Below are 72,089 nucleotides of genomic sequence, written 5' to 3'. Positions count from 1 at the left end.
ATCTATCTATGGCAGGGGTAATCGTCCCTAGCCGCCTTCTTGCTGGTAGCAACCTTAACCTGATTACATATGATAGAGACTCTCCCTTCTCACTATATGATCGTCTTTGGGGGAGCTCAGGATATGCTATGGGATCTGGCGTTCTTTCTTTAGGATGTTCCAGATCTGACCATCTTACTTCTTTATCTATCTGTTGGCTTACCAGCGGGGCGCACGCACCCTCTCCTTCTGCCTCACGACCTGACTCTCTTTCCTCGTCTGACATTTCTAGACCTCAACTAGTGTGACCCTCCTCCACCTCGCCTCTATCTAGATTTAATCTGCTCAAAGACAGTGCTCGGCACTCATCACTAAACATGTTTTCCTCCTCAATTCATAGTTGAGGTGCCGGGAGGTGCCGGGGATCGATTGCCGCTCCCTCGAGTTCCATACTCGCTATCTCGTCTTAATTGCTGATATATTTTATTGATCCTTTCTCCAATGCCTTCTGCATCATATCTTTCTTCTTCTAGCGCTACTCTAGGTGTTTCTGGGTTTATCTTCTTTGTTGGGAGAACCTCTTTTACTCTAGCCCATCGTATTTCTGCGCTCAGCCTGATTTGTTCCTTGAGGATGAGACTGGCATCCAGACCTCGCTGCCTCCTATTCTGTTCTATTTCTTGATGTTCTTCCTTTCGCCTTCTTCCATCCATTCTATCTTTTTCTTCCTTCTTGCCTCCGTTCTTCCCTCCTTACTCCTTCTACTCGTTCCTCTTCTTCTCTTCTTCTCTTCTTCTTTATAACCTTTTGTCCTTCACTCTTTGTGCTTCTTCCTCCTCTCTCTTTCTTTCCTTCATGTCCCTTTCTTTTATCACTCTTAGTCCATGTCGTACTTTCTTTGTTCCTCTGACTTTTTTTTTGTCCTTCTCTTGTTCCTCAGTGTATATCTGTTCCTGTTGATCCCATCTTTTCCTTCCTTGCTCATCCACTCACAATCTCTTTTCCAGTTTCCTGTACGTCTTTTCTTGCTCGTCCTTATCTTCTCTTTGCCTCATTTGCTTGATGCTTTTACCATGTAACCTGAATAGTATCTGTCCTCCTATTCATTCATTCTGTCTGAGTGTTAACTTGTCAGTCCTATCTATTTCTCCCTTCCATCGCTTAATTTCTTGATTTATGTCTGTTGATAAATTCGACCTGTCACCGCTTTCTTCCTTTCTTTTACTCTCTTCTGGACTGTCGTCACTACTGTAAGCAGGGGGTTCATATGTCGGGTTACTATACCCTGCCGCTGTCTTCAACTCCTTTAAAGGATAAACTCCTATCTCTTCTAGATTTACATGTTTGCTTTTGGGCAAGTTAAGAGGAGCTGAGGGCTCAACGCCCTCTCCCTTACGCTGATTAAGCATCCACTGCTCCGGTGGCGTGTTCTCTTTTTCCTCTTGGTACACCTTCCAAAGCTCTAAAATAGCCAGTCTATTTTCTCATTTCTTTTCTGTGTAGGCAGTGTGCACGTATGTGGTCATGTGTTGCAATACCGCTTTTGACAATAATCCCCCTCGTGATCCCTTTCGTGGCCATGGCATGAACATTTTATCCGTTGTGCCCTTCACCCATTCTGGACTGTACTGTTTGAGCTTGGGCACGTGATTTGGCAGTGTCTTCCAAAGGTGCATGAGAGGAGTGTCCTCCTTATTGACAAGTCTCAATTGACTGTCAATACTTATCAGATCATTAAATAAATCTTTTATATCAATTAAAATCACCACCTTTAGTGTTTTAAAAACAATAAATATGAGCACACACTATCAATCCTCTTCTATTGCAGGTACCTATCTATCATTTGATTGGCACCAATAGTTTACTACACTTTCACTTCAAACACTGTTGCTTTCGACCTTTCACAGTTCCATTGCTCATTGATACTTTATACAACAAATTATATTTTAGACTAATCACCCACTACACATTGATAACCCCTGTGATCACCTTCCCTTAATTATTAACCATTTATAATAAGGGGTATACTTCTCCCGCCTCTAGTTATTTTACCCTATACAGGGTTTCAGGCATCACCTTTCATGGTCCTGACCGTGTGTTTTCTTTTATTATCTCTACTCCCGTTGGAGTTTGAAATGTTTTTCTTCCAATTCACTTGAACTAGGATTTCTAGGCGCTATCTTTGTCTACACAACATTTCTTGTTATTCAAAATATCACAATCCCGCCCCTTTATATTGCCATTTCTCTTAGTCTACTTGCATTCGTTAATCGACTTGAGGCCTTCAATCTGACCACTTCGCCTCGCATCTGCAGAGCGCCCATGGAAACCGAGCAGGAATGTCTTCAAAGAAGGACCTGCCCACCGTCTCGATTTTTCTTGCAAGTTTTTTTCTATCGGCCTCTCTCCACAGGAAACTCTGTGATCTTCCAGCTAATGGCAGAGGGTGCCTGATCGTCCAAAATACTGGAGCAAAACTAGTTTGGATCTTTAAACCATCCGCACCACTACCCTGTGAGCAGATGGCCCTTTAGGAACGTGCATATGCAATGGATGGGATCACACCAGAAGAAATCTGAGTCCAAACAACGGAACCAACTCAGGAAGGTGGCAAAGTACTGTTTTATTAACAATTATACAAAACAGGGAGTTTACAACGAACATCAATGGACGTACACTCAGTCTCTCACTGATCTTCATACAAAATACAGCCTCATACTACATAATGCGTCGGAATGAGTGTTAGGGAGAATTCTCTCTTTAGGCTGAATTTCCTAACCTAATGAGTCCCCCAGCAGCTTTGCTGGATTTCTGGAGTTTGTTTTTTTTCTCCTGCTAAGTCTGAGACTCTTTTTCTCCCACTCTTGGACTTGATTTATGGTGTTCCTTTGACTGTTAATGTGTTTTTTATGGGCTATGGGGTCCTTTACTCCATAAGGTCTCATGTGTTTTTACTATGTGTGTTACACAGCACCCTCAGTGCAGTAACACAGGGGTGCCATAGTGACACCCCACCATAGACTCCATACCCTGGGACTGACTACTGTCTCCCAGGGCATGTAAAGTCACCATTGGCTTTACTAGTCCCAAATTATGAACAGAAACCAGTGCAAACGATCATATTGTGGACATACTGGTCAGGGCAATTCGATTGTCCCAGGGTCTGTTAGTCGAGGGGGCACGTCTCCGTCCCCCCTGATCGAGTTTTGGCTGGTGGCATTGGATACTACTTTTTATATTCGACCGCGAATATATCCCTATGGGATTTTCCCATTGTTCGAGACTACCAACTTTAATTATTTAATTCTCATAGCCTCGAACATACCGCCGGTTTATTTATTTAATATTAATTCGCCGGTTGGTATTTTTTGCCAGGACTTCTCTTCTGTGACTCCAACCCAAGTCGAGCCCTTTGCTCCACTTTTTGGCGGGCTTCTCCACAGAAGCCTCCAAAAGTGGTGCCACTCTGTCTGGGTACCACAGGAGGTGTGAGAGGGGGTTTAGGCACCCTTGACTGAGTTACCTTGGTAACTCAAGTCGCACTCTTGTGTGATTGGCCCAAGTGGTGAGCCGGCCGGCTCACCACTTAGCATGTTTGATTGACAGCTAGGCTGAGTGAATGGGGGTGTGCTGCATAAAAGCAGGGCTTTGGGGACTGGAACTTCAGAAGTCGCCACAGGACCTGAGAATCCGACGAGGGAGAAGCTGAGCCGACCTACCACGACGACACCAACGGTGGAGCCCTGCAGAATCGACTCACCACTTCCCGACGACAGAGAAGATCTCCCGGCTGGAGATGCTTCTTCCCCTGACTGGTGGGCACAACCAGTTTACCTTCATTTCCTCGCATCCCAGGACGTCTTGTGGTCGAATTGCCCGTGCCAAGCACCCCGGCAACCGGATAGCCACTTACCACTGGACCGCGAATAAAAGGACAGCTCCTTTTACCTGAGAACTCCGCGGCTGGTTTCTTCCCTGGCAGTGCAACGGACTCCTGTCTTCCTCCCCGACGAGATCCTCTCTTCCCCCGGACGAAGCACCTACTTGCATCCGCTGCCAGGAACAACTGCCCCCGCTGGAGTATTCTCACCACTTTAAGGTACTGTGTCCGCCAGGCCTCCCTTTCTAAAGATTGCTACAAGGTAATAATGATCCGTTAACCTTCTGGACTGGGCTGGCCGCCTTGACCTTGTAACTGGTCCCTTTCTTTTGGTCCAACTCTTTTTGAACCTTTGCAAGACTCTTGTGCACTTCAACCATGTGACCTTGGACACATTTCGTTCTGATCCTCTTAAAGTGGATCCGGCCTACTGAACTCTAACTTCACGGTTTTACTTGCCTTCCTCTCTTGTTTTGTTCTTGTGAAAGTGTTGGGATCTGTTTCAAATTATACTCTGCTTTTCTCTCCCTTTTAAAACGAATTATTAGAGTGCCATCTGTGTTAAGCGCTCACCACTGTCTGAAAATAAGTGGGGCTTTACTTAAGACTTGTCTAATATTCTTCTAAGGGAGTGTACATCTTTTAGTGACCGTGTTTTTGAACTGCTTAACCTTAGTGCCTGTGTGTTTTTCTAGATGTGTTTTTTAAATAAATAATTATATCTCTTTTACACCAAGCTCTGGTGGGTGTTTACTTGTTCTACTGTGTTCTTTTGACCTATTGTGAATACTCTGTATACTGCCTAACTCTTCTTGAGGGAAGTCTGACTGCTCAGCCACAGCTACCAAGTGAATCTGTGTGGTACAGACTGCTACCAAGTGGGTTTACTGCCAAACACCTGGAGTCTTAAATCTTTTGCAGTGGTCCCAGAGGGAACTGCACAGGTTTCTGCCTAACACTGGTGTACAGCGGTAGGATTTGTATTGAGTATACACTTTAGAATGCTTTTTGAACACTTTAGGACAACTAACCACAGAGCTTAGCACTAAAAAGCTGATTTTCTAACTATGTCTGCTATGGAGAGTTATACCCTAGAATCATTGTCCGCCAAAACTGCTGATTGCTTAAAAGTATTGTGTAGACATAAAAATCTCTCTGAGAAGGGCAAGAAAATGGAACTTATAGAAAGATTGTTAGAAAACCAAAGTCTGGGTGGTACAGAGGAATCTACCCCCCAGCAAATGTAGAAAACAGTGATGGTATTGATCTGAATCAAAGTCTTGATAATGAGTCAGAAGAGGAAAGTGAACCTAATGAAGTTAGCCACTCTGAGCCTCTGTCTGCCTTACCTACTGTACCTACGGGGCCCATACCAGGTCCCACATGTAACCCTGCTTATTTTGAACTTGAAAAAATGAAGCTTGAATTAGAGTACAAACGTTTTACTGCTCAATCTGAACGAAACCAAGAGCTAGAGTTCAGAAGAATGAATGCCCAGGCTGAGCAGAAGCAAGCTCAGTCAAGACTCAGAGAAATAGAGCTTAATCATGAACTAGAAATGAAGACGTTGTCTGTGGAAAATGCTTGTCTCTCCTCTGGTTCCTCTAGGAGTTCCAGTCCCAAAAGACCCTGGATGCCTAAGGAATTAGTGGGTATGTATGAACCTAAGTAGGATGTGTTGGATTGGTTAAAAATGTTTCAGTATAATCATGGGCTCCAGGACATCACAGGGAATGAGTTACTTCCCTGGTTGTTCTCTAGGCTTCCCCCTGTTGCAACTGATGTGGTAATGGAGTTGGGGGAGGTGGATAAGAAGGATTATGAATGTGTGAAACTAGCTTTGATTGCTAGATTCGGGAAGACCCCTTCCCAGTACCTTAAGAGGTTTAGGACCCTCAAAAAGCATGATGGTACCCCTTGGGCTACCTGGGTGAGTGAAAGTTTGAAAAACTTAGAGGGATGGATTACGGGTTACAGAGTTAACACTTATGAAGGAATGAAGAATCTTGTAATGTTGGAGTCAATTTATGATGCCTGCTCTCCTGAGCTCAGACAGCACTTGGCTGATTCAAAGGAATTAGATTCCAGGAAGTTAGCTAAGGCTGCTGACTTGTGGGTTGCCAACAGTGTCAATCTGGAAAAGTGAATACCCTTCATTTGAATGACGGACGTAACTTGATGGCCGAAGGCCAACCGTCTTATGCACCGAATTATAGAAATACAGACTGCTATGCTTGACCAACAAGCGGCCATTTTAAACGTAGCAAGAATCGACATTTTGCTTGTTAACCATTGCTCATTGCTTTCTGTCTAAAACTGCTTTGCAGCTTGCAATTCTTGCGAATTCTGCTTACTCTGCTCAACTGTTAACATTGTTGTCTGAATATGAAAGGGCAAGGTCGCGGGACTGAGGAGTTCGTTGAAACTCCTCATGAGTAGCCCAGAAAGGAATGCCCACGCTCCCTCTCTGTAGCCTTGAGGGAGAGCTACAGGGCATTTAATCATTTCACAGCTGCCAGACAGTCTCGTACTGTGGTAGAATATGTTAGAATAAAGCAGCTAAAGGCTTGAATGATGCTCTTCTTACGGCCCCCCTTCGCAAAACCCTTTAGAGCGTGTCGGCTCCCAGGACACGAATAGTACCTCATAGATAGCAAAGCTTGGAATGTGACTCTTCCCCCGTGTGCAGCTTGCTTCCAAGAACAGAACCACCGTGTTCTGTTCAACAACTAGAAGATGCCTCCGCGCTTTCTAATTGCACATTGTTACTAGAATAGACATCGAAAGTGTCATAATTGTCATACGGTGGTCGGTCAAAAGGCCGAAAAAAAAATCCCGAATAACAAAAATCTCGGAAAAAAAAGGCCAAAAAAAAAATATCGAATTTATTATTTTTTTATATATATGTATTTTTTGGGTCAGGTAAGTAAATAAAAGGGTTAAAATAAAAAAAATAGAAAAAAAAGGGGCGTTGGGGTGGGAACCCCCCCATTTCGAAAAAAAAACGTCATAAAAAAAATTCGATATTTTTTTTTCAGCCTTTTTTTTCATGATTTTTTTTTTGAGATTTCTAATTTCGGTTTTATGACCATAAACCTTGTCATACCCTTCGGAAATGTCCATCGTCATCCAGAGTTCAAAGAAACTTAATAAAGGGGGGTGTTAAACATGACATAGCTGATTGTATAATATGCATTTTGTAGATATGTAACTGATGTATGTAATTCGCTCTCTTGCATCCCTCGAGGTCTGGAAAACTCACGTCGCGAGGCGTGAGACCACAGTTGGCCAATTGGGACTATTTTTGCTTGCAATAAACCCTAGCATTGGGAATGTGAACCTCGTGTCTGGCGCATCCTTTCGTGTATGGTTATTGCCTTGTTTCCATATCGCGAGGGACCCCTAGGGGCCCCTTTCAACAGGGCCACTCACAAGGATTCTGGGGCTACTCAGAAAAATGATGAGGGAAAACAGCCAAAAAAGGACTCCAAAGAGAATTCTAATAATTCCAATTCCAAAGGGTGCCCCAAACAAAACCAAAAGGGTAAGCCACAAGGGAAACCAAATCAGGCTAGTGTACCTCCTGGTGCCAAACAAAGTGTTTTGCTATTGTGTGGCTCTGAATAAGTTTAGGCCATGCTTGTATGGTTCTACTTTTGTCATTCAGACTGACCACCAACCCTTGAGATGGTAAATGCAAATGAAAGGGGAAAACCCAAAACTATTGAGATGGTCAATATGCCTGCAAGGGTTTGATTTCACCATTGAGTACAGGTCAGGGTGTTACCACCAAAATGCTGATGGCCTCTCTAGGATGCATGTCATCGACTAGAAGTATGAGATTCATCCAGGAGTGGATTAAATCCTCCTGTCCCTTAGTCTGGGGGGGGCGAGTGTTAGGGAGAATTCTCTCTTTAGGCTGAATTTCGTAAACTAGTGAGTCCCCCAGCAGCTTTGCTGGATTTCTGGAGTTTTTTTTTCTCCTGCCAAGAGTGAGACTCTTTTTCTCCCACTCTTGGACATGATTTATGGTGTTCCTTTGACTGTTAATGTGTTTTATGGGCTATGGGGTCCTTTACTCCATAGGGTCTCATGTGTTTTACTATGTGTGTTACACAGCACCCCCCGTGCAGTAACACAGGGGTGCCATAGTGACACCCCACCATAGACTCCATACCCTGGGACTGACTACTGTCTCCCAGGGCATGTTAAGTCAACATTGGCTTTACTAGTCCCAAAATATGAACAGAAACCAGTACAAACCATCATTTTGTGGATGTACTGGTCGGGGCAATTCGATTGCCCCGGGGTATGTTAGTCGAAGAGGCACGTCTCCGTCCCCCCTGATCGAGTTTTGGCTATAGGCAGTGGATACTACTTTTTATATTTGACCGCGAATATATCCCTATGGGATTTTCCATTTGGTCGAGGCTACCAACTTTAATTATTTAATTCTCATAGCCTCGAACATACCTTCGGTTTATTTATTTAATATTAATTCGCCGGTTGGTATTTTTTGCCAGGACTTGATTCTAAAATGGCGTTTGTGTTCTCTTCTGTGACTCCAACCCAAGTCGAGCCCTTTTTTCCACTTTTTGGTGGGCTTCTCCACAGAAGCCTCCAAAAGTGGTGCCACTCTGTCTGGGTACCACAGGGGGTGTGGGAGGGGGTTTAGGCACCCTGACTGAGTTACCTTGGTAACTCAAGTCGCACTCTTGTGTGATTGGCCCAAGTGGTGAGCCGGCCGGCTCACCACTTAGCATGTTTGATTGACAGCTAGGCTGAGTGAATGGGGGTGTGCTGCATAAAAGCAGGGCTTTGGGGACTGGAACGACTGGAACTTCAGAAGTCGCCACAGGACCTGAGAATCCGACGAGGGAGAAGCTGAGCCGACCTACCACAACGACACCACCGGTGGAGCCCTGCGGAACCGACTCACCACTTCCCGACGACAGAGAAGATCTCCCGGCTGGAGAGGCTTCTTCCCCTGACTGGTGGGCACAACCAGTTTACCTTCTTTTCCTCGCATCCCAGGACGTCTTGTGGTCAAATTGCCCGTGCCAAGCACCCCGGCAACCGGATAGCCACTTACCACTGGACTGCAAATAAAAGGACCGCTCCTTTTACCTGAGAACTCCGCGGCTGGTTTCTTCGCTGGCAGTGCAACGGACTCCTGTCTTCCTCCACGACGAGATCCTCTCTTCCCCCGGACGAAGCACCGACTTGCATCCGCTGCCAGGAACAACTGCCCCCGCTGGAGTATTCTCACCACTTTAAGGTACCGTGTCCGCTAGGCCTCCCTTTCTAAAGATTGCTACAAGGTAATAATAATCCCTTAACCTTCTGGACTGGGCGGGCCGCCTTGACCTTCTAACTGGTCCCTTTCTTTTGGTCCAACTCTTTTTGAACCTTTGCAAGACTTGTGCACTTCAACCGTGTGACCTTGGACACATTTCGTTCTGATTCTCTTAAAGTGGATCCGGCCTACTGAACTCTAACTTCACGGTTTTACTTGCCTTCCTCTCTTGTTTTGTTCTTGTGAAAGTGTTGGGATCTGTTTCAAATTATACTCTGCTTTTCTCTCCCTTTTAAAACAAATTATTAGAGTGCCATCTGCGTTAAGCGCTCACCACTGTCTGAAAATAAGTGGGGCTTTACTTAAGACTTGTCTAATATTCTTCTAAGGGAGTGTATATCTTTTAGTGACCGTGTTTTTGAACTGCTTAACCTTAGTGCCTGTGTGTTTTTCTAGATGTGGTTTTTAAATAAATAATTATATCTCTTTTACACCAAGCTCTGGTCAGTGTTTACTTGTTCTACTGTGTTCTTTTGACCTATTGTGAATACTCTGTATACTGCCTAACTCTGCTTGAGGGAAGTATGACTGCTCAGCCACAGCTACCAAGTGAATCTGTGTGGTACAGACTGCTACCAAGTGGGTTTACTGCCAAACACCTGTAGTCTCAAATCTTTTGCAGTGGTCCCAGAGGGAACTGCACAGGTTTCTGCCTAACAATGACGTCATATTACGTGGCAATAGTGAGTAACCTATCAAGGGTCAGGATTGGTTAAGGGAAACAGCTAAGTATACATTTCTGTAGGAGCTAGGATTGTTATTAGCTGTGCGTTATCAGGTGGACAACTTATGCCTACCTCCAAAAACATGTAATTTCAGAAACATTAAATACACAGTTTCTCATTGCTTTTCATACGATAAGTTCCTTTGTTATATGGATGGGTATAATTGGTTGGCACGCTTGTGCCAGGTCTGGAAAATTCGGTTCAAATAGCAGCACGTAAATCCAGATGCAGGTGCAGGGAGATAGGGCATGAAACTACCTCACCAGCCAATTAGCCCAGCATCTCTCATCGCCCATGCCTTCTGCCATGAAATTGTCTATGTACTTGGCCTTACAGAGTATACTTGTCTTTGAGAATGCACGGGTGTGAGGGCACTCTCTATCATGTCTGGGACTTCAAGTTCAAGCTCTATTTCCATCCTTGGCTCACGTGAACGGAGACCACGATTTGGTCCATTTTGCAGCTTTTAAATGCTCTAAAGGAATTAAAGTCTGGCATCCTTTGTGTTCTATCTTGCACCTTAATGCGAGAAGGTTCATCCTCCGCGCACTTGTTTTTCTTCAGAACAGACAGCTGACCTTACTTCTTGAATCTTGACACCAGGGCAGGCAGCCGTGCCGTGCAGCTTCACAAGCCTATTATTCTTGCTTGCTGAGAAACAGTTTTCCATTCCAGCTTCATGGCTTCTGGCCTACTAAATTCATGATACCAATGTCCAGTTTCTATACAAGGGTCGCTTCGCCTGCATTCTATTCACTACTCATAGCCAGCTTCTACGGGGACTTCATCTACCTTGCATTTCAGCCTCGGGACATTTGCTGAACAGTTGTTTTTCTGCGACACTTTGTGCACGTGTAATCGTCTTTCTTTACATTTGAAAGCACATTCGATTCTTCACTTTGTCGTTGGTTTCTTCAAGATCCATACATCATCTTCAGCCGCTATCTCGGGACGTCTTGAACACTTCTTTATGATGTCATCAATTCGTTGGTTAGCTTCTTTTCACACTCCTTCAGGTTTTTCCTCCTGTAGGTTATCATCACGTCGAGGGTACATTGGTAGGGTTGTCTCAATGGGTATCTCCTTTCAACACTCGCTGCGGTATTGCTATTATGGCGGGTTTTAGACCTGGCACGGTTTCATGTCTCCAATACACGGGAGGAAGGGGGCGGGACCTCCTGCAGGTGCACACAGCTGCTCCTCTACATATGCATGTGTGCAAGGAGTGTGTATGCAATATATGTATGAATGAGTGTGTGGGAATGAGTGTATGAGGTATGGGGGACAGGGTGCACATGTAAATGAGCGAGTGTATGGTCAATGGGATGTTTGACTGAGTGTGTGTAATGCTGGACCGAGGAGCTGATTCTGGCGGGTAGAGCGTGAGAGGTGGGGTGTGCGGTGGTTGGTAGAAGAGGGACGGGTGGGGAAAGGGGGACAGGATATATGAACTTCCCGCCAGACAACCCTTGGGGTAGAACAGAGGGGGCATATCCTTTAAATTTGCCCCAACCCATTTCTAAAGTTGCCCCGCCTATAATCTGTTAGCCCCCCCGAAATGCAGGTTTCGTTGCTCTCCTGCTGTGCATTGCTTCTGTGTGTGCAATTAACACATTTTCTGGCAATAATGTGTACTAATTTCTTTTTTAAAGTACTTGAGCTCATGTGGAAAGTTGCTATGAGTCAAATTGTTCGCTAATTGCAAAGGGAGTGAAAGTGAAAGCAGTGCTGATGTTTGGCGAGGGGGCGTGGGAGCGAGGGGGGGGGGTTTGGTTGGGCAATAAATCAGCCGAGTCCTGGGGAGGGGGGCGCCCCACCATCCTCCGTCACGGCATTTTCCCTCTACTGTGGCCGCAAAGTCACCCAGGAACCGTGCTTTGGGTTTCCCCAGCGTGAGCTGCAGACCCCGCCCTGGAGGAAGAGGGGCTGGAGGTGGGCGGCGAATATAAACCCACAGACGCTGCGGCTCTGCAAGGAGGCCAGTGCAGAGCGGAGATCAACCTCAGCTTCATCGCGATGTCTTTACTCAGTGAGTAACAGCAGGGCCTGTCCTGTGTGTCTGATACTTGTCTGTGAATACTGTGTCCATACTCAACAAGTAACAGCAGGGTCCTGTGTAACACCAGGACCTGCGCTGTGTGTCTGACACCTAACTGTAAATGCTCTGTCAATACTCAGTGAGTAACAGCAGGGCCTGCCCTGTGTGTCTGATACCTCTCTGTGAATACTGTGTCCTTACTCAAAGAGTAACAGCAGGGACCTGTGTAACACCAGGACCTGATCTGTGTGTCTGACACCTAACTGTAAATGCTCTGTCAATACTCAGAGAGTAACAGCAGGGACCTGTGTAACACCAGGACCTGCTCTCTCTGCCTGACACCTAACGGTAAATGCTCTGTCAATGCTCAGTGAGTAACAGCAGGGCCTGCCCTGTGTGTCTGATACCTCTCTGTGAATACTGTGTCCTTACTCAAAGAGTAACAGCAGGGACCTGTGTAACACCAGGACCTGATCTGTGTGTCTGACACCTAACTGTAAATGCTCTGTCAATACTCAGAGAGTAACAGCAGGGACCTGTGTAACACCAGGACCTGCTCTCTCTGCCTGACACCTAACGGTAAATGCTCTGTCAATGCTCAGTGAGTAACAGCAGGGACCTGTGTAACATCAGGGTCCTACTCTGTGTGTCTGCGAGCTGTCTGTAAATAACCTGTCCTTAGCAAGTATCATCAGGGACCTGCTGTGTGTGTCTGACACCTAACTGTAAATGCTCTGTCAATACTCAGTGAGTAACAGTAGGGACCTGTGTAACATCAGGACCTGCGCTATGTGTCTTGGACCTGACTGTAAATGCTCTGTCATTACTCAGTTAGTAACAGTAAGGACCTGTGTAGCAACAGGGTCCTGCTCTATGTGTCTACGAGCTGTCTGTGAATAATATGTCCTTAGCAAGTATCATCAGGGACCTGCTGTGTGTCTCTAAGGCCTGTCTGTAAATACCCTGCCGTTACTCAGTGACATCAGGGACATGCTCTGTTTGCCTGAGCCTGTCTGTGAATAATATGTCCTTAGCAAGTATCATCAGAGACCTGCTGTGTGTCTCTAAGGCCTGTCTGTAAATACCCTGCTGTTACTCAGTAACATCAGGGACATGCTCTGTGTGGCTGAGACCTGTCTGTGAATAATATGTCCTTAGCAAGTATCATCAGGGACCTGCTGTGTGTCTCTAAGGCCTGTCTGTAAATACCCTGCCGTTACTCAGTGAGTAAGATCAGGGACATGCTCTGTGTGGTTGAGACCTGTCTGCGACTACTCTGTCCTTACTCAATGAATAACAACAGAGACTTGCTGTTGTTCCTGTACCCTCCTACGTGAGTCCAGTGGATCAGAGAGCCAGGCGTAAAAGATTGCAATTGGGCATTGGCTGGCAGGATGCTTGCTCGGCTGACAGGCTATAGTGCGCACGTGCTTGCTTTGGCAGGGTTCTTTGGCTGCTTGGCGATGTTTGCATGTTGATTCGAGGAGTGCAGTGGTTTGGAGTGTGTAGTTCGAGGATCTTCTCCAGTTGCTTGTGTTGACGTTATTGGCTTCGCTCCTGCCGACCAGGCCTCTGGGGGAGCGTAAACACTTGCAAGCAGGGGAGTGAAGGCTGGCGGGGCTGGGGCGGAGTCAGTTAGATGTTAAGCAGAGGGACGTGGGACTGCCACAGCTCTATCCACAGAGTCTCTCGGGGGGAATCCCTCCAGTTTTCTTTCAGTCCCGGCTGCATCCGCGTGTACAGAGTGATAGGGAGTGATACAGGGGTGATGGAGCTCTGGTCAGTGGGGAGAGGAAGTGAGCATGGATTGGCAGGTCTCTTGCAACACTGGCAGACTTGCCATCTGCTATGTCTCTCTCAGAAATCGGTAAATGCCAGGCAGTGGCATTGCCCAGCCGCCCAGCTGCCAAAGGCTTCTTAGGGAACCTGTTAAAGGCCCGCTTTCCCTCCAGGCTTTAGGCTGAGTAGTGTGGGTTCCCCCCCTGCTCTTGTCCCTGTTGTCCTATGCCCGGACCCAGAAATGATAATGCACACACAGTTATGTTTCGTGGAAAAATTGGTGGCCGTAGGCCTGTTTATTTTATACAAAATTAACGCTACACACTGGTTATGACAACTGTACAATAACGTAAAAAAAGTTCCTTGTCACTGCTGATCTTTTCAATAAACCTTTTTCGTCCTCTTTTATATCCTCTTTTGCTATATCATGGCCCCTTTTCTGTACATCTAGCAAGGTAAATATGTCTATCAACTCTTTTCTCCATATTTTTTCTTTAACTTTGTCGCTAATATGCCAGGCTTGTGCTTTCAATGACCGCCCCTGTGCATCTTTGCCTATCGTGGGTCTCCCATACTTTGTCATATTTGTGGCTGGCTCAGTTACTGTTACTACGGCAGGCGCTGGCGTTGCTATAGGGTCTGGGCTTTGGGGAAGCCCCGGTGTAGGGATGGTAGCCCCGCTGTCTGTTGGCCCCTGCCCCCCTGCTCCCATGCCCCCCCCTGCCCTGTCCTCTGTATTTCTTCCATTACCTATTACCCCTTTCTTTTTCACCCAGGCTCGCAGGTGGTCTCTCTCTTCATCATCACTACTTTCCCATTCTGATCCCAGGTTATCTTGCTCTCTTTTCTTTCCCTTCTTGGCTCTGGGCGACATACCCTGAGCCCTTAAGCATTTGACATTTGCATTTAATACTTTAATCATTTTGTTAATGTTGTTGCTTAATTTTACGATACCTTTGTTTTTCTGCTTCTTCTTAGGCCTCTCTGGCTCCTGCGACTCTTCCGCTGCTCCTCTTGCCCTCTTCTGTCCTTGGGGTACCGCGGCTTCCTCGTCGCTGTCCGTGGAATCCTCTAGCAGCAGGGGCGACATTGCCCTAGCCCTTTCTTCCTTTTGCATCACCTCCAGGACCCATTTGGCCCCATAGTCTTTTTCTGCTTTTTTGGCCCATGCGCTGAATTCCTGCGCTCTTCTTGTTCTTTCTTCCGTCATTCCCAACTTTTGCCTCTTCTGGCTTTCTTGTAGACTTGCCTTCGCTCGCCTTGTTCCTCCTGTATTGTTTCACTGAGCCCCTGTTTGGCTTCCCGTGTTGCCTGTTCCGACCGTTTGTTCTAGTTTATGCTTTTCCTTTTTCCCGGTGTTAATTGTTTCCTGGGCAACGCTAACCAGCTCGGACTCCAGACTGTTGTTCCAGCACGTTGTTGTTTTTCGCTTCGTGCTGTTTGTCTACACCGGTATGTACTGCCGCTTTAAAGTTTATACGGCGTGTCCTTCGCCCCGCCCCCTTCCGCAACCTTTCTTTTCCTCTCTCCGCGGGTGTAGGAGGCGCCCGCTTCAGCTCTCCGGCTCTCCTACTTGGCGACGTGTTACCCGGCCTCTCCCGCTTCTTCCGCTGGTTACGCTGCCTGTTCTTCCCCGATGACTTCTGCAACGGTCTTCTTCCGCACCTCCGACTGGTTGTGTTGCAGCTCCGGATTCCCCGGTACGAAGGCGATGGTTCCGCTCTCTCCTTCCGGGGTCCCGCTCTTCGCCGATGGATGTCGCCGCCAAGCAGAGGTGGGTCCTCCTTCTTCCGCTCCTCCTACGCCTCGTTCCTTTGTTCTTCCCGACACTTAACCCCGCAGAGGCGAAATTGACCGGGGAACCGAAGACACGGACTACGCATAAGCCCGCAGAGGCAAAACGTATCCTTGTCCCCCTTTTCCAGGCTCTGGGAGCTTACCCGAGTGAGGTAAGCTCCTAACCTGGTTGTGTCTTGGCCACGCTTCCTTGGGTTACTTATACCCCTTCCCCCTTTTGTTGTGCCGTTGGGGGCCGGCTTCTTCCTGTCCTCCCCCCTGTTACTTTCACACCTGGTCTTTTCCTGTTTGGCGTTTCCTGGGGAACGCCGAGGGTGGGGGCGCCGCTCTGGCTGCCCCTCCCTTTTGTTTTCCCGCCGGTTGTCTCCCCCACCCTGCGCCTAACTCCCCAGGCCCTCCATCGTGTCGCACTTCGTGCAGCACGGGGCCTGTGGCATTCTGCCTCAGGGGGAGACTAGAGAGGGCCATGCACAAGCGTTATAGAGAGAGAGATCGCCCCTCCACCCCCTGCCTCTGCCGGTGGTGGGTGGGGGACGCAGAACTCACCGAGAGCCCACCCTCTTCTGGTATGTTGGACAGGAGGGGTGATGGAAGGTAGAGAATCGCGTTTGGGCTGCGGCAGAGCAAGCCACCTTTCAGATGGTGCTACAGGTGGAGCACATTGCCCAAGTCTTCTCAGACTCCCAGGGACAGCAGCCCCTTGGGAAACTGAGCGCATTCCACAGAGTGTCCTCTTCCTAGGGGAGAAACTGGAGAGAGGTGAGAGCGCTGCCTGTGTACATTCATGGTACCTACATGAGCTGCACCCTCCTGGATGCCCGGTGGCCGCATGAGCTGCACCCTCCTGAATGCCCGGTGGCTGCATGAGCTGCACCCTCCTGTATGCATGGTGGCCGTGTGAGCTGCACCCTCCTGTGTGCATGGTGGCCGCATGAGCTGCACCCTCCTGTGTGCATGGTGGCCGCATGAGCTACACCCTCCTGTATTCATGGTGGCCGTGTGAGCTGCACCCTCATGTATGCATGGTGGCCGTGTGAGCTGCGCCCTCCTGTGTGCATGGTGGCCGCATGAGCTACACCCTCCTGTATGCATGGTGGCCGTGTGAGCTGCACCCTCCTGTGTGCATGGTGGCCGCATGAGCTGCACCCTCCTGTATGCATGGTGGCCGTGTGAGCTGCACCCTCCTGTGTGCATGGTGGCCGTGTGAGCTGCACCCTCCTGTGTGCATGATGGCCGCATGAGCTGCACCCTCCTGGATGCGTGGTGTGGTGGCTACATGAGCTGCACTCTCCTGTATTCATGTTGGCTACATGAGCTGCACCCTCCTGTATGCATGGTGGCTGCATGAGCTGCACCCTCCTGGATGCATGGTGGCTGCATGAGCTGCACCCTCCTGTATGCATGGTGGTTGTGTGAGCTGCACCCTCCTGTATTCATGGTGGCTGCGTGAGCTGTACCCTCCTGCATGCATGGTGGCTGCGTGAGCTGCACCCTCCTGTATGCATGGTGGCTGCGTGAGCTGCACCCTCCTGTATGCATGGTGGCTGCATGAGCTGCACCCTCCTGCATGCATGGTGGCTGCGTGAGCTGCACCCTCCTGCATGCATGGTGGCTGCATGAGCTGCACCCTCCTGCATGCATGGTGGCTGTGTGAGCTACACCCTCCTGTATGCATGGTGCTTGTGTGAGCTGCACCCTCCTGTATTCATGGTGGCTGCATGAGCTGCACCCTCCTGTATGCATGGTGGCTGCATGAGCTGCACCCTCCTGTATGCATGGTGGCTGCATGAGCTGCACCCTCCTGCATGCATGGTGGCCGTGTGAGCTGCACCCTCCTGCATGCATGGTGGCCATGTGAGCTGCACCCTCCTGTATGTATGGTGGTTGTGTGAGCTGCGCCCTCTGTATTCATGGTGGCCACGTGAGCTGCACCCTCCTGTATGCATGGTGGCTGCATGAGCTGCACCCTCCTATATGCATGGTGCTGTGTTAGCTGCACCCTCCTGGATGCATGGTGGCTGTGTTAGCTGCACCCTCCTGTATGCATGGTGACTGTGTGAGCTGCACCCTCCTGTCTGCATGGTGGCTGCATGAGCTGCACCCTCCTATATGCATGGTGCTGTGTTAGCTGCACCCTCCTGGATGCATGGTGGCTGTGTTAGCTGCACCCTCCTGTATGCATGGTGACTGTGTGAGCTGCACCCTCCTCTCTGCATGGTGGCTGCATGAGCTGCACCCTCCTGTATTCATGGTGGCTGTGTGAGCTGCACCCTCCTGTATGCATGGTGGCCCTGTGAGCTGCACCCTCCTGTATACATGGTGGCTGTGTTAGCTGCACCCTCCTGGATGCATGGTGGCCCTGTGAGCTGCACCCTCCTGTATGCATGGTGGCCCTGTGAGCTGCACCCTCCTGTATGCATGGTGACTGTGTGAGCTGCACCCTCCTGTATGCATGGTGGCCGTGTGAGCTGCACCCTCTTGTATTCAAACACAGGGAGCTCGTGTGAGGGGTGGGGAGGGGGAGGGGAGCGGGAGGGGCTGCAGGCAGCACTGGTTCACTTTAGGCACTTTCAACGAGATGCAAAAACGGCCCAGAAAGTCATGTGGGGAAAGGGGGAACTTCGAGAATCACTCCATATCCGACCCCCACGGGCACAGTGCCGGGTAATGACAGCGAAAGTGCAAAACATCTGGAGGGCCAGCTAAGGAATGGCCATCCTTAAATGCGCAACCCGCGTAAAGGGTTGCGCGCATAATACAGTTAGTAGAATTGGCCCAGATATGTTTTCCCATAAATAGAAAAAAAAACCGATGGCGGTCTTTGAAATGAAGTTACTCAGAGCCCCCACTTATGCACCCCCAGCTATTGACTTCAAGAACCCCGAGGAGACCCCAGGAGCGGCAGAAAGTCTTCCGGTGCCTCCTCCATCAAGCCCCCTGGACTGCAGACCCTGCTTCTTTTCCGTGCATCGTTGCTTTCAAAAAGACAACCCTAATTGGCAGCAGAGACCCCGCAGAGCGTGAAGGAGTGGCCCTTTTATCCAACAGCTTCATGCAGAGTTTTTGATGTGCTCATGCTTTGCAAGGGTCCCATTGTAGCACGCTGCATGGGCAGTTTGAATAATGACTACAGGCAGGTGACTGTCATAGCGCGCTCTTCTGTGGTGTGTCCAGGTTTTGAAATTAGTAAGACCACTAGCCCAGTGTCACAGAGAGCTCAAGTTGTTCTGTGCCAGCTTTGAAGCAAACCACCCTGCCAGGCTTTTAGGCTTCCCCAGACTGCCTTCTGCCGCTTAAAGCCCTGCATTTCTAAGTAGCATGTGTTAAACATTTCAGGACCTGGAGAACAAGTGCTACATTTCTGTTTTGGCATCTTTTTAAGAAACAAGAATGCCAGTGAAGACGTGGTGTTGGTTAGAAAAGCAGCCTGTTGTGTGCCCACCTTATAAGATTACTGAGGCTGGGCAGAAAAGAAGGTATTTACTTTGGCCAATTAAGTGGGTGCTTCCCTAGGGGCCAGGAACACATGCGTGCAGAAGGCCCTTTGTGAATGTATTCCATCCAGCAAGGACTATTTACATGTATGTCGGTGCTATTAAAATGAGTCACGTAAAATGCTGTGTAGCCTCTATACTGCAGGAGGCTTCTCAGAGTGGGGGCGGGGGCGGTGGGGGCCCGAAGGGAGACTGGTGGAACTGGGTCCCCTCCTTTCACAGCGCATTGGGAGGCCCAGGTGCCATCGCAAAACAGGCCTTTTTTCCATGGCTGACTCACCCAGTCCCACTCATGCCATTTTCGATCCATCCCAGGCCGGCCCCTTCATTGCTGCACGCCCCCCCCCAAAAAAAAACAATAGAAAATGTGTGTCTTGGTGATGCCACCCCCACAGACTTTCCCTTGCTTTTCTGTTGAATTTGTCTCGTGCCATGCCTCGGGAGGATGGCTCAGGGGCAACGTGCTCGCCTTGGAAGCAAGACGACACAGAGCAACACCAGTTCGATCCCCGGGTCCGCACTTAGAAACCTCTGGGTATTAAGCGCCTTATAAATAACCCATTCAAATAAGGCATTTCCAAAAAGCCTAAGCCTCTTGCTGGAACCAGGCAGGGCCATTTGGAAATGTCCACCCAGATGTTCCTCAGTTAAAAACTAACTCATTTTTTGGACAATTTGTGAGTGCCTGAAGTGGTTCCAGCTTCTGCTTTTTTGGGAGAAAAATCCCCTTTTGCGAAACAGCGGTGCAGGAATTTTAGAGTGGTTGTGTTGCAGCTGTGTGGTCTGTTGCGCCAGCACGAGCGGTCTTCTTGGCCTCCAGCGGCAGCAACCACAGTGGATATCTCTGGGACATAGTGCCACATGACCCAGTGACAAACTTATGCCAATGGAACGGTGATCTCCCCACCGCCCCCTCCGCCCCCATATTCTGCAGCAAATTTGTGAAGGCCTGGCAAGTGGAAACTGTTGCCTGTTGCACTTGTCCATCGTCGCTGACCGCCAGATACTGCGCGTCAGTGTCAGATGTGGAACCGTGTGAGTTGCGGCCTCGTGGGTGGGTGGGTGAATGGGTGGCAACCACATGAGCTGTGCACCCTTCTGTATCTGTGGCGGACCCGTGAGCTGCAGCCTTGTGTTTTCAGTGCTGTGTTTTTCAACCCGAAATAGACTATCGCTAGAACTGCACGCGGACGCGGCGGTCACACTCATGAATTTCCGCCCAACCAGAGTCATTTCCGTTTGCAAAAAAAGGTGGGCAAAAAGCGGAATTAAGCGCCCGGCTTGCGACGTATATCAAAGGCTGGCTACTTGAGGTTCAGTCGCTCGCCAAGTGAGGAAAAGATCTAGGGCGACTGTGGTCTTAACGGGGACCCTCATGAGGCAATCAAGGGTCCATTCTCAGCTCTCTGTGGTGGAGAACCCGGTGTAACATGTCTGGTTTGTGAAATGCTGGCATCATGGAAGAGAAAAGATGGCCGCCGATCACAGATAAGCGGTTGGGGAGGTCGGTAATAGTTAAAAATACGTGGGGAAGAGGGAGTTGGGGGGAAACCACCCCAAAAAAAATGTTGATGACTTTTTTCGTACTAATCTCCACGTAAAAAAAGGCAGTCGTAAAAGTGCCTGTCGGCGAAATGACATGGAACCCCAGACACATTCAGGTCATTGACGCGTTAGTAAGACATTTGACGATGAACTAGCGTCTTCCAGTGTAGGGATGTGCAATCTTGGTCTCTCTGGAAGTTTTGGGCTTTCACTACCATGATCCCTCACCATTGACGCTGACTAGGGTTGATGAGAGTTGTAGTCCAAAACAACTGGAGAGCTTAACGAGGCAGAGGCCGTGTCTAGTGCGATGCTTATAGTAGCTGATTCTTAGTGTGGAACACAGGAGTCTGCAATCTTCAGAGCTCCAGGTGTTTTTGAACTACAACTCCCATCATCCCTCACCATTGAGTATGCTGGCTAAGGCTGATGGTATTCTATTCCAAAGCATCTGGGAGCAACAGGTTGCGGAGGCCGGGAGTTACAGGTACCTGTCTCGTTGCTCCTTGTATTTGGGAGTACTAGTGTTAAAAGAACTAGAAGCTCCTCCTACAAAATGCAACAGGAAGATGTTAGATGTGTCGGTCTGAAATAATAGACTCATTCGCCCTCATTATGAGTTTGGTCGTATTACCCTTGCTAATAACACCCACTATATTTCGACTACCACTGACATTATTTGTAGTAGATAATCACAAGTACTTGTTGTTCCCCTTCATGGCGTTCTACTGGACTCCATTGGCATTTGTGGTATTGTCGGATGCAGTAATTCCAAGTGCACCTTTACCACTGCTTTTACTGCTTTTACTGCAGGATTTACCACCCTGTAAAACAGGCCCTTTTAAACACACGTGTTTCTGAAACCCATGATCAGGAGGTATTTGGAAACAGTGCCTGTTTTACAATTACCAGCACACGGCTAAGCCCATGTGAGCGAAGGGCGTGTGACTAGAAAGCAACTGCTGTTTTGCTGTGGCTGCATTTGTGTCCATTCCCCTGCCTTACCTCGAGGATCTGAGGACCGCAGGAGACCGAAGGAGAACGAAGCGCCGTCGCGCTGAGAAGCCCCGCCCCCTCCTCTGTGGCCCGCCCAGGCAGGAAGTGTGCCTACATTAGAGCAACCCAGGCACCCTTGCGGCGCTAAGCCCATGTGAGCGAAGGGCGTGTGACTAGAAAGCAACTGCTGTTTTGCTGTGGCTGCATTTGTGTCCATTCCCCTGCCTTACCTCGAGGATCTGAGGACCGCAGGAGACCGAAGGAGAACGAAGCGCCGTCGCGCTGAGAAGCCCCGCCCCCTCCTCTGTGGCCCGCCCAGGCAGGAAGTGTGCCTACATTAGAGCAACCCAGGCACCCTTGCGGCGCTAAGCCCATGTGAGCGAAGGGCGTGTGACTAGAAAGCAACTGCTGTTTTGCTGTGGCTGCATTTGTGTCCATTCCCCTGCCTTACCTCGAGGATCTGAGGACCGCAGGAGACCGAAGGAGAACGAAGCGCCGTCGCGCTGAGAAGCCCCGCCCCCTCCTCTGTGGCCCGCCCAGGCAGGAAGTGTGCCTACATTAGAGCAACCCAGGCACCCTTGCGGCGCTAAGCCCATGTGAGCGAAGGGCGTGTGACTAGAAAGCAACTGCTGTTTTGCTGTGGCTGCATTTGTGTCCATTCCCCTGCCTTACCTCGAGGATCTGAGGACCGCAGGAGACCGAAGGAGAACGAAGCGCCGTCGCGCTGAGAAGCCCCGCCCCCTCCTCTGTGGCCCGCCCAGGCAGGAAGTGTGCCTACATTAGAGCAACCCAGGCACCCTTGCGGCGCTAAGCCCATGTGAGCGAAGGGCGTGTGACTAGAAAGCAACTGCTGTTTTGCTGTGGCTGCTTGCTGCGGCCGCGGATACTGAGTTTTGGCGTACGGCCGAGCCTGAGGAAATCCGAGCTCCTCGTGCCCTACTAACCGGACCAAGTGTGCGTGGCCCGCTACTATTGGTGTCATGTCTTCCACTGCCGATAAAGGGAAAAGTGGTAGTGTCTCCATGAAAACTCGTGCCCAAAGAAAGCAGAGGCTGGAGTCGCCTGAAAATTGCTTACAGACTCCAGCTGAGCTGCAACAGTCACCAAGGCGCCTCCCAAGTGAAATCATGGACACAGCGACGCAAAGATCAAGCCACCAAGTAAGTGAAGATGGGTCCACTGTGTCCTATTCGTATGACTTTAATTATACCATGAGAATGGGGGCCCTAAGCCAGGAAAGAGTAGCGATCCTCCCTCCCCCCTCTCACACAATCATATCTGCAACGTCTGTCTGTCCTACTCAGACAACGACGTCTGGCTGTCACACAGAAAGCGTGCATAGAGACGACATGACAGCTGCTCCTTGTCCTGTTCCTGGGGCTCCGATTGAATCCTGTAAGGCCACGACCTCAGCGCCGACGGCAGAGTTAGATATGGGTGTTAATGCCGAGAGTGAAAGTGCAACGCAAACTGCTTTGCCCATGATTACGACCCCGCCGTTGACAGGGACCACCCCTGGTCACAAGGAGCTCTCACCTCGACACGCAGGAAGTAACCCTAATGGCCGGAGCTTTTGCAGCGCTGCGTGGCCAGTGCCCCTTCACCTGTTCTCAAACGAACTAGCAGTCCAGCCAGGCAATGTAGTCCTTGACAGCGCAAGCCCGAGCAAAAATGAAGCCACGAGCTGTGTTTCGCCTCGGCTGAGGTTCTACAGCGCCCTTGATAAATTGGTACCCTCTCCAATAAAACTGTATAGCGGGCTCTCTGAAGGCGAATTCCACGGCCCCCCATCTATGACTATGGGCTGGGCGGAACCTGAGCATGGTGCGCGCCCAGAAGCCTGCAATACGCCTTTACATGGCGAAGGGGCGTGGTCCAAATTAAAGTGTTTGGATACCAAAACTGACTCACAACGTAGAAACTCACTGGATCTGGTCAACAAACTGCTAATAGACCTCAAACAAATCAATCAAGTGAGAAATAACACTTCGACCTCAAAAGAAATAGCTAACGGAGGACATGAGCCTATGACAGAGGCATATGACTCGTTATCCAGCGCACATGGTAGGGCGTTGAGCAACCTCGCTAATCACCAACACGTCCACCAAATTGGGCCGTCAAAAAGAAGAAGAGCCGATTCGAGCATTTCCCCGAGCTTCCAATGCTCACAGAGGAAGATTCCGAAACAAGGGGTTGCCGCTCTGGCCCAACCCTCGGCCAGGCTGAATGCCAAAATATGTCACGAAGCCGTAGGCTCACCGAAAGCCCATGACTGCTACGTATCCTCAAGTGACACATCATCCTCGGACTCATCCATTATGGATCGCCCATATCCGAAAATTAGGCGATTCCCTTTGAGCAGAAAGCGCAAGGTGGAACACGAGAAAGAATGTAACAGCACTACGAGTCAAACGCCATATATGCCTGGCATTCAATCCACTATTCTATCATCCATGTCTTTATCCCTCGCACCATTCCTTAAAATGTACGAACATCTAAACGAAAACATAAAAGACCTGTTAGTGGTTGTAGCAGGCTTGCAGTCCAAATTGGAAACCTTTGAAAACACGCATACGCTGCACATGGCCGCGGTGTTGAACACTAACAAAAAGGCAGAGATGGCGATGGGATCGCTGATGGATGTTAACAAAAATGCAAACTTGGACAAAAAACTATTGGCTGAAGTCGCAAAACAAGCTCTTAACATCTTCCAACAAAAATGCGAGAATAGATCCAGAACTGAGTCCGTAGACGCGATAGGAATCGTGGCACCTTTGTGCTGTAATTCTACAGAGCTCGGCCATACAAATAGGTTGGCCGTGAACAGAGGCGTGGCTGTGGAACCTAAAGCCCTCCCTGATCCAACATACCAGCTGTGCTCTACCTCTCACGACAACAATGACATTGAAATCGTTCCTTCGACTTGTACCCGTGTGTCTCCCACTTTAGTGCCTGACAACACTATCAACACTCCTAGAGTTCAATTGTCAGTGGAAACTCCCCTTATGGACTTAACCAACACAAAGAACCTGCCACACTTCAAAGACATTTTGTTGGTAAGCCAATCTGTGGAGAACTTGGCCCTTCTGGACCCGCAAACGGCCACCTCGTCTGATCAAATTCATGGTCCAAATCAAAATCAAGGTCCAAACTTTATAGACGAACCGATTGCAGTCTCACACAAAGAGACAACTGATGTGTCCCCTCAAGTTTTCGACATATTCAAAGCCAATAAGGCCTCCGCCCCAATCGATACAACAGTAAAGACCCGCAAGGGAAAGGGGCCTCAAAAGAAATCGAAGAACCTACCATCAAAAAAATCAAGACGTGGCAATGATTCTAGAAAATTTCTGAGAAACATCAAAACTGTGAATGTTACTGTAAACCGAACAATCACGAAAGAACACAACGGAGCTGTTGGCTCCGAGAACAACACAGTAGTAATCGAGCTTGATCAACCCAGTAGCAGCATCGCAAATTCGTGCGACATCTCTGAAACCCTGCTCAACATGTCAGTATACGGAGACGCTGAGGTGGAAGCCCAGGGTGCGCGTGTTGAAGCGACTCCTACGGTTGGTGCCATCCCCACAGTGTTTAAGCCCGTTAGTACTGGACCCCCAATGGACCAAAACAATTCTAAAGATCTGTCGCAGATGTCATCAGGTACAGACAGGCCTCCTTCGGATGACAGTGTCGCACCTATCAAGACTTCTACCCAGTACGCCAACGTGTGTCAAAATGCGCCAAGCTCCCAATCCGACAGAGTGGTCACACTACTTGAAGTAACGCAGGCGGTGACTCCTCTGCCCCACGGATTAGTCAGTCAACCAAAGGTGTTCCTGACTTTGGAAGAAAAACGCTGCAACACTATGGCTTCAGCAAAAGACCGTGTTTGCCAGCACACTGTGTATGGTGCTTCGGAAGAGCCGGCCTGTGTCAACAAAACCTTTACAACCAGGCCTGCAGGACGGGCGCGTACACCTGAGCCCTCACAAAGCACCAAAGTTCATCCACCACCGCAGCCAAAAAACAATAGAAGTTTGCAAATAGCCTCCACAGCCAATAAAAACCCGTCTAATCATCGCAAACAAGGCTGCCTGTCAGGAAATGCCGCGTCGCTGCATCAAGTGCTCCTAGAACGCATAGATTCAACCGACGATTTAATTCTAAATCGGCACAACGTTCTGTGGCTATGCCACCTGGTACCGACCCTCAGAAACATTGAATCTGAGGATCTCAAAATTGTGGAATTCATAAATGACAACAAAAATGATGCCGTGGTACTACACTTACAATCGAAGCTGATAGCTGACACTCTTCTTCAAGCAGGTCCGGTTCTCATGTCTTTGGGCTTCGACATATCCCTAGCACCAACGCACGTCAAAGAAAACCCGATGCAAGATGATTTCATTCTACATAAAACGGACGAAAAAAACCAAGTGCGTAAATCTTCGATAAGGTCTACTGCAACACTAACACCTTCTGCACCCCTTACCACCGATCCAGAAATTTCACTTGCAGCAAGAAGCATAGACTGCCTCAAGATTACAATACAAGGAGCGGCTCAAGCGAAGACCAATGGGGTATTAACTACCCAATGCTCGACTGAGGCGTTGGACGATAATGATTGGTCGTGGGTCGCTGCCTCGCTAAGCTCAAAGAAATCATGTTAACGCCAGGATCCTAAGGACTGTTTGACACACACTCTAGGCTCCTGGAACACCAGGGGCTTTAGCCACTTGTTTAACGTCTCGTGGTCAGACGGGTTGGATATTATCTGTCTACAGGAGACATGGATATGTGAAAGTCCTATTATGGAAGACTTCGAAATTGCTTTTAATCCTGCCATTAAGCAGAACAAAGGAAGACCCATGGCTGGTCTTGTGGTTGCCGTCAGGATCGCCTCAGGTTACAGAATCATGAGTTGTGCAAACATCTCTCCCTTCATTCAGGTGGTCACGGTCAGCTTGGCGGACGCCGAACATGTAATGGCTTCCAACCTCTGTATTATCAATATTTATTGGAACCACAAGGCCACTGAGGCTAAACACTTCATTGATGAGATAACATCAGTCATTGACGACCTTATAGTGAAAGAGCCCACACAAGACTTAATCATCTGTGGTGACCTCAATATTGACTGCATTAGCCATTTAAACACTTCCGGTCATAAAAAGATCGTAAACAAGCGTGAACAAGAAGTAACAACGCAATGGCGTATGGAAATGGATCTTCGAGAGATGACGTCCCTTAACGGGCAAACGACCGGAGACATACCAGCGGCCCCTACCTGGAGAAGAGGAGAGTCAAAATCAACATTGGATTACATTCTAGTATCTAGCAACCTTCATAAGAAAATCAGCAGTCTCGTGGTAGTGGACATGATCCACAGTGACCACGACATGGTAACCCTGACGTTCTCTGCTGAAGCCTATACATGCCAAGCCCCTTGGCCTCACGCTGTCAGGACTGGATCTGGCCGGATTCGGCTAAACCTGGACTCTAATGACATGGATCAGATTGTGTCGTCCTTCAAAGCATCGGGAATGGTAGAGTATGCACACACCCTGACTCAATACCAGGAAGTGAAGAACAAAATAAGACATACTCAATTTACAGAAAAACACAAATTTGATCTTGCGGTTCTCCAACGTAAAAGGCTTCTTCGTCGTGAACTGAGACATATAGGGAACTCAAATTCCAGTGACTCCACCACCCAAATACGCAAGATCAAACAGGGATACAAGAACTGGTTGAAGTCACATAAATCGATTATGCTCCAGAACGACGCTGAGCTCATGATGTCCAGGATGAAGAGTGCAAACTCAGCCGATTACTGGCGACTCATTAATGACAACCTGACTCCACAACATGCCCTCCAGGCAAACTTAGTCTTAGAGGCCGAATGGGTAGATTTCTACTCCGACCTCTTTCAGAAGACTAAACATTCCACCGTTTGGGTTCCGCCAAATATAACACAATGGGACATCGTCTTTGATCTCGACGACATCGTGAGAGTCATAAAGAACTTGCATGCCTCTAGGGCCCCTGGCCCGGATGGGCTCACGAATTTTACGCTCAAACAGCACCCAGAAGAATGGGCAGCCTTCTGTGAGACGTTATTTAACAGGATCCTCAAGAGTCGTAAGACCCCGGCCTCATGGAAATCGGCTGTGATTATACCCATCTTCAAAAAAGGAGACCGCAGAAACCCCAAAAATTATAGACCCATTGCCCTACTTGACGTCCTAGGGAAAGTGTATGCCTCCCTCCTCCAGCAACAACTTCTTGAATGGTCCGCCAAGTCTAATCGGGTCGACCCAAGACAGACTGGCTTCGTCAAGGGCGTGGGGTGCGGTGTCAACTTACTCCTACTAAATCTATTGAAAATGGAAGCTCTTCGAGTAAACTCCAAGGTCTACCTTGCACTAGTTGACCTATCGCAGGCATTCGATAGTATTAATAGAGAATTACTTTGGGAAAAGATGAGCAAGTGGAACTGTCCACCAAGCCTGTTAGCTGCCATCGCGGAACTCCATACAGACACCTCCATTAAAATTAGACTAGACTTAAAGGGAACTTTAACAGCTCCTATTGAGACATCAAGAGGCGTCAAACAAGGCTGTCCTCTGGCGGCAACAATCTTTAACTTGTTCATCTCTGACCTCAAAGACTCCATGATTGGCTTAGCTACGTTTCCACCCAAAATCCACGGCTCGCATGTTGACTACTTAGTCTACGCGGATGACATCATTCTCCTGGATTCCACACCGATAGGTCTCCAACGCAAACTCATCGCTGTGGAAAAATACCTGACAGAGAACTGCTTAAATATCAACAAAGGCAAATGTGAAATCATGGTATTCGAGAACCTGCGTGGAGTAAAAAATAACAAGAAAAAATTCACTTGGTACTTGAGTAAAGATCCTATCACGATCGTGCCAAATACAACATATCTAGGTATGAGACTAAGCGCAAGCAGAAATGATGCGCCCTGGCTGGAATCTGTAAAATGCAAATGTCGGACGCTGGCTTGCCAAGCGTCATTAATTAACAAAAGATTTGGAAAATTCTCCTTAAAGCCTACGATAAATTTCTTTCAGCAGAAAGTAGTTCCGTCCCTGATCTATGGTGGTGAAAACGCGTTTGGATGTGGGAACGAAATATGGAATTCATTGGAAAACATCTTTTGGTCCAAAGTTCTACACCTACCTAAAGGGACCTCAACATCATGTGTAAGGTATGAGCTTGGATACATTTCGATGCAAGCCAGGGTTGCTTGGAACCTCCTAAGTCTGTTCAGAAAAACTAAATTGTCCAATCCAAAGCCACAAATTGAAATTCTTCATAATTCAGACATCAAGGAAACATCCACTATCTTGTCTCAATGGAATGAGCTGTGCTATGATGTCTTGATTAATTATGACATCTCAATCCAAATGCTAATAGAAAACCCTGATGCTGCGAAAGTGAAATTGTGGAGAAATGATTGGATACACACTTGTAAACAAAGATCGACTTCGCGCACAACCCGGGAAGTCCCTCCTGAGGCAAGAGCGTATGGCACCATTCCGACCTACTTGTCTTGCTTCCCGGACGCATGGTCGAGAAAGCTATACCTACAGTTTAGGTTGAATGTTCTTCCGACCAAAGAGCGCCTTTGTTTTTGGAACCTGGCATCGGCTCCGGACCCCATGTGTCGTCTGTGTAAAACTGAACATGAAACACTCAAGCATCTGACGATGAATTGTCCTGGTCTAGTGAAAGAAAGGAACATTCTCTTCGGGCCTGTGACAAAGAACTATCAGTGCCTGTCCAGGGACGACTGGTGGAAAGCCCTGTTTGTAGAAACTAAAAGACCACTGCTATACGCATTAGTCATCTTTCTTCGAGCTGTGAAAAATCGATTGGACAGCCTCGTGATATCTTAGCCGGAGGAGTCATCCGACACACAACTTGGCAATCTTGTACACAGTCCCGAGGCTACGCAAATGAAATAATGAGATGTGGTTTCATGCTGGTTGTAAAAATCCTAAATGTGTTTTTGCTTCTCTTTTAAAGGTTTAGAAAATAAACCATATAAAATAAAAAAAAAAAAAAAAAAAATTACCAGCACACTCGTAGACCGGGCCCTCTCTTCCGCAAAGGTGGCATCTAGCCAGTCTGTGGTAAAGCAGAGTGGTTGGGGCGAGGAGGTGCAGATGAAATAGTCACAGAGTCCATGGGTGCTGTTGAGTATATATATGCTACCAAACCTTTCAGGTTAATGACCTTTTTATTTTAAAGATGTGCATTTTCTTTTGTTACGAAGCATCATTGTTATGTGGGAGGGGCATGTTTTGAAAGTCGTTTTATAGCACGTGTGCTTGTTTTTCAGTACCTGTTGACACATAGATTGTGCTTCTTTCCTGACCAGGTCATGAAAACACTGCAAGTGATGCTGCAGAGACAAAGAGACCAACAAAAGACCGAAAAAGAAAGGAAATGAAAAAAATTAAGACGAAAACTGTAAAAAAACATTTTTTAAAGTTCATTTGGTGTGGGAGATCCGAGACAATAACAGAAGAGATTGAAGTTGAGTCGGAAAGAAGGCCTGTCACTGGTAAGTGTTGTGTCTCGATGGCGGGGGAAAAAGGATGAGGGACACATGTCTCACGCAGAGGCGTAGACAGGGTTGGGCGTGAGCGGGCAAGGCCCACCCAGAATCTGCAAATACCCGCTTAGCACCGCGGTGTGGGCATTACAGATGTTAATGTCACTGCGCTGCACCCAACTTTCACCGTGGTGCCATGCGCTAGGGCATGTTTAGACGTGTTTCTCAGAACAGTCATGAGTAGTTTGTTTGTTGTAGTCCAATGTTGCCCTGCTACCTGCTGCTACAAAGTGTCTAATGTTGCTTCTGCTGGGTGCTATGATGCCCCTGAACTCTCCCTGGGCAGTGCCCCTTTCCTGCTTCCCAAAGCTGCCTTTGCTGGCCATTGGGTGACATTTTGTGTTAAGCAGCAACGGAAATGTAGGCAAAGCTGCAGAAATGTTTGAGGTAGGTGGGCTTATGTGGCTATCAACCAAACAGAAGAGTCATGGCTGGGACGTTTAGAATTAATCATAACCTCTGCCATTGGTTTGGGCAACCCTACAGACCCTGTTTTTTCAGCCTGCCCAGGGAAATAGAGCATATCCACCCAGAAATGGCAGGGCAACCCGAATTGCTTGCTCACATCGTCCTGGACGAGCACTACCAACCAGAGACATGTTTCGGCCTCCCTGGGCATCATCAGTGCGGTGTAGCGTGGGTCTCCAAGCACAGCAAGCTTGTGTAAATGACATGGGGTTTCCACGAGAAGGGTAGTCCTGTGATAGTGTAGAGGTTTTGTGTCATGGCTGTTGACTTCAGTGTTGTCTAATGGCCAAGGCTATGCAGTGGGGCCCATTCAGTGGGCTCTTGGTTTTATGGCTCACAGGTGTTTTTTGGACTCTGCGCAGAGTAGTAGAAGGGTGGCACTTTCCAGTGCCGTAGTCGCAGAATAGAGTCACTCAATGCACCATAGGTCAGGGAGAATCCTGGGAGAGAATGAACTGAATACTCTTGTCTCCTGGCGAATTAGTTTCTTTGTTTCTTTGGGATACTTGTTTTCCTGTTTTGTTTGCTGGTTATTCTGTGTTACAGGTGGTTTGGTTACGCGTTGGTTTCTTCTGCGGCGTCTGCATTCTGTGTTGCAGGTGGTTTGGTTGTGCGTCAGTTTCTTCTGCAGCATCTGCATTCTGTGTTGCAGGTGGTTTGGTTGTGCGTCAGTTTCTTCTGCAGCATCTGCATTCTGTGTTGCAGGTGGTTTGGTTGTGCGTCAGTTTCTTCTGCAGCATCTGCATTCTGTGTTGCAGGTGGTTTGGTTGTGCGTCAGTTTCTTCTGCAGCGTCTGCATTCTGTGTTGCAGGTTGCGCGTTGGTTTCTTCTTCAGCGTCTGCATTCTGTGTTGCAGGTGGTTTGGTTGTGCGTCAGTTTCTTCTGCAGCATCTGCATTCTGTGTTGCAGGTGGTTTGGTTGTGCGTCAGTTTCTTCTGCAGCGTCTGCATTCTGTGTTGCAGGTGGTTTGGTTGCGTATCAGTTTCTTCTCCAGCGTCTGCAGGAGGAATCATGCCTTCATTATAGGCCCAGTACGGGCATGCTTCTATAGGTTGCCCGCTCGTGGCTGAGCTCTTCTAATGGAGGCTTGCTTCAGTAGGGTTGGCATGGAGGTTATTCTACGTGGAGCCAAGTGGGGCAATGGAGACTGATTATCCTCAGCGGCCAATCTAGGGCGAAGGCTTCTTTCCAAAGGAAAGAGATTGCAAAGACGGGCCGCCAGGTGGGCCGGAAGGCCAGGGGGGCCTCAGATTTCCTCCCCACGATCGCCGGCAAGAAATGTCGGTCAGTTGTGAAACTCATCTTTTGGCGGAGCGGTAAAACATCTGACCTTCTTTTACCACTACTGCCAAACTTGCAGTGAAGCCTGTGGCATTTTTTAAATACCACTTGTTTTTATAATATCACCTAATGATGAGTTGGGATATTTGCCATCTGCGCTCCATATAAAGGAGCGCGCGGGGTACACGGGGTCTATTGAACTGATGAGGCGGCCCATGGGATTCCAACTCCCCATTAAGGGGGGGTTTAAAAATAGGAGGTATTTAAAATCCTGCCCGTGTTTGCCCTTACTCACAGTCTCCCTGTTTTTATGTGCGTTTGTTATGTGTGCGCTACAATGCCTGCTGGGCTGTCTTTTATGTGCAATATAAACAAATAAATAAATAAACAAATGTATCCTCAGCCAGCTTCCCACATATCACTTAATCCACCTAGCCTCTGATATTCTAAATCCCGCTCCCCTTGCTGGGCTGCTTCTTTTAAAAGTTAATTGACCTCGGGAGGATAGCTCTGGGGCAACATGCTCGCCTTGGCAGCAAGACGACTCTGAGAAAAAAAGGTTCGATCCCCGGGTCCGCGCTTAGAAACCTCTGGGTATTAAGTGCGCTATAAATAACCCATTGCAATCACAAGTGCGTCTACAAAAAATGGAAAGGTGAGCACTGTGCAAAGCCGAAGCCTGGTGAATTTTGATGACAGATTCAGAACTGTGGTGAGTGCACTTGAGAAACTAGTTGGGAAACCGTGTGAAGATGTTTGCTAATACTGGCAAGTCAAAGGCACTGATTGCAAAACTTTCCGTGCCCTGTTTCCACGCTAGTGCTGCAATAGCGGCAGGCGTTAGTCAGCTTCAGGCTGGAGGCCCTGATTTCTCACCCTGGCATTGGCTGCCAAACAGTTTATCCTCAACCCCGACTTGACCCTTGTCATATAAGCAGAATACATCCCCTCTTGGCACAGAGGCTTCTGGGAGATTTCTGCCGCTGCCAGAGACGCCTCCCACAAGCCCAAGCATCGGTGGCCCACTGCCCAAATGACATTTCTTTTCCCCAAACATTTGTGGCCTCCTGGTGCAAGCGCCAGGCTCTGCAGTCTTCGTGCAGTTTGGGAGTTCCACTCGCACGCGCGGCCTCCTTGTGAGTATGGTGGTAACGGTAAAAACATACCACCCGTTTCTTAAAAACTCTGTATCAAAGCAATAGGACCTGAGGAGGAGGGGCATTACAGGTGTCCTAATGCCCCTGGTGTCAGTTACAAGCCCGAGCGAAGCAAGCGCTTTAACGTAAACCCCGGGGCATTACAGGTGTGGAAATGCCCTGGGCGTCAGATCATTTGGTGGCAAGGGATGTGCAGAGGCACATTTAATAAAGCACACTTGTCACCCCACTCCCATTTGGGTGGTTGCAGGCATTTGCTCAAGCACCTAAGGGATCCGTTTGGCGATTGCCACCAGCTGTGATAATGCCAGTGGAACAAGGGGTGAAGTGGCAGAACCTTTCAGTCATGGTGTTTCTCCAGATGCCGGCCCCTTCCCCTGGCCCCCACTCCCCATGGCGAGACCCCCTTACAGGGCATGGGTACCTCGCATGATGGGAAGCATCTCTGTCTCAGGGCTAAATCTCTGGACAGGGGCTGGACTCTCAGGGGGTATGGGGGGGGCTCGCAACTTGCCTTAAAGTTGAGGCCTACTGCCCTACACACCGCCAGCTGTCCGGTGCATGCCAATCAAACAGGAACCTATGGTCTTCGTTCTGGCAGGGTGGCAGAGCCATGGCAAGTAGGCTGCTGGTACAGCACCCAACTGCTGGTGTCAACTATTTACTGTGAGTGTGCACATGCATGTTTGGAAATAAGATGCACAGCAAAATTCAAAATATTTCACATTGCATTATTCTGTAGCGCTTTATGTCAGATTCCCTCGTTTTAAGCGCTACAATACTACTTCTTCGTTTTCCTCGCATACTACCCAATTTAATGCATTCAATTGTGTCAAGATATATGCTAGGCCGGGGGTCTGCAACCTTTGTCTCCCCAGATGTTTTGGACCACAACTCCCATTAGCCCTAGCCAGCAAAAACATTGGTGAGGGATCATGGGAGCGGTAGTCCAAAACATCTGTAGAGCGGCAGGTTGCAGCCCCCTGTGGTAGGCCATTGGCCGAGTTTTTAATTCCTCCTGTGCGGAACCGAGTAGCATTTTAGAGGAGAGAGGGAGAATACAGTCCTTTCGTGCTATTTTCTGACTACTGCTGTACCGGGTTCAGCAATTTGCAGTCACGGATGATCCCCAAAAATCTAAGGGGCCCAGCGTTGGGTCCTGGAGAGTAGATGCTTCACTGCACATGCTCTGTGCAAATCTAATACACAGCCTGGGTCTTGTTGCAATACCTTCTCTCCCCTGTAGGGGCACTCATGCAAAATATCCCTTGAAAGAAGATCCGCTTCTTGTTAGGCCGCCATTTTAAAAGTTCACCCCCCCCGCCCCCCCGGCTTTATAACACAAGGCTGCCCCACTGTTAAGTGTAAACCACAAACCCCCACCCTTCAACAGCCCGTACTCTAACTATCACTAAATTCTGGTAATATTTAGTGAGATACAATTCTGAAAACCAGGGTTATTTCATGTTTAAATGAAAGAACGGGTTTCATTGTCGATCTAAAATGAAAACATTTCTGCACTCACAGACTGACGGAGTTTTGTCTTTTCATTTTTGCAGCTGAACAGATTGAGCTCTTCATCGCTTCCAGAAGTTTCCATTCTGCTGTCAAAGACCTAATTGAGTGGAGGCGTGAAGAGTACACCAGCACAAACAATAACAGCCCTGAGGAACTACAAAATCAGGGGGAAAAGGTGAAGCTACTTTACACCCTTCTGTGGGAGGAACTCTCTGAAATTTTCCACAGATCCATCGCGAAGTTGTCCAACCGGGGCGCGGACATAAGCAAAGATATTTCAGAACTCAAAGAGGCCGTGAAAGCGCTAGAAGAACAAGTGACGGAGGACCAAAAACTTGTATTGGATACCGAAGGGCCTCAAACAGAGCCCAGCGGGTGGCGGACAAAATGGGAGCAGGTTGTGGCGGAGTCGGTTAAAGAACGAATGTGTCTGTTACCACCGACCCTGAGCGACCATGACAGTTCGTCGGTCGCCGAAGAGTTGGAACACATGGGCAAGACAATGAAATCAGACTTAATTGTGGTGGTGGAAAGAATGAGGAATCTTTACTCAAAGAACTTTGCGGTATGCAACGTATACGCGAAGTACTACTTCCGGCACTTCTCAACGCATCTCAACACGATCACAGACTTTGGACTGGACGAGAAGGATTCAAGCCATCTGCTGGTGTGGGTGCACACCATCTATCCAAAGTAAGATTTTACAACTCACCAATTTGTACTTGACATTTCTAAGGCCCTGTTTCATAAAGATATTTTGTAGACTAAATTGATAATCAAGCGTAGTGTTCTCGGTGGATTTGCCGCATAAACAGCTGATTTACCCACGGTCGGTGGAGTTCTAAAGAGTTCCAATGGTATGATGACTGGATGAATGAATGAATACATCGATGATGCGTAATGTACCCCGGAGGCAACTATGTGATCACTTCGGCCCAAAAATACAGAAGCCCAAAATGATGAATTATTTTTTCTTTGGACCAATTTTGCTGCATATATATATATGTGTATATATATATATATGCGGGCGAGACACCCCTGCAGCTCCCCCATGCCCTCATAGCCCCCATATGTATTATCACCCTAACCCCTCCATTTATATGCAGTGAAATGCAGCATTTTAAATTCTGTATTTTGGGCTTCAGTATTCTTGCCCGCGCAGCGATGGGGTCATACCCCCCCTGAGTGTCTCAAAGCCCGGATCCGGCATCCGAACCCCACCCTGGGCTTGCTTTTGGGAACTCTGGTCTTGCCATAATGTTCATAGCAGTATATACACTACTTATCTAATCCCCAGAAATATTGACCTGTGCTGGCTAGCAGGAAATATCTGAAATCATAGTGCCCGCTTCACCGGGAAGACACTGTGCGCAAGTCTGGCACGCCCGTAGTGCGGCCAGAGCAAGTCGGAGATCCCTATAGGAAGTTCTTTGTGCACAACCTTCTCCAAGTTTAAGTCAAGGTTAAGTCAGAGTAACATCTGTGTAAAAGGGCACCTTATTGAGAAAGTCTTTTTTTCGTCATTGGTAGAACATAGGAAAACATTTGTGGGCATTTGTAAGTTTACAAGAAACCGAAGCAATTTAAGGAGATAGTCCTAACGCTTGTGTTAAATGTTTTAAAGTACTTATGTAAGTACCCTTTGGAAACTGGGGCAAGGGTGCCGGTGAACCCACTAAACCTCTTTTCCCGGTAGAAAAGGTCACTTGTGGTGACAATTAAACCCATTCGTCTGTAGTTGCTGGCATTTAGGATGATGGTAGATTAGCCAAATGGTTGTTTTTAGTCTGTATTCTCTGTTACCTCATTCTCATTTTAGTTTGTAGTTTTCACTCTCAACCCAAACTTTCAGCAGCCTCTGAATTAATATACAAAAAAGGCTCTAAGGGCCTGCCACATTGATCCCCCCATCTGGGTTCCTAGTTTTGGCTCCATTGATGACTTTGGGCTCCTTGTGTGGTGAAAGCACGAATTGACCCTCCTAACCCCTACACCAAACACAAGGACAGAGGAGAGGGACTTATAGTCCTTCCTTTCTTTCCATATGTGTTGAAAGATCTGGCCAACCGTGCAGCAATAACAGACAGAGAGGACAGACTGCAAGTCTCTCTCCATGCAGGCAGAGCAGTTCCTGTTACCGCCCTGCATAGAAGCGTCAATTGTTTTATCCATGTGCCCACAGGGGTATGTGGTTGGTGACCTGGCCCTGACCTCCCAGAATGCAGGCAGTTCTTTTTTGTTCCCCCTGTCATGAGTGGAGCAGATCATCTGCTCTCACCTCAACCCTTGGAGACATGAACGGCGCCTCTAGAGGCCTGACTACGAAGGCTTCCATCTGCCAGCAGCTATGTCTTCCTCTATGTGGTTGTCCGTTCCATACTCCCCCTCCTCACTTAAAGCCTGGGATAGTGCAGTCCGGTCTTGGCACCTGGTGCAGCAGCAATGATCACAACTGTGTTTGGGGATTGGAGAAGCACTATTGAACCATTGTGTACTGTCCCATGTGCCCCAGTCACTTAGCTCTAAGCTCTACAGATGTTTTGGACTACAACTTCCATGATCCCTCATCATTGAGTATGCTGGCTAGAGCTGTTTGGGATTGGGGGAGCCAAAGGTTGCAACTCCTGCTCTAGTGCTCCTCTCCTGTTAACCCACCACTTCCTGCTCCGACCCACACTGTTGTCTTTTGCTGCCACCATCCCACCAGCGGACCAGGGACATGGGTTTAGCAGCACCCAGCCCCACTTCCGCCTGGGATGGCAGGAGAAACACCCTGCTCCCTCCTTCTACCACATCCTGCCCTTTCCCACCACCCTTCCTGAAACACGTGGTACAACATCAGCTTCCAATGCAGGCCTGTGGCACAGCAGGCGCGACACCCGTGCCCCGCTGTCTACTCTTCCTCCCAGCCCAGGGGACCTTATGTCCAACCTCTCCCACCCCCTTCGCCCCCCCCGAAGGGGTTGGGGGAGTGAGTAAAACTTGCACTCCATCTTTCAGAATGAATCGCATACAACCCTAGCAGTCACTGGCTGACACATTTCCCAGGAAGTCGGGTTAAACGTCGCTTCCGGTTCATCTAGTGCTGACTGCAGAAACAGCTACAGGTGCAGTGAGTGGCAAGATGGTAATTAAACCACACAAACCGAAAAATAAGATTATTTACATATGCGAGAAAAGGCAGAAAGTACACTAGTCTGTGACTGTGCACACCTGCCGTTGCAAACCCAACTCCATGTCTGGCCAAGGAGTCTCTGAAAAAGGGGTTGTGGCAGGTCCTGAATATTACACATCTCTAAGAGGCTGCAGGCACCCACATTTGCTTGTAGATGTTACATTCCGAAGTGCATCCCTGCAACATCAGAGCAGCCGGATGTTCCAGGGCTGTGACCTCATGACCTCACTCCCTGGAGTTCTTTTGCTTTTCTAGTCTGCACAACAGAGACTAGAGCTGGGGGAGCCAGGGGATTCATGGGTAGGGCCGAGCCTGGGGGTCAGGCTTGGCTCTAGGAGCCCCCCACGGGCCGAGCCCAGAGCACGGCCATATACCTCCTGGAATGCAGTACTTCAAAAACCACTTACCCAATGTAATTTAAATTGTGACAATTCTGTCCATTTTGCGGGTGTGCGGTGCAGGCAAAATTGAACGAAATGCCCATAGATGAAAAAAATAAAATAAATGGGCATTTCTTCCCATTTTTCCTGTGCCGTGCGCCCGGCAAAATGGAAAGCAATTCCTAGATAGGGCGGGGAGGGGGGCCTACCTTTAGTCGTAGCTGCTGCACTCCAGTCTCCTGAACCGCCCAGCCTGAGCCCACCTATTGGCTGCCCATGGCCATGCTAATTCCTATGGCCACTCCCACCCAGTTCCTGTCCCCCCCACCCAAAACACCTCCTCATTGGAAGTCTTTGAGCGTGCCTTATTGAAGCCTTACCATCAAACTTTGCCTGCCAGTGTTTTCTCAAAGCAGTCTTCTGAAAGTTAATCACGTCATTGACGTGCTAAACTCACTACTGGTGTAATAAAAATGTCTTAACCAGGTCTGGCTTCAGCCACTCTACTTACAGGCACTATGCATGTCCTTCACTGAAGTCCTGTCAATAACAAGCATTGACAAAGCCAATCACTTTTGGCCTGTGCTATTAGTTGCTCATGTACTCACACCATATTGCACCTGCTACCATCAACAGTCACTTAATAACACTAAAGGGCCTGGCAAGTGGCTGTCCCATGCGTACACAAAAGCCCATACTGTTGCCCTTGCCAATGCGTCTTTACACTATTCTGGCCCTGGAAATATACTATTTTTTAAAAATTTTAATTTTAATTTTATTTGTTCAATCAACAAGAGATTTTTACAAAAAACGATAAATGAAGTCAGTGAACTAGGTTGTGGTTAGCCTCAATGTTTTTCAACGTTTTATCCCTTGTTTATGAGCCTGTCGCATTCTGTAGGGATGCTTTCTATTGAAACAAATTATTCACATTGTGCTGTTCAAACTCCTTTGAATCATTCTCTAGTTTGTGAACTTGAATCATCCAATAACTAAATTGATAGAGCCAAGATTCCATCATACGTACATGCTGGTACTATGTTGACGAACAACGAACGGAGGTATACACAAATAAATACATTGATTCTTTCATGACAGTGTGCTTGTGCTGTAAAACCACACAAAGGTGTTAAGTACAGTCATCCAAGACCTGACTGATCTGCTAACCAACCACAGAATGTTCTTCCTGTTTGCATACACGCAGCGGCCAATCCATGAAGCCGCCAGGCGCGAAGCTCACGTACAGGCTACTATTAATGGGACCCATCCAGTAGCCAACATCATGCATTTATTTGGTTCACATTTTACCATTTTGTTGTCATTTTGCCTGCGCCGCACTGGCAAAATGGAAAAAAATGGCCACATATGACATTTTTTTTAAATAAAGGCGGCTCTGATGGCGCCTCGGTGCCGAGAGGGCATCAGGGCTGCGTTTATTTTTTTCATACATAGATGAAAAAAAAGGGCATATCTTCCTATTTTGACTTTGCGCGCGCCGGCAAAATGGAAAGGAATGTCCAAAAAAGGAAGATGGGGCAGAGGGGCTACCTTAAGTCGTCGCACATACATATGAACCTCATAAATAGAATCAGCTGAACGTTGTTCCCACTTTTAAACCCTTAAATCTTGACTTTACATACTTGACCTTAATTCTTAGAACGCGCCAGTTCACCCTCATTTTGATCCCTTTTTGGATTTTTTTGTGCATAGCACTATTGGTTCTTAGTAAGCCCTTGTTGTGTTCTCTGCACCCAGAACACCTTTGACTAAAGGTTTTCCCACATTTAGGCGTCTTCTAAGTGAAGCAGCGCTTAGAGGTCCTTCTTTTTCTCTGGGAGGATAGCTTAGGGGCAATGCGCTCGCCTTGGAAGCAAGACAACACAGAGCAACACAGGTTCGACCCCCGGGTCTGCGCTTAGAAACCTCTGGGTATTAAGCGTGTTATAAATAACCCATCATACCATATCCACTTATTAGATAGGCGCGCTCACCACCACATGCTAGGACGAGCGGTATCTCTACGAGGGACGGTCATCTCTCTCTCTCTCCTCTTTAGTGGGTCACGAGGAGAGTGAAAAGTCTGTATACGCACTAAACTCCAGGTCGGTCGCCTGCTCGATTGTTTTGTGACATCATTACTCTAATTTCTTCGGGCAGGTTCTGCAACTGCATATGTAACAGGCCCCTTTTGTGTGCCAGTATTTGCCAGCTTTTGCTAGTGTATTTTCCTACACACCTTCTGTGGTTGTGGGGTGTGAATACAACAGTTGGTTGCAATCCCTACGGAGACCACTGCAAAAACATTTTTTAAAAAAGTTCTGCCTTATTTCCAGGCAAATGGAGGGCGTACCTGTCCCACTTCCACCCATCTTAGTTTGATATTTATAATGTTGCTAGTGTGAACGCCCGTATACAAGGACCAAAGTGCATTAGGAGAGACATTTCCAGAGTGTTAATATATTATGTGGTATATTTCATTGTAATTTCTTGTAATTCATGTTAATAGAAAACAAATATTTAGCAAGAGTTTATTTCCTAAGGGAACAGCTCCCTCTAGTGGTGATAACAGGCGTAGAAGGTAGTGTCTACTGCGCATGAATGCATCAGACAAACATACATCTGGCCTTTTATTATATTGTATGATATTGTCTGCATCCCAGCAGGCACTCACACCTGTCTGTCTTTTCTTTTCAGTGAGATAATGGGGCACCCAGACTTAATTCACAATGTGTCCTGGCAGAGCCTGGGCCCGCTCCTACCGCCAGAAAAGATCTCAGAGCTGGAGTCGCAATATGTTTCCAATGTTGTGGTGAGTTCTTCCGCTCCACCTTTTGCAAATAATGCCTTATGTTGCAAGCTGGTGCACTAGTTCAAAGCTTCTCTGGCATTCCGAAACATTTTGATGCAATGTTACGCATGTGGTTCTCCTGCGCGTCATGTCTTCAAAGTGGTTGCTTCACGCGGTAAGATGAATTAGAGCTAAGCAACAGCTAATGGAGGGTGTCGCGGGCACGACAAATTATCAGCGGATTTTCGGAACAGCAACACATTAATGCGTTTTCTGAAAATCTTTTTGTGTGTTAGTCTTACTTGCAGACAGTTGGGTACAAATTCGGGCCAGTGGTTGCAAAGTGGTGTGGTCTACTTTTTGATGCCCCAGAACCAGTCTAGAACTTAACACATGAAGCAGTCAAGACAGGTGGAAGAGCCCGGGGTAGAATTTAGGCATGAGAGCAGGGTTCTGGGTGCAATTGGAGAGGCTGAGCGGTGCTGAAGCCGGTATCCACGGCCGTTACCTGTAAAAGATTGCGATTTATCCTGGATTTTATCAGGGACCAGAGCATATGAAGCAGTTGCTTGACACATGAAACAGTCTCTTTACACATGAAGCAGTCAAGGCAGGTGCAAGAGCCCTGTAGAGGAGGCAACCAGTGCAGAATTTAGGCATGAGAGCAGAGACCTCGTTTGAGGTGGCACTGAGAAGTTCCATGGTTACCCATGTCAAGGCCCTCCCGACTTCAACTTCTGTTAGCCCCAGCTGTCATAGTCAGTGGTGAAGGATCATGGGAGTTGTAGTCCAAGACACCTGCAGGACAGACACTGGGTGATACTGCAGATAATATGATCATTTTGTTTGGGAAAGCGTGGTCTTTTATGATTCTCTGACTGGCTATCCTAATCCTTATTATTTTTACTGACATTATTAAAGGAATTAGTCAAAGCTCGGATGAATAAAAGTTTAGAATATGAAGTCAAATCCTGGACTGGGGATAAGCCACCAGCGGTTCTGAACAGCATCTCGCACAGTGAACTGCCCATCGACGTCATTCAGGTAATGCTGGACGCACTTGACGCGACATGTCCGAAAATTGCAGAACTACTCAGTGACCTGCGGGTACCTGAACCCATAGATAATGCCACTTGTGTAACAGTCTGATCCCTTGATATCTTTATGTTCCAGGCTCTAAACGCGGAATTGGAAGGAGCGGAGAGATTGTCGCTTCCTCTGGCCAATCAACTCTTGCCTCCACTGATTGGACAACTGGCCTCATTTCTCATGAGGTATGATTAGGTTCTATAAAATAACACTCTTTACAATATGAAACCCTTAGTGCAGAGCTGTTTGTATTTCAGCGATGGTTCAAATAGAGAAGGGCAAAGTTCTACCCAAACCTGCAGGGGTCTAGGCCTGGGCCAACTTCACCAAAAGTGACTTGGAAAAATGTCTCAGTGGCTCTTGGAAATGTGGGTTCGCAGTGAATCCTTCCAATATCTCACCTGCTGACCCAGGAGCCTTCCATTGTGTTCCCAAAAATCATTAACACAAATATATGCGTGCTTTTAAGGGGGCGTGCAGGCCCACGCAGGGGAAAGTGAGGTTCTTAAAAATTCCTAAAGCATGTAAGATGGAAGTATGGCCACCGCAGGACATTTCAATATTTGTTACTACGCCAACAACACCAATGGTAGCTCATCGCTCAGCCTTTCCAGATCTCTCCAGTCTATGTTTGCCACGCCATCACCCCTATTCCTTCTCTGACGCTTTCTTTCTTCTCCTCATTTAAAGCTGAGGACCTCGCCTTATTCTTCTTCAAAATGTCCAAATATGTAGCACTGTTACTGCACTCTCACCACCCCCACACAAACCATCCTCTGCACCCTCACTGTCTCACTGATTTCCCTACTCCTGAACTAGCACCCATTCTCACGTCTGCCAACCTGCCCTGAGCTCACGTTGACCCTTTTGCCCGCCAGACCATCACAGACCTGTGCCCGTAATCTGCCATGCCTCTCCAATACCTCCAATATTTGTCGCCTTTGGGCTCTTCCCAGCCTACTTTAACATGGCCACCATCGTACCCATCCTGAAGAAACCAACAACAACCCCAACAATCGTGCAAACTATCAGCCCACCGCCCTTCACCCACACTACTCCAAGCCTCTTGAGTCTGCGGCCTTCAACGGTGTCCTCGTTTACTTGGAAGCAACATGCTTTGCGATCCTCTCCGATCTTGACTCTGTCATAGACACTCCGCAGAACCGATATGCACGCATGTCTTTAACTTCATTAGGAGAGTACAGCCCCCTCACCTTACATCCATCCTCATCCTCCCAGTTTTCCTCTGCCAATCCCCTGCTCGCCTCTTGACTCCCATTCCCCATGGCTTCAAGGTCTTTCTACTCGATTAATCATTGCATACCTGGCTGGCTGCTCCTTCTATATCTGCTGGTACAAGGGACCCTCCTCTGTCACTGCTCCTTCACTATCTGCTGGTACAAGGGACCCTCCTATGTCACTCCTCCTTCACTATCTGCTGGTACAAGGGACCCTCCTCTGTCACTGCTCCTTCTCTGTCTGCTGGTGCAAGAGACCCTCTTCTGTCACTGCTCCTGCTATATCTGCTGGTACAAGGGACCCTCCTCTGTCACTGCTCCTGCTATATCTGCTGGTACAAGAGACCCTCCTCTGTCACTGCTCCTGCTATATCTGCTGGTACAAGGGACCCTCCTCTGTCACCACTCCTTCTCTATCTGCTGGTGCAAGGGGCCCTCCTCTGTCACTGCTTCTGCTATATCTGCTGGCACAAGGGACCCTCCTCTGTCACTGCTCCTTCTCTATCTGCTGGTGCAAGGGACCCTCCTCTGTCACTGCTCCTGATATATCTGCTGGTACAAGGGACCCTCCTCTGTCACTGCTCCTTCTCTATCTGCTTGTGCAAGGGACCCTCCTCTGTCACTGCTCCTTCTATATTTGCTGGTACAAGGGACCCTCCTCTGTCACTGCTCCTTACATATCTGCTGGTACAAGAGACCCTCCTCTGTCACTGCTCCTTCCAGTAGGTGTACATCCGGGATTGTACCTGTCCCCTATCCTCTTGCATCATCACCTGCCTCTCTGCCATTTCTCGTTGATTGGTGTTGTGGTGTCTGTTGAGTTGACAGAAGTCATCGTCACTTTGGGCACACCCCACATCCCACTCTACCCTCCCGCAATGTCTCCCCATCCAATCGCCTCACACCATTCAAGCCTGTGACCTCAAACTTTACCAGTTCATTTGATATTCTATTATGGCTGTCATGAGTAACCCTCTGACCATACAAACAATGTGACACAGCTTCAATCATCACTCAACTTCTATATCCCTCCCTTCACCCTTTTCCTGTACAGGCTTGCTTACTGGTCCCGGCCTCTCGTGTACTCCCCCTTGAAGCCTGCGCCCTATAGCACCGCCCACATTTGTCTTATGCCCTGACTCACTGCTGCACTAAGGGGTGACCCTCCAGGTGGAATTGCATCTTCATAACATTCTTTCATCTTCCTCTCTCTCCATGGGCCCGGCCCCACCCTATGGTGCCCGACTCTAACCTCCGCACTGCCGGCCCTCCTCAACCTTACCAGCACCGCCCTGCCTCCCACTTCAGTTCTTTCACACTTGTGGTTCCCATCCACTGGCACACTTTGCCTTTTAAACTCAAATGTGCTCACACACTTTTGTTAAATCTTTCCCAAAAGTAGACCTTCTTTCTATCCATGGAAGGTGCCCGTGATTAATGCAGACATTATGCCTCCACCCTGACACTACTGGATTCTGAAATCAATCGTGAAACAGCAGCCATTTTGTTTTTTTCTTTGTACATACGGTATGCATTCTAAGGTATATGTTTCCTCTGAATCCTACTCAGTCTTTTCCGTCTCTGGCCAGTGTTCTTATCCAGTCCATTCATGCCAGGTTTCCATCCATTTCTTGTCCATTAAGTGCCTGGAAGTGGGAATGATCCGTCCACTCTATGACACTCCATAATGTGCTGCTGTTTGAAGAGCAATGTTCCTCTAAATCAAATAAATACGAACGCACATTTTAAGAACCCTCCCAACTGCCCTGTAGTAGACATAGAGGAAAGACTGCCACCTGCAATGTTAGAAGCCTACAGATAGCAGATGGTGATCTTTCTTCCATGCCATTAGAGTAGAAGAAAGACTACAGTGTGACCCACCAGTAGTGCAGACATTGCAGTTGGCAGTCTTTCTACTGTGTTCATAGTCAGAGTGCAGAGTGGAGGAACATTTTTTCACCTCACTGGCAGAACCTTGAGCAGGTTAATGTCACGATGAAGCAGTACCATGCAGGCAGACTTATTCACTCAATGCTCAGCATTTTGTTGAAAGGTCTTTAAACATTGACAATCACTGACATTTATTTTCCAGTTAGTTTAAGTAACTAATAATCTGGGGTCATATTAGCCACCGACAGCCGGTGACAGACTGTGCCAGGTGCTCACTGGCCGCTGGGACTCTCAGATCCTCGTCTCTCTGCGCTGATGTCACCCAAACTTAGGGCCAGTGCCTTGTGATGGCACTCACAGACTGAACAACACTCACAAGTGCCCTTAGGGCCTCCCTGTAAAAGGGTTGAGTTGCCATGCGCTGGCACAAAGTCAGGGCACAGGGACTCACACAGCTGCAGCTTTCTGTGCCCTCCCCCCATGCCAACGATTGGCAGAGAACTTGAGAAAGGACAGAGGATAGAGTAGTTATATCCCCAAACTAGCAGAGACTCTGCAGCCCATTAAGGACTCCCCACCCCAAGAAAGTAAGACTCAGCCATGGGGCAAAGTTCACTGTGTTTTAATTTTCAAAGCAGACATTGATTATACAGGAAAGCGAAGATTCTCCAGCATTCTCGATCTATAAGCATTTGTCACAAGGTTTTATACAGGTGTGATGTCACAAAATTAGTTCCAACCCCAAAAACCTACGAGATATTATATGTTATTTATAACGTGCTTAATACCCAGAGGTTTCTAAGTGCGGACATGGGGATCGAACCTGTGGTGCTCCGTGCTGTCTTGCTTTCAAGGTGAGCACGTTGCCCCTGAGCTATCCCCCAAGAGGTTGCTATGGGTCAGTTTGGGCTAACTACATATATGCACTGTATGGGTTAACAGTTCTACTGGTCAGCCATATTGGGTGGGTCCTCCTAGGACCACCTTGAAATGTTGCAGGCTACATTGTTGCAGGGTGGAAGGACTATCATTGGCCCATGCAACAGTTTATACTTTCTCACAAAGGGGACTTTTTGATTGGCTAGAGCGGGTGGGTCCTCCCAGGCCTGCCACCCTGTCTGTTCACAGAGCTGAGTGTACCTTTTCAAGGAAATAGGAAAGGAACATGGGGAGCAATGTATTTAAAATTGTTGCCACTGTTTGATCCCCTAAGCTGGTGAGAGTGCGAGCAGGTCGCAGCTTGGTGGGCAAAACTTGTATCCATTCTCTTCTCCTCTTGCTGAAAACAGCTTCTCTTCCCACCACGAGTAAATTGGCATAGCCTTACTCATCTGCTGGATTACATGTGAGAGGACTGCAAACTGGAGCTCTTCTGCTTCAAATTAGGAGGATTTTTACCTTGAATTCTTGCAGGTGTCTATCCACCCCCGCAATCAGGAACCTTCCATCTGCCAGTGTCCTTGGCTACATGCCCTGTTACCCGCAGCTCAGGCTGCGGGGCTCATGTCTCCTCTTCCATGCCTCATGAGGCCTGCTCAGCTTCATTGTTAACTCCAGTGACCTATAGTCTCCCTATGTGTACTAATGGTTGGTAATGGTTAGTTGCAGTGAAGCATGTGCAAGCTTGGTCCATGTATATTTCTTGCTTTTTGTGGGTTTCTTGCAGTTTCGCCTTAGTTAAGAATCTACCAACATTAAACGTTATGTAAGTGTAGCAGTCCTTTGGCCTATATGAGTTATAAGCATGTCCCTCATGCCTATATGCAATAAACTAGTGCATGTTTATGTAGCTTCATGAATGGATGAATATTTGCTTTATGTCTAAGCGTCATTACGTTGTGATGTCACTAATGATGTCATCGATATTTGGCTTCACAGTCAGTCAACTTGGTTGATTGCTGAGACCTCTGTCTCCTCGAAACCATCGATTGGATATGGTTTGAATTGCTGTCTGAGCTAGTGACGCATTTCATATCTGTGATGTAGAAGTGTAGTCTGCGTCAGGCCAAAAAGCGAGTTACACCTTGCATTCCTCATTCATGCGGGCTGACATTTGCATAGGGGCCATAAGAGCTTTTTCTCGGACCCTCTCTTCAGTCCCCCCTCTGGTCTACCTGTCGACCAAAACTCCAGCATTATTCACCTTCAGCTTTGGGAGCCAGATCTTCGTTATCCCTCCCAGGTGTCCATAGAATCTCGCATGGTCATCCAAACTCCATGTCACATAACATCAATCTCCACCAGGGTTGCACCAAACCCATTTTCCCCAATAGTTTTTGGTATCATTGGGATACTCGAACAGTACACCTGCTGGAATCAAAGAGCAACCCATAACTCGAGCCCTGTGTGTGTCTCAAGCCTTCATTTTCTTGTCCTCATCTGCTTCTAGGTCTAGCAGAACCTTCATCCTTACAGCTTTTTCAGTCGTCTTTCTGCATTGTGCGATACATATTTTGATGACACAGAAAGTCACTAGTACTAACATCAGAGCTACTTTTAACACCTTCAGTCCATTTGCCATCTATGTTGGTATCCACAAGAAAAGGTATGATAGCCATCCTTCATTTTTTCCTGCGCCGGTTGTCTCTGCTTCCATTTTAGCATGCATCTCTGATAACCTGGTAAAAGACTCTGTAATTGTCCCATTATCTGTTATCATTAGCTGGAACTAATGTACAGTATGTGGAACCTATCTTTGCACACACACCTCCATCCATGGGTGTGAGTAGGTCTCAAACATATCTATTTTGAAGCGTCATTAACCTCACTGCACGGAGCTCTTTTTGAACCCCTTGGCAGTTGAATGTATTGTCTGCATCAGCTCCCACCTCATAATACATAGACTTCAGTGAACTCACTCAGTCACTTGCTAAAGAATTCACTCACTAATAAACCCACTTATTACCAAGGTATTCAGTTGGCATCCCACCCCTCCTCACTTTCTCTCCTGCCCATTTAACAATTCACTCATTCATTTCCAAACACTTACTCATAAATCCATTCACCCCTGCGGCCTGATGCCATGAGTAGTCAGCTCATAAAATAGTGACACTGCTTGCTAGACTGAGCACCTAGAAGCCAAAGAAACCCGGCATGAAGAACTTTGTAAATCATGTTATTACAATGAGCCTGAATTTTTCACTGCAACTGAGATTTTTTTCCACCCATCTGTCAATCACAGAATGTAATGTCTTTGCCCTTCTTCATTAGCTACAAGACAAGGTTTGAAGACTTCCTTGCAGGAAATAAGAGCCACCAGCATTATCTGCCAACTGTCATAGCCAATCTGAACAGCTGTGGGGATTACAGGTGAGTTTATCCAGGTGTACACTCAGAGCACATTATCAGATGTAACAAAATAAGCAAAAGAAAAAGTACTTTCAAACCTCAGCTGCCGGTTAGTGCTAAAAACCTTCACGGTCTGATTATCCATAAATTATCCAAAATTAATAACTGCATAAAATGCTGACAAGAAATATTTTTTTTCAAAAGAGTAAAGAATCTTAAATCGTCCATTTTCTTTCCAAAAAACATTGAAGTTAGATTGAAGGAAGCAGTTGAAAAGGCTAGAAACACCACTGTGGTAAATTACAGCTCCTCTGGGCAGTAAACCTGATTTTGCAATTAGGTATTACCTCTTGAAACAGAAATACTCTCGTCAGAACACATATTTTTCCATATTAATAGTAGTTAAAAAAATACTGGATAGGGCAGAGAAGTACTGTTGGCAGTAAAATATCCTGCCAGCAGTAACACATTTTAAATTCTGGTGGCACAAACCAGGCACCCTTCTTAACCTGACTGCTAAGTCATTATTAATTATACTGCCCTGTCTGTAATGGCCCCGAGGTCTCTCTAAATTTAACAAAAATGACTATAAATGCCTATATATATCTAACACATAGCACATACTAATTTGAGGGGTCATCTAAGGTGGTGGTCGTAGTATTTCACCCTTGGTTGGGGGAGCTCTTGGTTGGGGCACCTTGAAGGTTGTAGATACATAGAGGGCCTTCCTTGGCAAGAGGGTGGGCGTTGGCTTCCAGCAAAAGGCAGGTGGTGGGTGCCTCAGTTTGATCCCAGTGGATCGAGCAAGTACGTAAGGGACAGGATGGAACCCGCTGAATATTTTTATGCAGCTTTATGCTCAGAAAGAAAGGGGCCTACTGGGGCTGGCATTGCCAGCATGACCCTATGAAAAGAAGGCGTTCAATCCTCAAAGGGAGTCACCACCTCCAACGTAAACCTATATGAGTAAATTCCCAAAGGTGGCTTAGTCAGGGACAACTCGTGTGACGCTAGCCCCAGAAAGACCGTGTTTGTGAATTGACACAGTGCACATTTAGCCGAATCACATCATACTTGCAACGCACAAACCTTTAGCCGATCGCGCCCGTCTACTAGCACAAATATTAAGGATGTTCCTTCAACTAGTCTCAATTAAAAGAAGTCTAAAAAAATCTAAGATTCTTTTGGAATAAGGGCAAACATCGAAGAGAAAAAAATATTGTCTGGTGCAACAACAAAAAAATTAAATATTTTCATATATATTGCAGTTTCAAATTCACTGTTTTTCCTTTGCTGCAATGACTTCATAAATTAGCTCCATCTTAGTAGTAGCAACTATTATTAAAGAAATAATAATAAAATTGTTTTGTCCACTTTTTTATCTGTTTCTATTTATGTGCAATCAGCATTTTTTATAAGTGTAGCCCTCAAGTAACTCGTCCAATCACATTTAGGGACTACGTTCAAAGTCTTGAAGACCGCCACCTGGAGGCTGAAGCCAAAGTTAGCGTCTGTGATATAATGGTCGAAATTGACGAAATTGAGAGTGTTGCCTTTGATGCGCTGCTTGAGGTCCTGATTCTAAAATTACAGGTATGTATCCAATGATATTTCATTTGCCCACAAAATGTACAACCATGGTACTTAATGCAATTTTCTCATAATCATAAACACATTTCATGGAGATTCACGGCAAACACCCAACTACTCATGTTCTTTGCATGTTGCGTTCAAGAGGTTCACCCCGCCCCCGCTGGCGCGGACTAGTGGGTGAAGCTCCGCCACTCACAGGTGTTTCTGAGGAATCAGTGTTTCTTTCAAGTGATGGAGGGTGCAGCTGTACCTAGCTTGCTTGGGCTGATGGGAGTTGAAGTCAAAAACATCTGGGGGTCCAAAGGGTGCAGACCCTGCTCTACAGCTTGAAAGGCTTAAACATATAAGTAGCAGAGACACTAGCCATACTGTTAAGCGGGTTCAATGCTTGGTGTTGAAATCTGTCTGTGACCTGCAGACAGAGGTTCGAATCTTACCAGAGCCGATTCAGTTCTTTATGCCTATAAATCGAATATCATATAATGGGTAATATTGATAACGCTTAATTTCAATGCTACTAAAAAAACGATGTTAGCAATCACCATGAGAAAAACAAGTTATGATTAACAAAACACTTTTTAGCATCACATGATGTTCCTTAATTTAAGGCACTGTGTAATTTGCTTCGTTAATGTATTTCCTGAATTTAATTCCCCTCTGTCTCCTTCCCAGCCAAAGTTTAAAAAGCTTTCGCAGAAGAACGGCCTTTGCGGTCATGGAACGATGACTGAAATCATTAAAATATCAGAAGCGCACATCCTACAATTGAAGACGCTTAAGCGCAACTACTACCAGGTAAGGGCCGAAGATGCGCGACACGCCGTAGCGTTCTTTTGGCGCATCGGATTATTCCGTTAGAAGAGTTTCATGATTTCTGTTTTGCCAAGTAAGAAAAATTGAAGAATTTAAATATGATGATAAGAAACTCCAAACTCCAAAAAGGGAAAGTTCCTCTGTACACAGAATTCATAAGGAGACTGGCTTCATATACAGTTCACCTCGCTACCTCTGTAATTTCTGTCTCCTGTAAGGTCAACTCTAACATGTTGTGTATATCGGAAATCGGAACTCTCCTACCTCCCTCTATATATTTGCCATTCCCTGTTAGGTCTGGCCAGACAGAGCTTTGGCTTACTGCCAGAGCTTTTGGAAGAGAGTACGTAGAGATGGCCTGATCACTGTCAGCTGCTACATGAGGCACTAAGTGGCTTTTATCGCCCGCTGAAACTTGTGTTTTTGTGTTTGAGTAGCAGAAATTTGGGAAAGTGATATTTCCTATCTAATGCAATAGGCTTTAAAAGTAGCAAGCACCCACTGGCTTTCAGCACAAACAAGCATGTGTCAGCCTTCAATAAATGCAAGCGGAATTGGCTGATAGTCCGCTCCACATTTTCAGTGCTAGAGGGCTATAATTAAAAGGAAGCTCAGAATCTGGTATTCTGATACACATTGTGATGTAGTCGCATTCTAAGTACTCATGGACTGTTTTGTCTGCTTCAACACCCAGAAGCGCCAGAACTATAGTCTGCCTTCTATTTCCATAGCCGACGACACTAGTCTACTCTCTCCGCTCATAGCGTTAGGTAATATAGATATAGACATTGGCTAAGTCAGCCTTTATGTTCCTGAGAATTGAAAATTATTGATCAGCACACCTGCCTTGATCTGGTCTGTGCCCCACCCCCCCGCCCCGCGCGCCCCGGGATGCAGGTTATATATAGCGCAGGCAGCCTTGAGCGACAGGGGCACGCATACTGTCTACGGAATAGAGAAGGACTGGACTGTCGCGTTACCTGATTTCACCGTACACTTTTGCTCCTGTGCTGCCTTATAGGAAAGCCCAGGTCAGAGGGAGGGCGTGAAAAGGACTTCTGCCCAGTTTATCACTCGGGGTTTGGGGGGGCAGAGTCCTATATCGAGATGATGGCTGTGGGAGAGAACCATAACAGGTGGTAATGGCCCATTGTCCTGAGGTAAAGGCCAGTGTGAAGCAAAGGCGTTTCTGAACACATGTGGGCCGTTGCCATGTGACTAAATGGTCCCCAGGCCTACTGGCCTTTCAGTGCAAAGAGTTTTACTTGTTTAATTTCCTAGCCCAGCTCTACTTTCAGGGACCTGAGGTTGCAAACTTAAAAAGTGACTGACTTTGCACTAGAAGTCATGCCTGTTCGGGGGCACCAGTCTGACATGTGGCTGTCTATGCATGGCTGCATGCCGCCTGGTCAAGCTAAACACACATTGGGCATGGGTGGCAGTGCTGTCTGTGCTGTTCAGTATTGACATCATTTGCCTGTGTTGCCATCGTTTGGCAGGTACTGCTGTGATGTTCTCAAATGCTTACATCGCATGCCTGGTATCGCCATCCTCTGGCAAGGTACTTGCGTCACTGCAGGGTATTGTACTCACATTTAGTGCTAGGTTTTGCCATTAGGATGCCAAGCTACTTGTCAGGTGTTGCAATAATGTGAACAGATACGATACCTGTAACAGAGACATTATATGCCCAAGTACCCAAACCATTTCCCAGCTATTGCCATCACCTGCCAGGTACATCATTTGCCACGTATTGCCAGCATAGGCTCAGCTATGGGATATGCCAGCTCCTGTTCTCACACTCTGTGCAAGGTATTGCTTCTGTATTTCCAGGTGTGCATGCCCCTTGCCGGGCATCGCCATCATGTTCTCAGGGTTCTGTCATTTTTAGTACAAACGATCGTCCACTCGCTCATCAACCATCAACTTGTCTTTCCATCCTTCCCCTCTCACTCAGCACCCACTCACACGCGCGCGCGCGCACACACACACACGATCGATTAACCAACACTTTCACGTACTAAACAAGCCAAATCTATTTGCTTTGACAATGCTTGTTTTAGGAAACGGGGGCCACCATAGCCCCATACCCATGAACTCACCTTCAGTGTTTAATGACTGATGGGGAACCCCTTTCTGCAAATGCTACTATGGGCGTGGACCCGCTCGACCCCTCTTACTAGTCGCCCCACTGTTCTCGCACATTTAATTTGCCCGCTCTCCCCTGTCACCCCTTCCAACTACCATCACACTTATTCACCTCACCCCGGACCATGCACCTCCCGACCTATCTCTGCCGTCCTCCTGTAGCTCCGCACAGTAAAATAATAAGAACAAAACCGAAAATCATTGTGCCATTGTATGTTTTTTGTACATTTTTTTTTATTATTTTCATATTTTTAAACACGTTATAGATTCTTCTCGCACCTTTAAGTGCGCCCTTACAAAAATTGCGCTGTTAAAAGTTTCCTTGTTAATTTGTCAAATTAACTGCAAAACGTATTTTCCTAATTAGGGATTTCTGGTGAACTAATTGATTAAAAATGAAAAAAAACTTAGGTATATATTGAAATGACATTTTGTGAAATGAATAAGCATTGTTGCAATTTCACAGTCCCTGGTTTTGTGAGATTTTAAATAACCATTTTTATTTTTTAAATAGCGCAGTGTTTTAATGATTATTTGTAAAATGTTAATTAGTTTACAAGTAAAAAAAAGAAATGATCCCTCAGTCAGATTCGATGCAGTGACGTTCAAGTCACCCTTTACATAAATCAACTTTCCAAAAAAACAAACTCTGGAAGTTAATCTTTATCTGTTCAGTAATTGTCTAGCTACTGCCTTTACATGAAGTATTCACAGTGTATTTATGCAATAGTATTTACAGCACCACTGGTAGCCATGGGCAATTCTTCTTCTAGCCACAAGCAACCATCCTACTTGCCCTTTCCTCCTCCTTTCTCGGGGCACATGCCGATTCCTCTACTTTCTCACCCTCCCACTAGCCCCATTTTCCTTCACAACCACCTTTCCACACTGCCCCCCACCCGCTTCCAAGTCCTCACACGTTGCCTCATCAGGTGGGTCCTCCACAATTGCTTCTCATTCAAGTCCTCACCGATGGCCTCATCAAGTGGGTCATCCATGATTGCTCCTCCTCCAAGTCCTCACCCATTGCATCATCCATTATTTCCCCTCCTTCAAGATCTCACCCATTGCCTCATCACGTGGTTCTTCCCTGAATTCTCCTCCTCCAAGTCCTCACCCATTGCCTCATCAAGTGGGTCATCCATGAGTGCTCCTCATCCAAGTCCGCACCCATTGCATTGTCAGATGGGTCGTCCACAATTGCTCCTCATCCAAGTCCTCACCCATGGCCTCATCAGGTGGGTCATCCATGATTGCTCCTCCTCCAAGTCCTCACCTATTGCCTCATCAAGTGGGTCATCCATGAGTTCCCCTCCTTCAAGTCCTCATCCATTGCCTCATTAGGCGGTTCTTCCATGATTGCTCCTCCTTCAAGTCGTCAACCATTGCCTCATCAAGTGGGTCATCCATGATTGCTCCTCCTCCAAGTCCTCACCCATTGCATCGTCAGGTGGGTCGTCCACAATTGCTCCTCCTCTAAGTCCTCAAGCATTGTCTCGTCAAGTGGTTCCTCCATGATTGCTCCCCCTCCATGTCCTCATCAATTTTCTTGTCAGGTGGATCATCCATGATTGCTCCTGCTCCAAGTCCTCACCCATTGCTTCGTCAGGTGGTTCTTGTATGATTGCTACTCCACCAAATCCTCAAGCATTGCCTCATCAAGTGGGTCATCCATGATTGCTCCTCCTCCAAGTCCTCACCCATTGCATTGTCAGGTGGTTGCTCCACGATTGCTCCTCCTCTAAGTCCTCACCCATTGCCTCGTCAAGTGGTTCCTCCATGATTGCTCCTCCTCCAAGTCCTCACCCATTGCTTCGTCAGGTGGTTCTTGTATGATTGCCCCTCCTCCAAATCCTCAAGCATTGCCTCATCAAGTGGGTCATCCATGATTGCTCCTCCTCCAAGTCCTCACCCATTGCATTGTCAGGTGGTTGCTCCACGATTGCTCCTCCTCTAAGTCCTCACCCATTGCCTCGTCAAGTGGTTCCTCCATGATTGCTCCTCCTCCAAGTCCTCACCCATTGCTTCGTCAGGTGGTTCTTGTATGATTGCCCCTCCTCCAAATCCTCAAGCATTGCCTCATCAAGTGGGTCATCCATGATTGCTCCTCCTCCAAGTCCTCACCCATTGCCTCATCAAGTGGGTCATCCATGATTGCCCCTCCTCCAAATCCTCAAGCATTGCCTCATCAAGTGGGTCATCCATTAGTGCTCCTCATCCAAGTCCGCACCCATTGCATCGTCAGATGGGTCGTCCACAATTGCTCCTCATCCAAGTCCTCACCCATGGCCTCATCAGGTGGGTCATCCATGATTGCTCCTCCTCTAAGTCCTCAAGCATTGTCTCGTCAAGTGGTTCCTCCATGATTGCTCCCCCTCCATGTCCTCATCCATTTTCTCGTCAGGTGGATCATCCATGATTGCTCCTGCTCCAAGTCCTCACCCATTGCTTCGTCAGGTGGTTCTTGTATGATTGCTACTCCACCAAATCCTCAAGCATTGCCTCATCAAGTGGGTCATCCATGATTGCTCCTGCTCCAAGTCCTCACCCATTGCTTCGTCAGGTGGTTCTTGTATGATTGCTACTCCACCAAATCCTCAAGCATTGCCTCATCAAGTGGGTCATCCATGATTGCTCCTCCTCCAAGTCCTCACCCATTGCATTGTCAGGTGGTTGCTCCACGATTGCTCCTCCTCTAAGTCCTCACCCATTGCCTCGTCAAGTGGTTCCTCCATGATAGCTCCTCCTCCAAGTCCTCACCCATTGCTTCGTCAGGTGGTTCTTGTATGATTGCTCCTCCTCCAAATCCTCAAGCATTGCCTCATCAAGTGGGTCATCCATGATTGCTTCTCCTCCAAGTCCTCACCCATTGCATTGTCAGGTGGTTGCTCCACGATTGCTCCTCCTCTAAGTCCTCACCCATTGCCTCGTCAAGTGGTTCCTCCATGATTGCTCCTCCTCCAAGTCCTCACCCATTGCCTCGTCAGGTGGGTCCTCAACGACTGCTCCTCCTCACCGTGGGAAAGCTACCCATTGCTATGCTTAAGGGTCCACCACCTCTTGTGTACGTATGGAGATTCAGCTGAGTTTCGCACTGGCACAATCATTTAAATGCATTTAACTGAGTAACTGACATACTCCTGACTTACTTCTGTTAAGCTGAAGTGTAAGCCATGGGACAGTCAGAGTTACTACCGGTAATTTGTTGCTGAATTGAATAGTCTCTCTCCAGGAGAATCTCAGAGTTAGGTCTGGTAACATTTTGGTAAACTAGCCCGATGGTGTTTTTGTTGATATCACTAAATACCGTTGAAGAAGTGCATTAGCTCAACTCCTGCTTTTCTTTATTTATTCCAAGGAAACATTGGGACTCATCCATGGGCACCTGGTGAAAGAATACCTCAAACGGTTAATGAAGAAGAAGGTCAGCGCGAAGTCCGCGGAGCAACAGGAAAGCATAGCGAAGCAGATCACCGAAAGCGCATCGCTGATTAAAGAGTGCTGCGTAGCACATGTAAGTTAATACATAAAAAAATATGCATACAGTAGAGTGGAAACGTAATTCTAATCTGCCAAAAAATCTTTTGACTAATGAATTAAAACATACTTCTTCTGGCGGCCGAGCCGTAACTTGACAAAAATTTTAAATTGCCTTATCTCTGGGAAAGAAGGCACAATCAGCAAAGCTGTGGGAAAAAGTACCGCTATTTCCCAACTGAAGTAAGAGCACAATATCCTCTAGGCCAGTGGTATCCAAACTTTTTGATGGTGCGCCCGTGTGGCGGATCCTCCCAGATATCATATTTGAATATATTTTCTATTGAAAGCAGTCACTCCACTCCCTTTTTGAAGAGCCTTGCGCACTCCTGGCCATTCTTCGGGCCCCCCCTAGGGGTGGCAGACCCACAGTTTGAAGACCGCTGCACTAGGCCTTCTTAGTCCCATCTTGAAGGGGTTGGCAGAAACCCCTGATTTCAGATCATTGCTAACCGTTGAAGCACCTTATGTGCCATTCTGTGCACTTGCCTTGCAGGGAGTGCAAGTGGCGCCGCCCGCTTCTTGCTCTTCTCTTTCTCAAAGGCGAGGGAGTTAAGTTTTGCTTTTAAACATTAAAAGGATATATCATTGAGCTTAGGGCCCTTTAGGAACATGCATGCAATTGATGGGATCACACAGACAAACTCTTGAGTCCAAATAACCAAACCAACTGAGGAAGATGGCAAAGTACTGTTTTATTAACAATTATCTAAAACAGGGATATACAAAGAACATCAATGAACGTACGCTCGATTTCTCTCAGCAATCTTTTCACAAAACAAAGGTTATATATCCTAAATACGTCATAGGTGACCTCATACTAAGTGGCAAATAATGAAAAACCTACTGCCAATCGACATAGGCTTAAAGGGAACGTCTAAGTATATCATCAATAGGAAATAGCATTGTAATTGGCTGCCCACTGTCAGGTGGACTACATATGCCTACCTCTAAAACATGTAATCTTCAGAAACATTAGATACACAGTTTCTCATTGGTTCTCAAACCACAAGGGCCTTCGTTATGTGGACCACTGTTAATTGGTTGGAATGCTTGTGCCATGTCTGGAACATTTGTTTCATTTAGAAGCACATAAGCCCAGACCCAGGTGCAAGTAGAGGGGCCTGATTCTACTTTCCCACCCAATTAGCCCAACAGCTATCATCGCCCATACCTTCTCACATGAAGATTGTCTTTGAACTTGGCCTTGCAGAGTATCCTTGTCTCTGAGATTACATGGGAGTGAAGTCACTCGCTATCGTGTTCTAGGACTCCAAGTTCGAACTCTATTTTCATCCATGGCTCACGTGACAGGAGACCACAATTTGGTCCATTGTGCAGCTTTTAAATGTCTTAAACGAATTAAACTTGGCACTCTTGGTGTTCCTTCTTTGCACCTTAACAAGAGACTATTCATTGTTCGTACATTCACTTCTTTCCAGAGTAGATAGCTGACCTTTGCTGCTTCAATCTTGACTTCAGGCCAGTCATCCTCGCCATGCATTTCCACGATTCAGCTTATTCCTGGTGCAACATAGTTTTTCTCTTCCCTCTTCATGGGTCCCGCATTACTAAAATTCATGATACCGTTGTCCAGCTTCTATACAATGGCGGATTTGCTTGCATTCTATTCACTACATATAGCCAACTTCTATGATGTCTTAGTCTACTTGCGTTTCAGCGTCTGTACAATTATTGATCGGTTGATTCTCTGCAGTGCTTTGTGCACATGTAATCTCCTTTTTCGCATTTAAAAGTTCACTTGTTTCTTTACTTGGTCATTAGTCTCTTCAGGATCTATACATCCTTTTCAGCCAGTATCGTGAGAAGTCGTTCATACTTTTTTTATGATGCCACAGGCTTCTTTTCTTTGCAATTTTTCATATTCCTTCAGGGAGATCCTCCCTCAAATTGTCATCCCTTTGGGGATACATTCAATAGGGTTGTCTCAATGGGTATCTTCTTTGGAACATACGTTGTGTATTGGCACAACTTCTGGTGTCAAACATGGTACAATCTCAGACATCCAACATATGGTAGCTAGGGGGTGGGGTTTCCTGCAGAGGCATGCAGCTGCTCCTGTATATTCCCCCCTCTGGTTGAGTCCTCGAACACCTCCTCAATTGTTTCCACATCCAGGTATTTTCTCTTGAAGAAGTGTTTCTTTGGTGTCCATATCTTCATCACCCCCCCCCCCGGGAACCTGCTGATTTGACATGTTCATCTACACTCCAGATCATGTAGTAACATTGTTAATTCGGGGTACAATAGACCCATCGTCCCACGTACTGCCTATGATTCTTTGGATACAGGAGCTTTGTTCCTTCAGGTGCTACAATGCTGGCCTCTATGGTTTTCCTGACATCATCATCAGTCAGCTCCTTGGCGTTTGGTTCAGGGTTGACATCAAACATGATCGTCATCCCTACCACCTTCTTTGCCGTTTTCTTGCATAGGGCAACCACCATCCTGACTACGCAGAATTCAAACATCACCAACACCAATATTTCTCCAAGGACTTTGAATATGTTTGCCATCCACAGAGGGATCCATGAAAACAAGGAAGCAAACCAACTGTCATCTTCAATATCAGCTTTCTCATCTTCCATCTTGTTATGCAGGTCTGTCACCAACATTATGGCCTCTGTCAAGGCTCCATTTTGTTAATCGTGAGAAGGTATAAATGTGCAACATGATGGCCCGATTTTGGCACAAACTCCTCCTTCCATTGCTGTGATCATATCAAGGACATACCCTCAGCTCTTCTTTAATGGCATTGAATCCCTTTATGGTAGCATTGATTGTCTGCAGAAGTTCCCATCTAGTGATTTGTAACCACTTGGCATTCGCCACTGTTTGGATTCCAGGCCTAAATATAGTTGTCATTATCATAGCGGTCCTATTGAACAACCTGTGCTCCTCAGGAATGGTATCATATGCTGTTATCGATTTAGCTGAGAAATAATGTTCTCTTTCTGTCTGGTGGAGAAGTTCAAGTGATCTTCTTTTTCTCAAGTGGGCATCCACTTTTGGAAATTCACCAATATTTAGGTTGTTCTGGGGAATCACTAATGCTTGAACAAGAATGAGCACCAAGGAACATACTCCGCCCCAATCCTTGGGCAACCTCATATGAGCTCTAGATCCTCAAACCCAATATCGGTCTATAAGGATGGCTGTCCCTTCACCAATACTTGGAACGTCAATTGTGGTTTTGCATTCTTTGTTATATCCCACATGGTTCTTTACAAGTCTTTGCAGCATAGTGTTGCATTAATCAATGGGATTGCAACTACTGGGCCTTATTTGTCTTCTACCCATGGCAGTAGCGTGGAGTGCTTGGCCCATGAATTTAAACACCCATCATTCACCTTCTGCCCTTCTTGTGGGTAATCTGTTTTCAGCAGATGAGCTGCACAGGACATCGTTCCTTCTTCCTAGCCCTTTTTGGAATTCTCGTCCATAGATCAATAATTGAGTTTGTTCCCAACATCCAGGTGATCCGACTAGTTCCGTCACATCAGGGCAATTCATCCTCTTCATTTCTTCAATGATCACCTCATCCTGTCCTGCGGCAGGAGACATACGTATCTTGCTTTTCCATCCAGGCTCCTTTTCCATTTGTAGAGTCTTGATATAGTCATCCTGGTATGGAAACAACCATTTTGATCTCCATCGCAAGGTCGCCCAACTTCCATGAAACTGTCCTCGAGTAGTACATGTTGCTAGATGGCTGAGTTTCTTCGCATCATGCCCTGGAACCTCTTTCGCAATTAAAGTTCTTACTGTATTCATGCCATAGGGGATGGGAGAGCAGACATAGCAACCCTCATTAGTAAGTGTGAGGGCATTGAGGATCTGAGTGGCGTGTGCTTGAGAGTTGTCAGTTGCAGGAGAGTGCATTGAAAGGGGTTTAGCCAAGGTTGGTGATAGGCTGGGTTCTGCAAGCCTACAGGCCGTGAATTGGCTTGTGTGTGAGGCATGCAAGCATGGGACAGTTGGAACATAATGAGTGAGTGATCGGATTAGGGCATAGGCACAATGGATTTGATAGTGACATTGGACTTCAGTATGAGAAACCAATACAGGGTGCGTCCTTTAATGTAGGCGGGGGAGTGGATGAGTTGGGAGAAGTGCATCTCGGTGAGGGACTTTGTAAGGCCATTGGCTCTGGTATCAGTGACATCATTGAAACCTAGATTGAAGTCTCCTAGAACTAAGAATTTGGTCATAGGTTTGATAAGAGGGGCAAGAAAGAGAGGGATGTCAAGTTCTGGGCAGTTTTGGTGGTTGCATTGGCAGTAGATGATCAAGAAGTCGATGGTGGTTTGTGGGTTGATGAGAAGTTTGGCCAAGAGTAGTTCAAAGCCTGGTTGTGAGGGTTGGGGAGGGAATCTCCCAAAAGGCCAAGGAAGATTTGGCTCAGGCAGGTCACAACAGGTAATGCAGTGGCATGTTGGAGGGCAGCCAAAGGGGCAAAAGTGTGCATAGCAAGAGAAGGTAGGAATAGTCTAGGCGGTGACTCGCAGAGGTGCTTGCCGGTCTTGGCAGGAAGAGCAGTGGCAAGTTGGGGGGCATCCACAGGGGCAACAGAATGCATGGCAAGAGGTGGGAGGGTGTTCTTTCACCTTTAAATCCTATGGTAGTGTCGTCTACTTCCGCATTTTCTGTTGCCTCTCTTACATGCAGGCGACCCGCGCTGCCTGTCCAAGGTGAACATAAAGAAAAGACTCTTGGACACCATTCCTTGCAGCACATTTTTAACAATAGGCAAAGATAGAGGACTCCATCTGGCTACCTCTGCTGACTTTCCTGTGTTTTTAAAGCTCCCTCTAGCATTGTGATGCCGATGCTAAGGGCAGAACTACAATATATGAATCTAGAGCTACCGAGAGGCGGCCGAGAGCTACCGCTTCGATATTGCTGATAGAGACATATGCAGTAGATAACTTTTCAGAGGCTCTCAACCGCTGAAAGATGTGCGGACGTGGAAGTTGCTTACCAGGCGTCCTTCATAACTGCGAAGGGACCAGCTGTAGAAAAGTGCTTGTTAATTCTAGGGGCAAAACAAAAGAGCGTCCCAGCTGAGAAAAGAGGCCCTTAGCGGCAGGCAAGAAAGCACTGTAAATAAAAAATGCTTTCTAAACTCAGAATTCTGTGCTTATTGGACCACTGTCATTGCTATGAACCTCACCTGTTGGGCATCAGAGAGCTAACATTACCTGACCCGTGTGTGAACAAAGGCACATTCCTATATTCTTTACTCCAGCATTTGATTCATTCAGTGTTATTTTAGTAGATTATTTTGCAACATCACTGCAAACCTTCTGACAGATATTATGGAGACTCTTATAAAAAAAGGAAACTTGAAAGTTAGAAACATCAAGTTACAGAAAGAAATTATTAAGTTTTCCTTTATTTAATGGCCCGGCCCGCGAGATATGGAGAGATACTCATAGGACGATGTTTGTCGATTGTCCTCTATGAGTGCGATTTTAGGAAGGAGACATGGTCACATAAAATAAAAGACAGAAATTAGAGCGGCGTTCCAGGTGGGCTGAGCCAGCGGAACTCCTATTCCATCAGCTGTAATACACAGGTTCGAAGAAAGTTGCCACAAGTGTGAATTTACACTTTCTGAAGGAATATTCTTCAAAATAAATATTTATATTTCGTGTCTCTTTTAGAACATGTTTGTAAATATGTTTTAATGCCGTGGTTTAATTTCAATAATTCATTTACTCCATTGTTTTTTAATAATGACTTTTTAATTTTTGTCATCAATATTTTTGGCTTAATATTACTATCAATTTATTTTATGAATTCACTTCTTTGTTGGTTTCATGCCATGTTGGTTGGCTCACTTAAGTTAGAACATTAAAACTGCATTTTCCCCAAAAATAAAAAAATGATAGCTGGACAGCGCAATTCTGTAGGACTTAAATGTTCATACTTTTAATTCAGGTTCTGTGAAGTCTGAAAAAACTGGGTTTCAAATAATCATTATATAGTTCTAGGCTGCGGTCATGTAACACTTTTTAGGCCAAATTGTTCAATATAATTATGTAATTGCAATAGACAATCCAAAGTCTAAAACTGTGACCTATGTTGCGTTTCAGGGGTCGGAGGCGAGATGGTTAAACGATGCAATCCCAAAAATAGCGGAAATCGTCAAACTTCAAGACCTCGACGCTATCAAGATTGTGGTGGCGTCACTGGCCTATCAGTACCCGGATATAAGGTGAGGGCTGTTACACGCTTGTTCACGGCTATTATGTGAGGCCTCTTGTAAATCAGGCTTCGCTTTATGCAAAATGTTTATCTTAATACAAAATGGCTGCCTGGGTGCGAAATTGATGTCCTGATGACTTGGCGTGACATTTCTTCTGCCTTTGTGTCAAATCCCTGTCTTCAAATGAAATGTTGCGATATGGAATGTATTCTTTTGAAATCACTTCCTTAGTGTGAAATGACTGTCCTAATGGGAATGACCTACGTTGTTGTGAAATGTCTGTATCAACAAAACTAGCTTCCTGTGAAATGTTTGGATGTGCATGAAAAAGCCGGTTCATTAATATGTGCCTGACTTGATGTGCAAAGTCTCTCTTTATATGAAATGTCTGGCCAGATGTGAAGTGCCTGCTTTGGCGTGAACATGCCTGTATTGGTATGGGTTTGCTAGGTTTTCCTAAGTTTGAAATATTAGTCTTGGTGGGAAATGAGAGCCAGAAAGGGAGCTAGACTGACTTACGTTCTGGGTGTGAAATGCCTTTCCAAACATGAAATTCCTGTTCTGAGGGTGAACTGCCTCTCTTTAATTGAAACACCCTTTTTTAGTTTCTATGACAACATCTTGAAAGTTAGAAGAGGGAAAGCATCCATTTTGGAAGGATGAAGTCAAATGGCAAAGGATTGAATTGCCATCTGTTCCATTAGAAGGACAATACAATAGAATTGTCTTTAATTGAATGGTTTAACAAAAATCGAAAATAAATGATCATGTACTTGGAAATCTAAAGACATGTTAGTTCACCCACTCCCTGCTCTACTCACCTATAACCTTTCCAAAGTTTTTAGGCCAACATATTTTTAAGTGGGGCATGTCCCTGTTCACCCTAAAGTACAATTTACTCCTACCCAAAAATGCTGTTCTGTCTGCTTCCCTCGCCACTTCTTTTCAAACTATATTTTGAGTCATTGACATGAGGAATATCTGTCTTACTGTGAAACACTTTACTTATTACTTAAATTGTTGTGCCTTAGACAGGAGACCAAATTCTAAAAGAAAGTGCAATAAACAGAGCTTTAATCCGGGTGACTCTGTATATTAAAAAAAAAAATATATATATATATATATATATATATATACATATGTAGATATATATAACTTAATAGTAACAATAGAAATATTTTTATAAGTGATTTCTCTTAACCTTATTGCACTCACCAACAAAAATTAGATTTTATGCGCAAAACAAATTCACTGCCAATTTATCATTTTGAAAGAATGTACAGGTAACTGCATTTTTAATGTATGTTTATTAATTATTTGATTAAGTACAGCTTATAGTGGATTGTGCTGAAATTTCATGAGGAAATTACACGATCCACAGAAAAATATCTGAGAAAAAAAAACATGTGGCATTTTAAATGGATATTTGCATGGAATGATTGTGCAAATGCATTGCTTTTTAAAAATATATTTACTCACAAATATAGCTATGGAGGAAACATGTAAAATGTTGGTGCACATTCCTGCCTAATCGAGTTGACTATGGTGTTGTTCTTTTGTACTCTTGGCCTCTCTGCTGTGACTGTAGGGTTCCACAAACGTCTAACTTCATCTTGCTCACTCTCTTTTTGCAGCAAACATCATGTCAGCGCCATTTTGTACTTAAAAGGAAACCTGAGGCACAGCGATGTGAAGGACATCCAGAACATTCTAAAAGCCATCGGAGGAACACAAGCCACAGACGCGCCAAAGCTGTTCTCTCATATACCTGTTTCTTGAAGCATTACAGAACACAGTGTTATCTGGACAAAGATATGTGCACAACTCTGCCACAATTGTTGAACTCTGGGACTTTTGCTGTTCTGCATTAGCCATTTTCTTGTAAGACCAAAAATGTGGCTCAGAACCATTGCACAGTTTCTTCAGCAGCATTTTCTTCACCCTGGACAAAGAAATGATTTTCAACAAGGGGAAGGAACTGAGATTGCTTTTCTGCTCCGAGATCCTTGCGTATGTTCACCACAGCCACTGACCACTTACTGAGAAAACGAGAGGCGTATCTCAAGAGACCAGAACGGGCCAGCCATTGACAATGTTTGGGAATACGGTTGGGTGGCAATGCTGTCCTCACAGTTCTTGTTCCCTTACACCAGGGTCTGCTCTGCCCAATGGGAAACCTGACCCTTGAACGTGTATTTCTGCTGGTAACTCCATTGATACTATCATTGGCTTCCAATGGGAACTCTTTAGGAGTGAGTGAGTGAATAAGTGAGTGAGTGAGCATGTGAGTGACAATATTTGTAAAACTCTGAACTTGCAAGCCCTGCATATTTATGGGCAGTGTAAAGAAAGTTTAGACAACGTTAGAAAGAGATCATGTCCCCGGTTATTGAATATCACTAATGCTCTCTCCCGCATACCCTCTAAAATTGACATTTTCTGAGAGAATAGGGGAGAAGAATGTGGGGCTTATCAAGCTATAGACTAAGCTGTAACTCCCACCCAACCAGGGAAGACCAGCTACTCACTCTCACCCATATCCAGAGAATAATGAGATTCTATAAGGATGGCAAGTGGGGGAAGGGGGAGGGCTCACCTTTGGAAACCAGAAGGAGGGACTTTTCAACAGATGCCCCTCATGAAACAGAGTCTGCTTCCATTCTGCAAGTACGCAGAAAGCTAGACGTCACGGCCAGGACCAATCAACTTTGAGACCTCAACTTGAGCATACAGATATTGAGGAAGATGCAAGAGTCTGAGCAAGTGATAAGGTCACCAGCTAGTAGTTAACAATATGTATTGTTTATAGTAATCTGCTGGCACATTCGGCTGTCCCTGGCACATCTTCCCAAAAGATCTTCATCAGTAAAGCTTGGAGTAGACCTGGGTGGAATGTTTCAGGTACTTGTGTAGATGGTTGTGAATTTGCCTTGTAAATTAAAGCAAAGCTAGTCTACCGTGCTGCATCATCTTCAAGATTCACACATAGTGCCAACAAGCGAGCTCCTAAAAATATTATATAATAAAAAAGAATTCTACAGCACTTGAATGCATCACTCTGCCAGCAGTTTAACCATCAAAGTATTAATTGCGAATTATAGCACAGGGAAGATTGCAAACATGTAAAAAAAATATATATAAGCATTACATCAGTATTTTTGTTAAAATGTCACTTCGCCTGTTTAAAATGTAATTATATTTCTCCCAATTTTGAAATTTGAATTTGTATTTTACAATGGCTATTTTATTAGGCAGCTGCAATGTTTTTTAAAAATGTTTTTATAAGGGTTATTTATTTAATTTTTTTATATTTTCTTCAGAGAAAGGTTACATTTATTTATATGCATATTTTATATTTTTGAACATTATAATGTCACTGTCTTCTATGACTCGTATGCATGCTTTGTCTTCAATGTGCTGTAGGCTCTGCTGCTAAGAATGCAAGATGTCATTCCTATCAATGGGTACTTCATTAGAAATGGTCCCAAAATGATAAAATGTGCCCCAAAGAATCAAAGAAATGTGTGGGAATTATTTCACTCCTTTTTTTGTGCTTCAGCACATAGTTCAAAGAACAAATTGGCGAGTGTCTGTGAAAGTGACACGAGTTTGGTGGTAGTAAATCAATTAAATGTCCGAGTGAATAAATAGACGACAGAGGGAGGACTTTGGGCGGTGGTGATCATTTGAATAAGTGATTTAGTGAATGAGTGAGTTAGTGACAAAATTAAAAATTAGGTACGTGATTGAGTGGATGAATGGATCGGGTGCTTACATGTAATACATAAAAATAGGAAGTCACAGAATTCCCTTAGAAGCTCTTTACTGTATTTGTTTCACGTTAAGCGTCATATGTTGTCTGACATGTTTCACCCCACTGGTGCTTCTTCAGGGACTCATATTGCGATTGGAAACGAGGAAGCTCTTGCAGCATGAAAAACATGCTTTTGGATCTTGAATATGAGGTGATGGAGTTTGAGTTTGCAGCATTTACATAGGCCCCTTATTATATTGAATTACTTTAATGATGTGGTTTGCCAACAAAATAGACCCTCCAATTGTCATGGAATAACGCCCGTGCTGCCTGAGAATGAAAAACTTAGTAGTTATGAAATACGACACCACAATTTCTGCAATATTTTGTTCACAGTTTTTTTAAACAGCCCTATTGTGGACATTGGGCCTCATTACGACCCTGGCGGAAAGTGACTGACCGGACCGCAACAGCGTAAATAGCGTTTCCGCCATTGCACGAAGGAGCAAAGTGCGGCCCATTCCGACCCATCGGGCACGAGCACCACGGCATGGCGGAAGTGCAAACTCCGCGATGGCGGAAATGACCCCAAAACGGCCCACACCGCCGCCGTACGTCGCCCTAGGTGCAATACCGCCACCCATCACAGCGGACACCGCAGCGTGCGCCTACCGGAAAGTACGGTGACCGGAAATATACGGAAACGGAAGTAAAAACATGGGCCCGGAACGGGAAACATCCCGCCGTACACCTATAAAACCACAAAAACCACACAACCACTAAGAACACTACCCCGAGACACACCCCAACCCGTCATCCACCCTAGCAAAACCAAGAAAAATGGGAAAAGTAGCGAAGAAAGCGTGCGACCGCAAGCGGCAGGTCCACTTCTCCCGTGAGGAACTCACCGTGCTAACAGAGACCCTCCAGGAGAATGCTGCCGTCGTCTTCTCCACGCAAATGACCAGGACGGCACTTGCGAACAAGAAGGCCATATGGGCTCTGGTGGCACAGCGGGTAAGTGCGGTGGGGACCGCACCCCACAGCAATGCCGAAAGCGATGGGACGACCTGCGGATACGCGTCCGCAGCATACTCTCTGCCAACCGCAACATTGCCACAGCCACCGGGGGAGGCCCAGAATCACCCATCAAGTTGACCCCCTGGGAAGAAATCTGTGCCTCCACCATCGGAATGGAGAGCATAGAGGGAGTCGGAGGGATGGAGAAAGGAGTGCAGACATCCGAAGAATCAGGTAGGTGGGCCAGATAAAACAATGCTAAATCCACAATGTCCAATCATGTGAACTACCATGTGTCCACATAGTGCAACAGAAACACATGTCCAGGAGAACGTCCACACACATCGCCCAGATAGTGCACTTTAAAACTCACAATAAATACATAAATAATGAAAAACGCCTAAAACACCCACTACACGTGCAGCAGGCACACCCTAACTGCAGGCTGCCAAACAACTGCACCCTCACTCCACACACAAATGAAAGCACCTCCAAGGCCCCGACCCAAATCACCCTCAGGTACCACCCCAATGCATGTGATACAATGCCATTCCAATACCCATAGACCCATTATTAACCCTCGCCCTCCTTTACTCCACCACAGGGTCTGATCCAAACGACGAGCATCAGGACACCCCTACCAGCGCACCTGCAAAGAGGGCCAAGACCAACGGCCAAAGACCCTCCACCTCAGCTGCACGCATCAAGACACGGCAGCAGCACACATCAGGTGGCAGCACAGAGGAGGGAACATCAACAGGCACCCCAGCAGCCAGCATGCCCACAACACCACCACCACAGGTCCCCTCAACGGATGCCACAGAAGGCACTGCCTCTGGTGCCAGCAGCACCATAGGTGACACCCCAATGATGGCAACATGCTCCGACACAGAAGACGGGGATGTCGAAGTCAGATCCATCCATGACCTGTCCCATTCCCCCTGTCTGTCCCATCCCATACAACATGAGGATACCACGCAGGGGCACCCACAAGACGACGACTGGCCATCCCCCACAAGCCCTGTGGCAAGGCAACATGAGGTCAACAGCCCCTCTGTGACACCCCCGCAAATGGCCATGGCCCAGCAGAGGCAACAGTCCCTCGACCAGTTAATCGTGCAACAGCAGCAACTGGCCACGCTCCTCAAGGACCATGCCGATGAATGTGGGCGCACTAAGGCAGACATAGAAACATCAACTGAGACACTCAGGGCAGAAATGGAGAGAAGTACAGAGACACTAAGGGCACAAATGGAGAGTAGCACCGAGAGCCTGAGGGGGGAACTGCATGCGACGTCCAAAGACGTATGTGCCGAACTTGCCGCAGTGCGCCGTGTGCTCACTGAGCTCTCACAAACCCTTAGGGACATGCATGGACGTGAGCAGGCAGAGACATCATCCGTTGCAAGTTCCGTCCAGGGCAGCCCCCAACGTAGATCTGGGAGGAACCTGCGCTCCACAGGCAGGGGTGCCCCTGACACCCGCAGAGGGGGCTTGCAATAGCGACAGCCAACTGACAATGAGCATCTTTGGACACTGGTGTTCGGGGGGGAGGTAGGAGGGTGGAGGGGGTGTGTTGGGCTCACTAGGGTGGCGGGTCGATAGGGTGTTCAACATGATATCACATATGCCATAAACAGTGCACGATCAACCAATGAGATGTGTGGACAATGATCTTTGTGTATTAGGCCATCATAGGCGTACAGTCCATATTGTGCATGTACCAGACACACACAGTGCCACGAGTCCCGTGTCCATGTATCAGCCACCAGGCGTGAGTGCTAGAAGCATGCATCAATGAGATGCTGACGAATGTCACGGCCCTCCGGTGCCTCGCAGACTCCTTGAGGTGCTGCCACATCCCCACCCTCATCATGACCATCATCAGGTGCTTGCAGTTCTGCGTCAGGGGGCATGGGCACATTTCTACGTACGCACATGTTGTGGAGCATGACACATGCCATGACCATCTTAGCAACCTTCTCATGGCGGTACAGGAGTGCCCCGCCAGACCTGCTGAGGCAGCGGAAACGAGTCTTCAGTAGGCCGAATGCCTGTTCAATGACTACACGGGTACGTGAGTGGGCATGGTTGTAGTCCTCCTCATGCTGGTCCCGTGGGTTCCGGACTGGTGTGAGGAGCCATCTCTTCAGTGGATACCCAGCATCACCTGTATGTGGACGATAAACGTATGATGTGGAATGCCATTGCTACGTACGCACACCCCCCCCCTTCCTGCCAGGTCATTGCCGCATCACATACCCCACATCATCATGCATGAAATGAGACTCACCGAGTAGCCAGGATCTGTTCCCTGCGTGTCGCTCCATGTAGCGTGGTATAGTAGAGTTCCTCAAGACCATAGAATCATGGGTTGATCCAGGGAATCTGGCACAACAATGTGTAAAGATCCTGTTGGAGTCACACACCATCTGTACATTCAGGGAATGAAATTGTTTTCGGTTGCGGTACTGGGCCTCCATGGCATGTGGGACGACCAATTCCACATGGGTGCAGTCGATGGCACCAATGCAACCCGGTATGCCGGCAAGTGCATGGAATCCCACTTTTGTGTTGGTAATTTCCTGCTCCGAGCCTGGTAGAGAGATGTAGTCGTCTGCGTGCTGCAGGAGGGCATCGAGCACTTGCAATAGTGTCCGTGAGAACAGTGGCTGAGAAATGCCATGCAACTGTCCGACTGTGTGCTGGTAGGTGCCTGTGGCCAGGAAGTGGAGTACAGACACCACCTTCAGTAGGGGTGGGATGGCGGTTGGGCTATCTATCATGCTGACAAGGTCAGCCTGTGTCATGTCCACTATTGCGGCTATGGTGTCCCGGTCCAAACGGTAGAGGGTGTGGATCTGCTCATCAGTGAGGTTGAACGGATGTGCTCGGAGGCGTGGGATTGCGGACTGCCTGCGTGGTGGTAGTGGCTGTGCTGGCGGCCCTTGCTGGCCCTGCCTTGGCCTCCTCCTCCTCCTGCCTCTCCTCCGTGCGGCCGGTTGTAGTTGGTGTTCGTCTTCTTCTTGCAGTTGCAGTACTTGCAGTGCTATCAAGTCCCCCAGGGCCAACATCGCGAGTCCTGCCGGTAGCATTTCGGAGTGGGTGTGGTTGTGGGAGGAGACTGGGTGTGCATTTTATGTGTTTTCAGGCTGTATGGCCTCCACCTGTGGTGATTCATTCCACCTGTGCAAGCTGCTCTCCCCTTTGGGCGAGCACGTCCCGCACACAACGCTGCGAATCGAGGAATGGCATCTTGCTATTGCAATCATGTATTTGTACCCGATGGCCGTGTAACATTTGTTGATATGTACATTCGGCTATGGTCCCATTGTTTCACATACAATCTTTGCAGTCGCGAACAGACTTGTGATGGGTCAGTGGAACGTAGTACTCGAGTAACGGTGGGCCCTCATGCATCACTGTACCGAGTTGCAACGACGGGCGGGGCGTCCCATTAGTGGGTGATGGCAGTTGCCATTTTCACACACAGCTGCACTAGCTGGATTAATTTGTGATTTCAAACGGCCACAGATGCCTTTTCGACGTGATGTTGCAAATGAGGAATTCGAAGGCCGGCGCTTTCGGTATTCAGCTAGCGGAGAGGAGATGCCCACAGGTCTGACTGCAAATATAACGTTCTATTGTTCAATGTCCTTGAGACAGAGGCCATGGCGAGGAGCAATGATTGATATGAATAGTTTGGGGTGCGCAATAGTGACGTGGCCGATGAGGCCGGACGTTCCCAAATACATGTAACTCCACAACACTGGAATTACGGGCTGGGGCACTGTGGATTTTGCAGGCTGCATAACGCACAGACTCAATGGAAATTTCGAATGTTTTGTGAGTAAATATTCAGGCGTTTTTATGACAGGATGAGGGAATGATGAATGGATGCTTGGGCAGGTGATTTGATACAGGGTTTGCCATGTACAGGGCTTCTTGGAATCTATCCGCCTCCCCTGCGCTATGTGATGCAGGGCTGCCATAGTGGGACCATCGTCTATCTGGCCTTGTTGAGCCCTCCCTGTCTCGACGCGCCTTCAGACACTTGTGTCCATGCACGTTAACATTCCCATCTGATGGAATCTGTTTTGACAGACGCATGCACACGTACACTCGTTTGTGATGGTGTTTACACCTCGATATGGATAGTTATGAGTCGCAAGTGGTTTTGGGGTGGTGATGATCCTTTGGAGTGGGCTAGCATGCATGTGGCTGTGGATTTAGTGTGATCATTGAAGTGAGTTGTTCGAATGTAGTTCTGATGGCCATTCTGTTCTTTTTCTTTTCTTTTGGTTGACAGGTATCTCCTCCCCTTTTGCCACTGCCATCTGTATGCCACTCCTGCAGATGGCGTTTACTCCCGACACCTGCTGCTTCGTGTTAATCAGTGGAGCAGCATTACGATCTTATGGGACGATCGCCAATGGGCCACATGCCCTTACGCAGTACTAGTGGCTCGGAGCAACATT

General features: G+C 47.1%; 1 protein-coding gene across 3 annotated transcripts; it reads left to right on the top strand.

The window, feature by feature from the left end:
- The first annotated feature begins 11,826 nt into the window (after positions 1-11,826).
- Positions 11,827-66,358, top strand: LOC138527089 (tumor necrosis factor alpha-induced protein 2-like). Of its 3 annotated transcripts, none has more exons than XM_069638120.1 (12): positions 11,827-11,969; positions 30,006-30,191; positions 34,708-35,359; positions 40,916-41,030; positions 41,931-42,053; positions 42,183-42,283; positions 48,437-48,535; positions 49,969-50,107; positions 50,780-50,902; positions 56,427-56,582; positions 62,725-62,846; positions 64,472-66,358. In XM_069638120.1, the coding sequence occupies exons 1-12, from the start codon at positions 11,957-11,959 to the stop codon at positions 64,614-64,616; spliced, it is 1,974 nt and encodes a 657-aa protein (XP_069494221.1). In that variant the 5' UTR covers positions 11,827-11,956; the 3' UTR covers positions 64,617-66,358. The 3 variants fall into 3 exon arrangements, with proteins under 3 accessions (XP_069494221.1, XP_069494220.1, XP_069494219.1); XM_069638119.1 differs by lacking the exon at positions 11,827-11,969 and adding an exon at positions 15,391-15,531; XM_069638118.1 differs by lacking the exon at positions 11,827-11,969 and adding an exon at positions 20,423-20,552.
- Positions 66,359-72,089: the final 5,731 nt, after the last annotated feature.

This window comes from Ambystoma mexicanum, chromosome 14 (genome assembly GCF_040938575.1).
Source record: "Ambystoma mexicanum isolate Mex_15411 chromosome 14, UKY_AmexF1_1, whole genome shotgun sequence".
Lineage (NCBI taxonomy): Eukaryota > Metazoa > Chordata > Amphibia > Caudata > Ambystomatidae > Ambystoma > Ambystoma mexicanum.
The sequence above is the reverse complement of the archived record's forward strand: the minus strand, read 5'-3'. Positions and strand labels throughout refer to the sequence as shown.

Coding starts and splice junctions, on each gene's coding strand:
- LOC138527089 (XM_069638118.1), top strand. CDS start 20,495: ATGCTGGCATCATGGAAGAGAAAAGATGGCCGCCGATCACAGATAAGC. Junction 35,360..40,915: donor GTGCACACCATCTATCCAAA/GTAAGATTTTAC, acceptor TTTTCTTTTCAG/TGAGATAATGGGGCACCCAG. Junction 56,583..62,724: donor AAGAGTGCTGCGTAGCACAT/GTAAGTTAATAC, acceptor GTTGCGTTTCAG/GGGTCGGAGGCGAGATGGTT.